Consider the following 72,089-nt stretch of genomic DNA (forward strand, 5'->3'; position numbering starts at 1 on the left):
GACCCAACCCCTCTTGCTCCAGGTACCTGGTGGGGAGCAGAGGCTTTGGGAACAAAGGGAGACAGAGACTGTAAATACATCTTTCTATAGCTGTACTTCTGAGGCACAGGGATTTGCTGGAGCTGGGGCCAGAATGAGTGAGCTTGTGCTCGAGTTTATCAGATTTGTGAAGTACAGGTGTGATAATTCTGCTACAACCACAAAAGAATTTACAACAGGAAGTGTGGCAGCTGTTGCTTATTAGCATTAGTACAAATTACATGAAGCAAATTGTTAGCAGTCATGTTTCCATAATATTTAACTCATGGCAGTGAATTAAAGTGATTCTTTTTCAAGCAAAATTTTAGATTTCCAAGGGAATCAAATTCCAATTGTCCATGAATGAATTGGGGAACAGCATGCAACTACTTCAAGGCATCAGAGTCCGTATGTGCAGCTACATGCTTGCCTTCTCTGGTAAAGGTGTGTGAGTTTAGGTGTGTGAAGGGAAGGAGGATCTTGCCGACCTGCTGTTTCCCTGAATTTTTACCCTCAATGGATTTGTTATGACTTACTTTCCTAGCAACCCCAAGCCTTCTGATGTGGAAGCATAACACAAGCTCAAGAAGGTGGATTTGGAGACAAAATCCACACCATAACAGACTGAACGTGCAAATCACTGAAGGTGCAGACTGAAACATTGGAGTGCAACCTGCATGTGCCTGACAGGAGAATCCCCCAGACCAAATGCCTGGCTATGACACCTCTCTCCAGCCAAACCAGTTTCAAAACAGGGAAGCAGCTGGTTGTGATCCTTCCATACCCGCTGCCTTGCTGATCAGCCAGCAGCAGGCAGTCCTTTTGGGCAGCTCCTCTGCTTCTCTCCTTGTTGCTTTGGAAAGAAGTGAGCAACTGGCCCTGTGGAGGGAAGCTGTAGTTCAGAAAGGGAAAGGGCCTGAAAAGCATTTAATTTTAATTAATGAAAAGGGGGCGTTTAATTCTTGCCTGCCTTTCTGGTCCTGAGGGAGGATCTGTTGTATCCAGGCAGATGTCTGACCCTGGAGATGCTCCTCTGTGGGGTGAGCTGAGGGGTCATTCACAGGCTGTTTGAAGGGCCTGGGGGATCTCCATCATAATGTCTTTCTTTCAAACAGAAACTACTCAAATTAAAAGAGAGTAGGCAGGCAAATAAAGAAGGCACTATCTAATTAACTGAGAGGTTTGGGTATGTTTTGGGGCACTAAGAGCTGACAGATTCCTCCCTGAGATTATGCAGCTCCCAAACAGCGCAGCCAGTGATGGGGCATGCTGCATTCCATGAGCAGGAATGATCCATGGGGTGGCTGCGCCAGGGGGAGGAATGGCCACCCAGAGCTGCTGCAGTCAGGACCAGGCTTTGGAGGATGGTGTGTGCTCCTGCTGCTGATCCAACAGTGGCGTTCTTTCCACACAAAAATTTTATCAGCCATGTTCTTGTTGTTTCACTAATTATTGCTGGTTTTGCTAATAATGTTCCATTTAATCTCTCACAGCCATCCGTTCTTTACAAAGGAAGGAAGTGTAACTCATGAAGACTGCTGACAACCTATAGAAATTCAGCCATCAGTTTAAGGCCAGTAACAGCCCAGAGTGGTGCTTTACATGCCAGTCCCAAGGGTGCCTGCCTGCATTAATCACATTGAGCAAAGCTGCTAACACTGCAAAGATTGCTGCACTCCTCAGCCTGCCAAGCAAGACAGTGGGCTCAGAGAGGTGGAGGCATTCCCAGAGGCATTTCTTGAAACACAATTAGGTCTGGCTGGGGAAGGAGGCATTTGCTGGTGTGAGAGAAGAGGCTGCGATGGCAGGTGGATGGGGAGGCAGCGAGGATGAACTGGTCAGCCACATGAGATCCAAGAAGATGGTCTGCCAGGGAGCACTGGCTCTGTGCTTCCAATACCCCATAACCACCACTCAAGCAAGGGAGGAATGGTCCCCAAGTCCTTGGACTTCGACTGCTTGCTTTATTAAAAAGAAAAAAAAAAAAAAAGTGAAAGCTCACAAAGAATTGAAACTGACTGGGGCAACCAAAGTGCCTTTTGAATCCAACTACGAGTGCTTAGAAGAAGAAAAGAGGCACATGTGTTACTTTTAAAGGTATCACACAACCACCCACCTGTTGGGAACAGTTAAAAAATACAACTGGGTTGGCTACAGTCTGAAGGGAGAGCTGTGAAAGGAATGACAAGTGAAGTAATTTCTACAGGTGACGCTTAAAGCAGCAGCCAATGGAGAAGCAGTCAACATGCATACTCTGGTTCTTTAGTCCCTGTTCTGAGGAAATGGCCTGACACCCTCAGCAGAGCAGAGCTGCCTAACTACCTTCACTGACGAGACTTTAAAGATAAAAATTAGGTACAATTTCTATATTACAGTGATCGCAATAATGCTTGTCTCTTAATTGCCTCTCAAGTGAAATAAAACAGAACAACATCATGCAATGAGGAATTTTTGTCATAAGGATTACTAACATGTCAAATGACTGCACTAACTGCTTCCCCTGTGAAAACAAAAATATTAAATATCATGGCCTGGATGGTCCTGGTGTACCTACAAGTGTGATATCAAATGAGATGGCACCACTGGCTGTGTGCATCAGTTGCATACATGAAAACTATTTCAGGATGTTAAATCATGTGTATGAACATCATTTCCACCATGGAGTCTCTTCACACTGTCTTGCTATGACCAGCCCCCTTGGCTGTAATATTTTGGGTAGGGGCAGGGAGTGGAAGGAAGGGGTGAGACAGAACAGAGGGGAGACACAGAACAGAATCAGAAGGCTTCTAGCTTAGGAAAATCTAGTTCTGGGTTGTGTTTTTTTCCCCCACTCTCAGAACAAAATGTGAAGTTACAGATCCTCCAGGAAAATACAATAAAATGCAAAAATATTCTTGGAACAAAAATGTTCCACTTCCAAAATGTCAAAATGATGTTTTGACACTACTGAAAGCTGTAGTTTCAGTTAAATAGAATTTAATGTTAAAAAGTGACATGCTTTTATGAAGAGTTTTGATTTTGACAAAGTGGGATTTTCCAGCATTGAAGCCATCTGATAAAGTCTAACCAACTCTGATTACTGATATATTACAGCAAGGTGGGGTTTTAAGTGAAGGAATTAAAATCCCATTTTGAAAAAGGAAGAGAGGTTAACTAAGTTTTACTGTAATTATGATGGAAAAAAGATTGTTTGAGGACTCTCTGAAGGAGATATTAGTAATACAGCAAGATTTTTACATGTTTTAGAATGTAAGAGTGAAAAATGAACTGTACAGGTTTGCTGTTGATGGAAAGTCACCTCTGCCTCAACCAGACAGCTGACCAAAGAGATTTCCATTCTTTATACCACAGACACAAAGTGACGTGTACAGGTGTTGTGTTACAAGCATTGGCACATTTAGGATTCCCTATATTACGTCACTCAATGACATATATGACTTTTCATTTAACACAGTTGTTCAGCTATTCCTATTTAGGGTGTTTCAGCATGCAGACAGGATTTGCTGAAAGCTGGCTGATCCTGTAAAGAACCAATTCTGCAAATTTATGACAAGTTTTTTAAATTAGGAGAGTAGTCCCCAGGACTTCAGTGAGTCTTGTAGGATATGGTTTCTTCTATTTTTAAGGATTTCCAGGAGTAGGCCCTTGAATGGGTATCTTTTGTAGGAGTTCTAGTCTAGCAACATGCATCAAGTTGAATTTTATTTCATGAGGTATTTTTGGTAACATTTTTTTTCTACATAAACAGGGTCAAACAATCTTGCATATTATCAGGACTCTGTTTCCCAATTCAGTTGAGCTCAGTTGAGCTAACTAGCTCTAAAATCACCTGCATGACTTACAAACACTTTCTACCTCTCCCTGTCACGCACTAGGGGTTTCAACTGTATGGATGTGTCCCTTCATCTTTTATGGATGAAAACAAGGACATACTCATTCCACAGATTACTTCCTCATCCTGAGACCTGTTTCGTCCCCCTCACTTACATGGAGTGTCAATAAGCACCTTTTTAGATTTGTGTAAGAGGAAGAAGTGAATTTTTAATTCACTTGAGACAGAAAGTCGAACACATCTGTCTGTGTACTGGAAGCCACAGCGCAATCAGGAACCAGCCCTACAGCTTTTGTCCTGGGCCTGTGCAAAGTGCAGAGATGTGCCCAGGTCCTTGTGAGGAACGATCCCACCCGGCTTCCTTGTTTTTTAAAGATGCAAACAAAAACAAACCCAGAAATGCAGATTTTTCTTGGAGTGCCACAAAGTGTTCGCCAGACTGAGGCGGCTCAGGGAATGGAGCTGACAGCTGTGTGCGCCAGACACCGTGGGAGCCATCCACCCCCTCTTTGGTGTGACGGGAAACATCCTGTCAGAAACACTCTCTGCATTTGGGCTTTTCTTGAATTAATTATCTGTAAACGGTGAAGGGCGCATCCTGCTGGGAGCCTGTGATTCCTTGGCGGTATTTAGGGAGGTGTTCGATAGGAGAGTCGTGACGGTCAAAGCTCATCAGACGGAAAGCACCGTAGCATCAGGGCTCCAGCCACAAGTCTGCTAGGGCTGCTCCCTCTAGCGAGAAAAAGTACTTTGGCTGGGGAAAAAGCCTTCCCCTCCCTCTTTTTGATTTTATTTTATTTTTTTTAAATTATTTTTTCTTATTTTTTAAAAAAAATTCTTTTCTTTTCTTTTCTTTTCTTTTCTTTTCTTTTCTTTTCTTTTCTTTTCTTTTCTTTTCTTTTCTTTTCTTTTCTTTTCTTTTCTTTTCTTTTCTTTCCTTTCCTTTCCTTTCCTTTCCTTTCCTTTCCTTTCCTTTCCTTTCCTTTCCTTTCCTTTCCTTTCCTTTCCTTTCCTTTCCTTTCCTTTCCTTTCCTTTCCTTTCCTTTCCTTTCCTTTCCTTTCCTTTCCTTTCCTTTCCTTTCCTTTCCTTTCCTTTCCTTTCCTTTCCTTTCCTTTCCTTTCCTTTCCTTTCCTTTCCTTTCCTTTCCTTTCCTTTCCTTTCCTTTCCTTTCCTTTCCTTTCCTTTCTTCCTTTCTTCTTTTGCCTCTTTTCTCTTTTCTCTTTCTTTAAGTGAATAATTCAAGTTTTCCAGATAGTGCAAGACACGGGGCAGTTTCCATCAGACAAAAGGTGACCAAATGCTGCACTTTTCCAGCCCCTGAGCATGGAGAGTGGAGCTGGTGCCCAGGCAATGCAGGTCAGCGATTTTTCCTCAGAGGCAGACCCGTGGCAAGTGAGGGACTCTACTCTTGGTTTGTCTTCTAGCAGTCCTACACGTATGCTGTAGCTGTGTTTGGTTTTGATTTCCCATTTCTGGTTACAAAAATAGGACTTACTATAATCACAATAATATTAATGATACAAAATAATTACTGTAATTATATACTTTTTGGCAAATTATTAACACAAAGCAGCCCAAAAGATCCCATTGGATTAAAAAAAGGTGACAATACACAAATGTTAAAAAAGACAAAGTCTTTGATAAAAAAGAAGGAAAAGCAATCTGCAAATGAATGCATTTCTGTAAGGCAACATGTTACCTTTAGTCTTCCATCTAGATTTAGCTCAGATTCTGTTGTTCAAGAAATTATTAGAACTTGGCTTGCTTGAGCTTATCAATGTGGTAACACAGTTTCAGTGCTGGTCCCAATTTCAGCCCCAGGTATTTCATGATCATATCGCTTTTCAGCAGTAACAAAGCATTGCCATCAATTTCCTGGTTTCAAAAGAGAGGAAGAGAATCAAAATGTGTTAACCCCCCTTTAAGTGCTGTGTCCTGACACATTAAACAAGGTGAATTAGAAACAGCATGTCATTTAGGGTAGAGCTACCTGAAATGTCATGCATTTTGAAATTTCATTAAAAAAGTTGAAATCTGAGGTGTGATAGAAGAAAGCCATAAAGGAAGGTTTAATTAAATACTACTTTTTATTCTTCAAGGAACTATAAGATTAGTTGAGGTTTTCAATTTATTTTGCAATTAAAAGTAGAATTTTTTAAAAATCAGAGTTGCTCTAAGTGCAATTCTGAGAAAAACCAGTCAGCCTTGAGAGAAAAGTATGAGTGATGGAGACAGCGAAGGATGTAGCCACATTAAACTGCTAATAGAACACCTCCAGATCTCAGTTTCAGCTTTGTCCCCAGCTATCTGTGTCTTTCACATATCTCCAGTACACTTACACCCAGCGATGCGAGCATATGGTATACGTGTGTGTATACATATATATATATATGCACACATATATATGTTTTCTTCTCAAATTGAAGACAGTAGTAACTTGCTTATTTAATTACATTTATTATTAAATTTGCTAAACTTTAATTTAGCCCTCATGCAAGTGGAGGATATTACTACCAAGCTCAGCTGTTTATCCCAGAACTGTTGGCTTGAAAACCTTTTGAAATGATGAAGTACTACTGCGAAAGTAGCCTGAGCCCACAGAGAAACAGACTGTCCTTTACTTTGGGCTGTAGAACACAGAAGCTTTCAGCTGTACTGTCCTTCCTTGGACCCAAAGCTTGTCTGGTTTTTCCTGACTGTATTAGTCAAAAAATACCACCTGTCCCCAGAGCTTCCAGCACATTTACACGCACATCAACACTGTCCACATTTTGTTCTACGGTTTTGATTGTCAGAGCTTTCCACTGTGATCCATTGCCTACTTATTAAGCAACACTATGGATCCTAATTTGCCCTGATCATTATTATTCCATTTACTAGGTGATTTATCTGATGAGCAGTTAAGGTCACTTTCTGATTAACTCAATCAATTAATGCTCCTCATTTTGCAGCCCCCTCTCTATCCATAATAGAAACTGTCTCCACCTCCCCCCTCTCCTTACCATTATTTTAAGGAAGCTAATGTAAAGTAAGAATAAGTGTAACATATAATTACTATTTGCATGAGAAATAAAGTAAGAGCTCCTTTAACTGTGGTGCCATAGGATAAAAACACTCTCAAGGGTCAGGTGTGGAGGAAGCTGTTTCTAAATGTTGAGTTCAGCATTTTATTATTTCCATTATTATTACTGTGTAGGGGTCAAGATTAAACTCCATGACAATAGTATGCCAGAGGGAGCATTCATATCCAATTAAATATCCCGTAGTAGCCATTTCCCTGTGCAGATTCTTGGCTTGACTTCTTTACAGTATTACTGTGTCAGCCTTTTTAAAAATAATCTTTGAAAAAAAGACTTTGATAACGTGCTTCCCACACATACATTAGCCCCAGCAGAAGGTCTTGAAGCAGGTCTGGAACTGGTAACATCCAGTGCCATCAGGGCCACCTTTCCCCTCCTCCGTTTCCCTTCCCACTATCATTCTACCGAGTCTTTCCTGCTGATGGAGTCTCCACAGGATCTCACACAGTGCTGCTACAAGGTCGCTGGCCAGGGCAGTGGCTCCATTCCGTGAGACCAAAAGCTCTGTCAGTGATGAGCTCAGCTGTCCTCGGCACACAGAGGGAGCTGTGGGAGCAGGGAACAGCCCAGAGGAGCTGGGAGGCAGTTTCTCAGTCTTGGGTGGACACTCTCAGGAGCTACCTATGACAGAGCTCCTTGGATATCTTGGCAAGAAGCAAAGCTTCTGCTCCAGGTGGGAAGAGCAGGCAGAGCCAGAGCATCCTGCAGTGCCCTTTGGGGCAGTGAAGGATGTGGGCTGCAGGCTGGAAGAGCTGGCTCTGAGGACTGAGGTCAGCATCCAAATGGCCTAGAGCAGTACAAAACACACTGCCCACGTTCAGGATACATCCTCCAGCTGTTTTCTTCCTGCTGGTCCCAGCAGCCTCTCTCTCCCAGCTCAGATGAGCTGATTGCCAAAGCAACTATTTCAGGCGATAGCTGGGCCTTGTCAATGACAGTAAGTGCTTCTAAGTAAATTATGCACCTGCTTCACAGAAAGATTGAACATACAGGAAGATATGGCTGAGGTTAATGGACTAATCACTTGTCTCTCACCCCTGGGGTCTTTGTGCTAATCCAGATGAGGTTTGAAGGCTGAAAAATTGCAGGGATATATATAACTCAAAGGTGTAATTGAATTGAGTTGTGTGGCAATCATACCCAGGTTCTCACACCTATGGCATATTTTACAAGGAAACCAATGATAAGTAGAGCCCATGGGTGCTGGGTGTGCAACAAAGGATGACAGGGACAGTCTTTAGTGGCAATTTAGCTTGATCTCTTTGGCTGCAGAGCAGCTGCAGTATCATGGCATTCTCCAGCGCAGCTGGCCCATGACTGCCTGGAGTGTTCCCAGGCCCTGCTGCTACATAAAAGCATACTTTGCTACAAATAGAAACTAGACAAAATTAGTGCTTTTGCACTCTCCATATTCACAAGACAAACTTTAGAAGTTGGGTTTTTTCCTTTGGGATATACCTGTATGCCTTAGACCATGTCAATTCTCACTTACTTGCATGAAGATTTTCTCTTGATGCACAGACCCTTCTGCTGTTGTCAGAAACTCATTCTATAGCAAGTCCCTTCGGACCTAAAGGTGGCTTGTTTATCTGCCTGGTTGCCCACATGACCAATATTGGCCCTGCTATCATTATCAGCTTGTAAGGCAGAAGGCAGGAAAAGCAGGCCAGCACCTCACCTGTACTTGCAGATTTGGCCCTACACCACTGTGTCTGCTGCTGTTCTCATCCCACAGAGCTGTCTACAGAATGGCAGATGGCCCCAATACCTTCCTACGATGAGTAGACACCAAGGCCTGTGTTCATTTTCAGCTGCTCCTCAGTCACCTCCTCTCCTGTATTTAGAAACCCTGGAAGCAGTGCGTAGCTAGAAGTCCATCTACCTCCCCCAGCTCTTGTCTGCAGCTCCATAGCCCCTCTTGTCTCTGTTGGCATAGGGGCAAGGAGTGATCAAGCCCTCTTGTTGTCTCTGCAACACTGGGGGTGCTGGTCAGGACTCAGGGCAGGGGAGAAGTTCATTTAGACCTAGGTCCAGGCACTTACATGAAAACTTATGACCTCCAGCTGAGCACAAACAAGTCACTTTTAGGGTAAAATACATTTTTCATAGCCAGACTTAATCGATTAAGGACACATGGAGAAGGCAAAAAATTCTAATAGACACCATATATAGCAACAGAACAAGAAACTCCAGATCAGAAAAGTTTATTCTCTTCCCAATTACTAATTAAAGATAATATAATTTCCATCACTGGAGGTTATCCTCACAAAATCAACAATCATATCCTCTAGAGAGTCAGCAGGTCTGTTAAATTTGGTTATGTAGTTACATAATACTGAGGGGGGAAAAGATTAAAATGTTGGCTGTTTTGGGTTTCTCCTGCTAAATATCTAGAGACAAATAAAAAATGCTCTTCAGAGAAGAATCATATATATCCTGTGAAAGAAGTTGTCATTGAAACGAGGCTTTTTTGTGCCAATCTGACAATGAAAAATGAGCACCAGATCCTCAGTGCTTTCTCTTAGGCTTGGCATAGGAACAATTTATGCTGGAGTAGCTGGGAACAAACAGTGAATATTTTCTAAAGACACTGTTATGGTTTCCCTATTGAAGTATAAATGAATAGAGTAGCATAACATAGCACAAAGTAGAATGGAACAGAATAGAATAGAATAGAATAGAATAGAATAGAATAGAATAGAATAGAATAGAATAGAATAGAATAGAATAGAATAGAATAGAATAGAATAGAATAGAATAGAATAGAATAGAATAGAATAGAATAGAATAGAATAGAATAGAATAGAATAGAATAGAATAGAATAGAATAGAATAGAATAGAATAGAATAGAATAGAATAAACAGAACTGTTTCAGTTGGAAGGGACCTACAATAATCTAGTCCAATTTCCAGAGGAATTCAGGGCTGGCCAAATTACACTGTGTTATTAGGGGCACTTTCCAAAAGCCCCTTTAACACTGACAAGCCTGGGGCATTGTTCACCTTTTCACAAAGCCCATCCTGGTGTTTAATTACCATCTCAAGAGATATGTAAAATTTCTCTAGCCCAAACCCTCCAGAAGTGCTGAATTCCTTGCCAGGTCCTGCATTCAACCTGGTTGAGGAAGCCCAAGGCATCTGAGGGTCTGTGTGTGACATGTGCTGGCTGTCTCTTGTGACTTTAATTACCTAGAGGTGGTAAGGGTAGACTTCTACATACGTGTTTTCTGAAGAGTTCCACGTGAGGGCCTAAAGCCTGAGGGTCTGCATCCTTCACAAACCAAACCACATCATCCACCGTCCAGGTCAAAGGATTCTTGCTTGATGGCCGAGCAGCATCTTGTCGTCGTTCAGGTGAAGGACTTGAGGCTGTCAGTACAAAAAGCCCACAACAGTGCATTACAATGGCATGCAGAGGTTTCCTCAGTTTGTGGTTATGAGTGTGCAGGGCTTTGGCAGCCTCACTGCAGCACTGGACATTGGATCTGTGCATGCAAGTACTGGCCTGAGATGGCAGCATAAGGAAAAAAGGGGGACTTGCAGAAGTTTCCAATCTGACTGCTTATTGGAATACATGATCCCATCTGGTGAATTGTGTTAAAAAACATGAAACCCTTAGGTCCCTGCTGGAGAAGGAAAGATGTGCCAGCTGCCAGGCTCTTAAACCAAGCTGCCCCTGCTGTCTGATCTGCAGCAGCAGGGATCTTGGATCAAGAAGACGCTACCCTCACACCTGGAGAGAAAGTTCTTCGGCGCTAAAAAAAGTGTTTGCCGTTGAATGTGAAGGCTAGAGGATAAAATCAGGATTTAGCAAATAAGGTTTTTAATTTGCATTCAGATATTCATACTTGTTTTAGAGATCAGCAGAAGGCTTTCAGTCTGTATCTTCCTAATCTTAGTCTCTCACAAAGATGATGGTCCCCAATGAATGCCAATTTGGAAAGTTACTAAAACATGGGAAGATGAACATTGCACATGTGACTTTTTAATGGTATAACCCCTCGACGATTTGAGGTGACTTCAGCTTGCTGTAGCTTTAAATCAAGTCAATAACATTGGAACGAAAAGTGCCTTTATGCTTTTTTTCTTAGTCTCTGTAGAATTATAAATCTCAATCTCCACCTGAATATAATTTGTACCTCCACTTATGCTGCTTCTTTATGACAAGATCTATATTATGCTAGGATACAGGAAAGCTGTTTCCATTTGTTTATATCCACACCAAGCAGACTATGTGTTAGCAGGCAGCAGCATACAGATACATTAAATGTGACTTGCTCACATCTGCTCATCTATTTCTGTCAAGGCCCAGTTTTTAATGAGAGAAGTGCTAATGGAAAGCAAGTATACACTACAGAAAACCAGAAATCAAACAGAAGAGTGCGTGTAGAGGGAGATCAAGACACCAAAACTAGAGCCTGGAAATGCCCCAGGTAGCCAAGAAGCAATCAGAACTGCTGAGAAGAGAAGGGATTAGTTCTCCAGAGAAATAGTGAGCTTATAAAGGCAGATGAGATGTGTGAGAATCCTCACACGACTCAAAATACGATCCTAGTGCACATGAGTAAAATGTGCTGGGTGGGTTTGGGGCTTATGTAGGTTGTCATTCCATTGACTTCAATAGAGCTCTGATGATTTATATTAACTGAGACTCTGCCCATAGACACCCAATAATGGGTTTATGTGCATATTTGTCCTTTTTTCCTTGCCACCACGCCCATCTTACAGTCTAATGTAATGAGGTGTGTTTGCAGTTACTCAGAATGGACTCCAGAAAGCAGCAGTGCTATGAATGTGCAAATCTAGTCGATGGTTTTCATAATGAGATGAGATGTAAATATCATGATAATTGCACTCTCATTTGCTAAGTCACTGTTCTGGATACAAAGGACAGGGAAGAGCTGCAGGTCCTTTTAATTAGACAGCGAAGACCGGTGTTTGTATGGACTCAGGTGACCCTGGGCTCCGCTCACAGAATAAATGCAATACACAACAGTACAGACACCATCTGGAGCCTTTGGCATGAAACAACGAAGACAGAGAGTGCAAAACAAACAGGGTAATCTTGGCCAACCCCTGGATCATCAATAACATTGAGGAACTATGTCAGGGACAAGTGGGAGAACTGAGACATGTCTTGGAGACAGAGGGGCATTTCTCCCCTTCATGATCTGTCAGTGGTTTGGATGAGAGCTGGTGTGTGGAGGTATCGGGCACCACACCATCTTAAACCAAAGGTCAGGAAAAAGACCAGGCTTTTGCAAACTAGTCAGAAAATAGAGCAAGGAGAGAAAGGTTTGGCTGTGACTAAAAGACTGCAGAAGTTTCTCTGCTACTGCTGTAACATGGTCAGGGAGATGTGCCACTACTGAGGAGCACATTTTTTTTCCCTTAGATTTGTATCAATGTAAGGAAAGCCCAGAGGATTTAGCCTGGGATTTACACTGGGAACAGAAAGGGCAGCCTGCAGCCCACTGACTTCTGCCTGCAACCTGCCCAGGAAAGGGCAAAGGGGAGAAGAGAGCCCCAAGTGCAGCTGGGAGCCTTCACAGGTATTGGAAGTATCTGTAATAAAAGGAAGGGGGATGAGAAGAAAAGGTTGAAATGACAGGAAGAATCTTTTCACTCCTTTGCTATCTAGCAATCAATAGCATAAATGTGATTTCTGAAAGACAAATATATAAATGACCTTTCTAAAGAGACTGCATGGCTAGAACTCTTACAGACCCTAGCAGGTGAAGATAACCCTTTCAAATCCATGCTTAAGGAATAGTATAATATCATAATATATAAACAAGAATTATATGTCAATACTAATTCTTAAAATAGCTTTTTTTTGTCTTTATTTACCTACCTAGTATCAAGTTTTGGATTCTCTGCTGCTTTTTAATGAATTAAGGTCTGTTAATTTACTTGTGTGAAAGGAGCTATCTTTAAATATTATTAAGAAAACTGAGATACCCCCAGTTTACAGCAAAATATCAGGTTTTAGCTGATGAATCTGGAAACAATCTGGTTTTCTATATATTTTATTTTTAAAAAATTAATTAATATGGCTTTTTTTACATTGTAGTTTACCCATCTGAGTGTAATTTCTCAATTTACAAAAGAAAGTAGATCATTTTATGTCTACACAAAGGCATGGGGTTTCTTTCAATAGCATCACTTTGGTGAAAGATTATATTAAGCACAAAAGTGTTTGATGGCAGCAGGGCAAGTACTATACATTTTTTTCATATCTGAAGGTATTCACACTTAACCTAAGAATTAGATAAATGAGGAAGTCTCATGTCTCCTGGGTATCCTATGCCATCCTGTCATCAGAATTAATCAAGATGATAATGAATACTCAGATTACAAAGAGATGGGAGTGCTTGCGACCAATAATTATTTTTAGAGATCATAATCTAGGTCAAATCCAATTTCCTGTTTTTGACAGGTGGCAAAAATTTGTCAAATTAATGGAATGGGATATGGAAATTTAGGTAATCAGAGGGAAGCACTTTCCCCTCTTGCCTCAAACGATATTGGGGAAGGACAGTAAAGAAGTTCCTCTGCAGGGGAATGTCTCCAGGCAGGCATCCCAGTCAAGACTATTGCCCACACAGAAACAGCTGGAATTACCAGGTCAGTGACAAAAGCTGAGTGCAGCTGAGGGAAAGAGGTGGCCTGGCTCAGTCTGAGTTTTCACTCCCACACTTCTCTCTGTCACTCATCTCTAACCTCTGGACCTTCCTGAGAAGAATAATGGAGACAGAGCCAACAGCCAAATGGCTGCAGAGGCATGACAAGGAAATAAAATGCTAAAATGGAGTTAAACCTGCAAAAGAAGGAAAGACAAATAACAGACTCCCTAAATATGTTCTTGGCAAACAAACAGAGCCCAGAGGGAGTACAGTCATTGATAGATAAGAGTGGAAAGGGAGTGACAGATGAACTTTAATATTGCTGCAGGCCTAAATGATTTCTTTGCCTCAGGGGAAGGGGGTGGGAATGAAATTTTAAAAGGTTCTCTCTGATTGCACTGGAGCAGATAATAAGGAGCAGCAGATCTACTGAAACTAAGCAGAAGTAGCAGACCCTCAAAGGTGCAGAAAAAGGGGAATTATTTTAAAAAACAAACCACCCCCACCATGAACAGGGAAAGGAGGAAGACTTTAAGATACTATTCTAAAAATCTAGGGCACACCAAGCAGAAGAGGAAGAGATACATCAGACAAGCAGGTGTGTGGGAGAACACAATTACAAGATATTTAGGGTGGGGCAGGGTGTTGACAAGCCATGATCAGCAGAGAGCTCTGCAAAGAAGATCAGGCTCAGCACATCTGGCCGGCGCTGGCAGGACAGCTCGGGCAGCACCTGGCTGGTGTTCTCCACCTTGCAAGGTGTCACAGAAGAGTCCTTGTCCCAGCAGTGTGGCAGCTGCTCCCGCTGACAGCATGGAACGCGCTGTGTGGGGATGCAACATTGCAGGTGCTCCTCCGGCCGCTGCAGGAGCAGCCCAGCATCCAGCTGCATGAGACGTGGCCACGGACATTAAATATTTATCTGGGCTTTTCTTGCTTTGCCTCTCCTTTGTAGGAGAAACAAAAAGGCAGCTCGCTGGAAACACTGCAACTTTCAGACTGAATGTCCTCAAAAATTAGCAGGCAGGCTGTGTTTGCTGAATACAGTGCTGAAGCTCACAATGCCATCAGCAGCTCCTTTGCTTTGGGGAGGTGCTGGATCTGCCTCCCATGAGCTGCTTGCAGCATTATTCTAAAAAAGAGAAATTTCAACCCCATGCCCCCAAATGTTTTCAGAAAATATATGTACTAATAAGCAGGACTGCCTCTTTAACAAAGAGCCTCAGGTGATAATAATTAACTGCTAATACTGGATAATAAAATCTCCATAAAAATAACAAGCTACAGGGCAAGGTTAAGGTTATTATTATTGTGGTTGAGCACACAATCCTTCATACTTGGGATAAAGGCTTTGTCTGTTATGTAAGCAGGCTTGGAAAGGTTTATGATGTCCTTGACTATTCCTTCCCTAATTTAAAAGCTTCAGTTTGGCAAATGATGACAGGAAAGTGCATGTTTATCTGTTTGCAGCCCCAACTGGCTTTCTGAAATGAGATTTTTTTTTTACATCTTTTTTTTCAGAATTTTTTAGCATAATCAAGGAGAATTAGGCATCAAGCTTCCGATCGCATTAATGAGAGCTTTGAGGTTTAATCTCATCCATTCCGCTTGAAAGACATGTTCTGCTATGCACTGAGATATGTTTTATGATTATGGCTTTTTCCATGATATTTTCCCACCATGATAAATAAGGCAAGCTATTTTTCAAAACTATCCATAAATAAGCAGGATTGGTTTGAGGTTTCAGAGATAAATTCTTCCTCTTTTTAATGAGCCCATCTCTGCCTCATAAGTATACAAACCGAAGAGGATAAGAACAGAGACTGACATGCACCACTTACTCATCTTTGCTTACTTATGATTCAGCAACATATAAATTATGCCTAGAAAGAAGGAAAACACATGCACAGATTCCAAAGACCCTTCTTCGCTGGAGAGAATTTGTGAAGATGGTATTAAACCTCCAGCGTGGCTGCACTAGGGAAATTGCAGAAATGTGTGTTTTACAAGTCTGGGATTGCCAGTAGAAGTGGAAGCAACATGGTGGGTGAAAATATGATTTCCTTCTGTGAACTAATACAATCTCTAATTTTAAGGAGGATTGGGTAATGCTTTGTAGGACTCTGGTGAGAATTCCAGTGTTACAGAGGTACACTATGGGAAATAGTGAAAGAGACGAAACCAGGCTGTGACTGGAAATATCACAGTGTCTTAATGCTTGAAGTGATATCGTAGTGAATGTGTGGGCACCTTGACTTCATGGATGTCACTGTATTGCCCACCACAGCCACTGAAAACTGCCTGGCCTCAAAGGAGCCAGCTTGTGCTATGGCCTGTGGGAGACTGCTGGAGTCTCCAGAAAGCAGCTGAGAGGATTAAGGGAAGTGTGATGGATGGTGATGGCACAGACATTGGTTCCCGGTGGAGTACAGGTGATTGTTAGGGACCTTGGCAGCAAACCCTCTATAGGATTGTGTGTGCTCTGTGGTAGACCCTAATCTACAATGGGTGATACTAATGGCTAATAAATGCCTGGAAAATTAGGAAAACACCAACAATATCAATGAATCTATAACCATTTTAATGATGGTCACTGCACACATTTCTGTTTTAGGAAGCTTTTACTGTTGAACTGGTCAAATGACCCAGAGACCTCAGAGGAACTAGGCTTTGCAAGTGTAAAAAGATTGTCACATGAAAATTACCAAGCTGTTTTGGGATGAGTTCTGTTAACTCCAGGTATTATATGTAGCAGTTTAAAGTAACTTGTGACTGCTTCAGAGGTACTCATGCCATGGATGCCTGGTTCAAAAACAATATCTCCCTCTTTGCCCCTGAAAGTGCTTTTAAAGGTTTTAAGCCAAAGAAATACAGGAATCTGTAAAGCCTGTTGCATGACCACTCCATGAATTTTTTTGTTGGTTCAGTTCTGGAAAAAAACATGAGCCATATTTCAGCCTTTCATTTTGTAAAGACTGCGGATTTTGTGGGAAGCCATGAAAAGAGAGATGGAGATGTCTCCTGAAGCTTAGCTTCCTACTTGGAGGTTTCACAAAACATTGGCCAAGACTGGGAAACAGTGACATTCAAAGTCAAAAAAAAAAAGGGAAGACAATGCAGCTGAACAATCTTAAGAAGCTCTAATTTTAAGCTTCAGTCCCTTGAACATAATTTCTGTCCCCTGATACCAAGGGTTTTCTCCACACCACACGTTCTTATGTACAGAAGTTTTGTATATTCTGAAAATGCACGAAGTATTCAGTAAGCCAAGTAAGACAATTCAGTAAAACAAGTGATTCAGAGAAGAAAAATCTGTGAAGGGTTACACAGTATGAATCTACAACCTCTGTAGATTCTGGCTTTGAGCCACGAATTTTGGAAGGCAGAGAGGGTAGTGGGAATGCACCACTAAATATTTAAAATGAACAAGTACAGGGATAAATACTTGTAATACATATTTTGGTCTAAAATATTGAACAGTGAAAGTTCAGAAACAAGAAATAATACAAGTGTTGGTGAGGTGAGGAATGTGAAGGAATTAAACAAAGATTAAGCAAAGGATACTGGAAAGAGGCTCTGGAATGGCTTCCAAGCAAGAATATGCAGAAATGCAAGGGCAAAAAGACAGTGTAATGAGCTAATGGTAGACAAAGGGACTAGGGAAACCAGTAATCTTCTGCAAATATATCAAGATTTAAAAAAAATTAGTACTAGAGTGGCAGTAGATTCCATTAATAAATGAGGAAGGGAAAAAAATTAATGGCTTTAAAATGGCTGAGACATTCAACTCCTTTGTTAGATCTATCATCAGAATGAAATATGCAGACATGAAGTTTGAATAATTAGTAAGGGGTGAAGACGCTGTTGGCATCGCTACTGATAAAGACCTGTTGACCAAGAATTTGGAACATACAAACAAAGTTAACTGAAGTTCAGTGAAACAGTTAACTTGTCTGATGAACTTGGGTAATTTCTAGAAGGAAAAAAATCATGGCCAATAGGAACTGTAGTGGAAGAGTAGGGCAACTGCCCCAGCAAGTGGTAACTGAACAAAAATACAAAGAAAGGGAAGAATCATTGAATGCAGTGGTTCCCATGGCATTTCTTGAATTAGCAGATAAACTTCTTGTGACTTTGTTTCCTGAAGAATAAAAGAGCCTTGAGCAGTGAGCTGAATGATTTAAAAAAACTATGTTTTGTTGGGAAGTCTTTTTCAAGCAAAATCTGGCTTGGTATGTAATTAAAGGGGCAGAATGGGCACACAGCTAGGAAGCAAAACCTTCGGCTAAAATGCTTTAAGGTAGGCACTAATATTTGGGTTTCCTCTGCATCACGTTTTGTACACAGCTGGTGTCACACAAATACCAGGTATGTGCCTGTAGGCAGTATAAATCTTTGGGAGGAATGCCTCATATATTAATGTCTACACGTCTGAGCTGATAATAACAAGTGTGATTGCCACACAGTCATACGTAATACATATGTTTACACAACAACAGCATTAGAAAACATTCACCTTTTCACTTAATGGTGAGCAAACTGATTTTTTGTTTACACAGGTTATTATTTCCCCCTCTAAATGGAAGCAGGAGTGGTCTGGATGGATTCCATCACAGAACCACCTTACTAATTTTCTTGGGAATTTGGGAATGAGTTAGGACTCCTGCACAGTGCCAGCATAGCAGCACATATTGCAAAATGGAAGGTGTTACATTACCACTTCTGTTTCCTTCAAGATAGGCCCCATTCCTTGTTGGGCTGGAGGTCTGATGCCGCAGGCCAGTAGATGAGGACCCCCCTGCAGACATCTGGGCAGGACGGTGGCTACAGGAGGAAGAGGAGCCTCCGGCAGGGTGTCCATCTGCAGGACTCTGACGCACGGTGTACATGGAACCCACGGAACCCAAGGCAGCGTCGGCAGGATCCACACTGTACTGCTTCCTGCTCGGAGCATCAGCCAGGTAGTCCTCAGGTACAACTGTCTCTGCTCAGGAAGCCCAAACACAAAATAAACATCAGTAAAACAGAAGCTTTCTTAATCAACCCTTGAAAAAAAATATTTTTTTTTGCCAAAGTTCCCATTTTTTTTTGTCACAAAATATAACTCTGTTTTCAACTTTCTGTACAGACAGCTGGCCCAGGAGAGATCCTTGCTGAGAACTAATAAACGGTGAAGGGAAACACAACCACTCAAAGTCAGTAGAGTCACAAGAGGAAAACTGTCTTGGTATGAGTCATTGGTGTCAGCTTACAAGATAATTCTCTGTAAAGTCCTGGGCCACTGTCTGGCAGGCCCAATTTGCCTCATGGTGCTCCCTCCAATACACTGAGGCTAGAGGATTGAAAGGAAGGAGGCAGAGGATGACAACAGCACAGGCAGTTTGTTAAGTTCAAAATGCCTGGCAGCCAGTAGGAAGGAACGAAGGTAATAAACCAAAGCATTCTGGCTGCAAATACCAAAATTAATCAGAAGCACCCTCAGCTGCAGACATCCATCAGGCCTGGTATCCCACAAGGATACAGGCTTGATGACTGATGAGCACACCCAAGGTTTATCGTGGACAGTTCTGTGTTATGTGTGAGTCACTTGGACCTGACTCAGGTTCAAGCATGCCAACATCACAGACAACTGCAAACCATTGCTACGGTTCCTGTCCTCTCCACTGCAATTTTCATGCTGTGTAGGAGCTAAATACTTTGCTTTTCAGATTCCTGGCAATAAACCAAATTTTTACTTCAAGACCTACTTTGGAGGTCTCTCCATGCTCCCCTATGCTTGAGGGTCTCATGCACAGGCATGAGGGAGGACTAGCTCCAGGTTTGCAGTATGCAGATTTTTTTTTTGCCATTTCCCCTCAGACTTAAGCTCAGGTTTGTCGCTGTCTGAACTAACACTTCCATGCCCGTGTCACTGTCGTCCTCCTCTGGTCTCCTCATATCCAATTCTTTCTTATTTGCCTTTTCTTGTCTTTTTGTCTTTTTTGCCAAAGATGGCCACAGGTCTTCCTTCTCCTTTTTCCCACTGCCATTCTCCCTGCAAAAACAGCCCTCCTGTCACCCAGTCCCAGTATCACTACTGGGATACAAGCAGAGCCCTTGGAAACCTCCATGAGATCCCAACCTTCACAGAACCCTGCTGGCAACTCTGCACTTCAGAGATTCCCACTCCCACTGGATGTTAACACCTGGCAGGCAGGGAGCCCCTAGATTAGGGGAAGTGTCTTCCATTGCCCCATGACATTGTTCTGTGCTGTTGAAAAGGCCACTTTCCTCATCATGTGTACTCTCCCCACCAGAGACATCTGAGCAGGGTGAAATTTCCCCCATGGTGTTGCACATCAACTTCCTGGCCAAAGCAACACTCTCCTCCTGGTGTATTATGCAGCCTTATTGAGTAACAAGAAAAATTTATGTTGTAATTTATGCCATAAGACACAAACTCCATTGCTAGTAGATTTTGAGGCTCTATATAACAGACTATTCCTTTCAATTTACATTTTCACTCCTTTCCTTAAAAAAACACAAACCAGCAACATTACTTTATAGCTGTGTTCAGTAGCTGATGTTAAATGAATATGATTTATTTCGACAACTCAAATACTCAGGAGCTGTGCCATGCCATCATCTTGGCTTGTGTGTCAGGCCACAGCACAGACTTTTGTTACCTTGTTCTATTTTATTGCTTCTGTCTTTTAAAATTTTGTCCCATTCTGGGCCAAGGCTGGACTCACCATAAGGCAAACATCACATTTGAAGGAAAACTGCAAATGTGAAAATTCCTCACTTTTGGGAATTTGCCTTTGCAGCTACAAGTAACTTTTCTTCAGAAAGTTTTTTTTCCCTTAGATGATTTGGATTCTTACAGCATGCATTCAGGTGTCCTGCTGCTTTCTGCCAGGAATTTCTGAGCTTGATTCTCATACAAATACAGATAGGGTGTAATTCAATTGAATTCAAGGGAGTTTAGATAACGTAACACATAAGAGAAATGGGAATCAGACACTGAACCTTTCTCCATAACCTCTAACAGATGCCAAAATTATAAAGCAATTGAGCTAAATACCTTGCTTTTCAAACTCCTCCCAAATAAACCAAAGAAAATCCAATCAAGCCTCCTCATTCAAAGGAATTTAATTACTGTGTAGAACACTTGCAATAAAAGCCTCTTATGCATAAAGAAGATGGCTCTTCCTGCAGCATCCTGCCTGCACTGCATGGAATAATTATGCCTCTTGTGAATCATTACCTCTTTATTCCAGGAAAAGAATGCTCTTTTAATATGATTACAATATGAAGAAGACATAGACTATCAAAACAACAAACAGCACATTAAAAGAGCCCTGCTAAATAAACAGCATACAGCTTTTATTGCCATGGATGTAAATTACTCCAAAATTTTTGAGCAGACACCAGGGATTTTTTGATGGATGTCAGACTGTCTCAACAGTCTGTGTGAAATAAGGCATGTACAGATATAATCTCCCTGTGGAAGGACACCCATGAGCTATGTACAAGACTACAAGAAGGAGCCAATCTTCCTAACTTTGCCTAGGACTCTTTTCTTGATCTGGATCAATTTATTCTACATCTCTGCTTTGGGCTCTAAAGTGAGAGTAATGATGCCTATTGCCATGGAAAAAGCTGGAGCCTCCATTCATTACTGTATGAAACATTCCCCAGTCAAATGTGCTCTGGGAATTTGGAAAGTCATATTAATGTCTTTATTAGACCAGGGGGAGCAGGGATCATCTCAAGTGGCCCACTGTCCAAAAACTAAATAACCCCTTGGAAACTCTTTGTGTTCCTGTTTTTCCAGGGTTTTTTAGTTTGTAGCACAGAGAAGCTGCATGAATTGAGGTTCTAGTGATGATGTGCATGAAAATATCTGCATTTTATAAGCTCCCAGAAGGCGTTGTAAAGTGTTTGGCCATCACAGCTTCTAATCCCACTTTGGCCAATTAAGAAAAAAACCCATATTTTCTAAGACAATAGAAGAAAATGTAAGTCTCTATTGGGGTTGAAAATGCAACACTTCATCAATCTGTAGCTTAGCCCTTCTGTATTCTGACTTGCTTTCATATTTTGTTTTGTCGGGAGTCAGTTCCACATATTAGTGAGAAACTAGTACACACTGCTTTAAAGCAGGATTTATGAGAAAGGATCTTCGACCTTTTGCTCTGAGCACAGTAGTCTCTGTTACAACTGCTCACCACTCTGCTTAAATGCTTAAGCCATTTTGGCATAGTTTTCCTTTACATGAATGGTCCACAGGCAACTGGATTGAAAAGCCCAAGGCTGTTGCATCCAGCACACCTTAAAATGCGACAAAGAAGGAGAGAAAAAAGCCACAATTGCCTTCACAATTTAAAAATACGCATTTCTTTAGCTGAGCTTCTTGAAAGTAAGTCTTTAAGATTCCTAGCCAAATTCTTGAAGATAGGTCAGTTGGGACTTAAAAGAGCCTGAGAATCTGCAGGTGACATCCCAGCTGTGCTGCAAACCTCTGGTGTGACCTTGGTCAGGTTATCTGTCATATCTGGACCTCAGTTCTCCATTAGGATGAAGGAAAACACTTTTTTTTGTCTCTCACTCCTGCAATACATCGAGTTCTTTGCCCCAGCAGTACCCATTTGCCGCTGTGGAGTGCCACACAGATGCATACTGCATGTGTGAATGCAGAACAAAAACACTGGGCTTTTGGTGGCATCTGGGAATAGAGACTCCAGAAAGACAAAAGAATTGGCTCTCATTGTACACTAGGAAAGCAAATGAAAATCAATTTCAAGTCAAGCAGGAAATGAAGAATAGTATATACACAGGGAAGATGATCCCTAGCTGACCTTTTCCTGAGCAGATCTAATCACTTACTTTTTCTTCTACATCTTAAAAAAAAGCCCAAACTTTGTTAGAATCTCTTCTAAAGGCAAAATCTCCTTGTACACTCCAGAGACACTCTATTCTGCCTTCTCTTCTCCCAGGCCAAACAAGTCTTGTGCCACTTTCGTCACCTGCTGCTGCTCCCACATCACTGCTCATGTTACATCTTTCTTTCCCTCTCTCAGGCTCCATTCCCTGATACCCCTCACATGCTTCTCCCTCTGTTCTTCCCTGTCACCTATTCCTACTTCTCTTCTGTCCTATTACTAGTATCTCGACCTTGCTCTAACTCCACTTTCCTGCACCTTTATCACCCTTTTTCCATTTTTCTAGTTATTTCCCTATCTCTTTTTTTTACTATTTTCTCTCCTCCCATCCTATGATTTTCATAACCATTTTCTCCCCAGCCTGCTTCCATTCCACCCATCTCACACTTTCATTGATCCAACCCATGCATTTTTCTGGGTTCATCCCCAGATTGCTGCTTGGAGGTCAGGGCAGTGAAGTGGGACCAGAATCCCTTTTCCCAGTTAACAGGCCATTTCCTGCACAGCCATGAAGTGACTCCATCTGGGTAAAGGCTGCATGGGGCATTGCTGGACACCCTCTGCTCTGAACATACTGGACACTTATCCCCATGCCAAGGAGTTTCTCTTTTACACATCAATAGCTTCCCAGGACAGCTGCCCTCCCTTCTAGGACAATATTTTAATGTCATTTCATAACCTTTTACTTTACCACCTGCAATGCTCAATCATTTGTATTTGCTTTAATTAAATTCCCCATTAACTTCTTTTCCTCACAGTCAATACAGATTTATTTCTGTCTTTCTTTTCTCTGCCCCCACTATTCCTTTTTTTGTGTCATCTCCTATTCCTCATATCATTTAGTGATGGGCTTTGCCCTCTGACCCTTCCCTGTACCTTTTAAAGTGCTACCATATATTGTCTATAATGGGTTGACCAGATGTGAACTCCATATTTTAAGCAGCATGATATCATAGCTTCCTCAGACCTCTCCTTTCTCCCAGCCAGGGACAGCCTTTTTTCATCTCCCAGTCATTTTGAGAGGAGCCAGCCACAGTGTCAAAATCCTATCGAGAGGCTCCTCCTTTGTATAGCTTTATCTTTGCCTGTATTTATAGCTCCTGAGCCTGGCTCCTGCTCCCTGCACAAGGATGGCACTTGCCCTACTGGGGAGGTGGGTGGAGTGGGGGACGGGGGGGAAAGGGAGGGGACAGTTTAAAGCAGCAGCTTAGAAACCCTGCACCTCAGCCTTCGTGAAAGGAAAAATAGAAGTGGGGGGAAAACAGAAAGCAAATGCTGAAATGCAGGACGAAATCCTTCAGATGAGTTTAACCATCAATTCAATCTAGCATAAACCAGAGAGGGAGAGAGAAGAAAGGTATAAACAGTATTTAAGATTGTGAAAGATATGCCTTGGCTCCAAACTGCTATCTTCTGTTTTAAGCATCAACTCTCAAAAGATTTTAAAAGAAATTTTTCCATGCCTTGCAAACAGCCTCACACATTTCTGTCCAGTCAGGAATGTACCACGGCCCTTATCTTCCCTGCAGTTTGAGCCTGCATGCATGTATCTAAAGATAAGAGTCTCCTGTGATAGATTAAGACTTTCCAGCTCTGGCTGCTGTGATTTACTCTGGGATTACAGCACCAGCCCACTCCTTTTAGCTCCACTGCCCGTCCAGACGTGCAGCACAATGAGAATATGATGTCACCCCTTAGCAGATGTTTCTTTACCATGTCAACACCACTCTCTGCTGCGTGCATCTGCCCCCTGTGCAGCTGGGCAAGGACCAGGCCTTTTCCACACTAACCCTTGGCTGCCACGGTTTGGCTGGACAAGGAAAACATTACAGGGAGAGACATCTGGTTTGTGGCAGCGGAGCCGAGCTGCTCACTGCTTGCCAAGGCAGAGTGGCATGGAGACACCTCCCTAAGGAGTCACAGCATCCCTGAGGCTGCTGCAGAGAGGCAGCAAGAGAGCAGGCAGCCCAGGGCATCCGCCAGCAGCAGGCCAGGGCTGTCACGCCTGTGGTTTTTAGTCTATGGGTTGTAGGAACACGCAGTTGCATCCACAGGGGAAAAAAGGGGGGGCTTAGTAGTCAGTCAGAACAGGAAAATGTAAATATGCCTCATTCACTGGTGAATGCAGATATTATGAACACTGAAACTGTGGTCACACTGTTGAGATAAAACCTGCAATGAATTCTCTAGGGTTTAGTCTGAGGCTTTACTGCACCATGTATCATCTAGCTGTGTCCTAGCTGCTAGAAAATACTTTGCAGTAACTGAAATGCTGAGTCCCCCAAGGAGAAGCTGCCAGTCAGTTAACATCAAGAATCTAAATTTTTTAGAAAATTTTCCAAAATCCAATGTTGTCCTGATTAGGTCTTCAACATAAGCAATTTTTTTTTCATTATTTAAACAATTTCCCTTGAGTGTTTACAGCCCAGACAACAGCTACATTGTGTTTAATGCAGTAGAACCAGGGAATGAAACCAGCTGGGAACAGATCAACATGGTTTTATTGTCCAAACCGAATAAAAAGGTAGAGCAAATTCAAAAGCTAGCTGCTGACAAATATATTAGATTTAATAATAAAAGGTGCTCGTGTGAATAAATAACCCATTGAAGAATTTTTCCCACTTTTAAAGTGCTCGTGGAGGATTGAGTAAATGTATTTTGTTACAACAGAGAGGTTTTAGTCCTATGTTACAGCACAGGCAAATTGTTTAGGCACATGCACGAGTGAAGGCAAAGGGATTTCAATGACACAGGGATCTAGGCTGTAGAAAAAGTCTTCCTTTGGTCTCTTCCACCTGATTGCAAACCTGCTCCTCCTTTCTCTTCCCTTCTCACTTGCCTTTATGTTATACCAAAGTGTACATCATGAAAAGAAGATTTATCAGGGCTGTATAGTTTTGTGTCTCAGCACAGCAATGGTTCTGCAATGGCAGAGGGAGATGGGAGAGGCTGCGATTGATCTCAGTTTCCAGCTTCTAGCAGTAGCTAGAGGGGTTTTTCTGTCAAGGAAGTTTATAATACACTCCATATCCCCATAAATCAGCATTGATAGAAGTCACAGAAAGATGTATACAGAACAGATTAGATGAAAATGACGGCGCTATTTGAAAATTTCAAGGTATTATACTGGGACTCTCTGCAGATTAAGTACTTAGTGCATTTCTGTTTTGCTACCACCATGGTGAATGTCCCTTAACCATATCACTTAGTACTGGCTTAAAATATTTAACAGTATTTTTTTTTATTGTTTGAAAAACAAATAATTTGAGGTGCAAGAAGTGAGATGTCTACAGCAAAATGCAGTGACTTCAAAATAAGCTGTGTTTGCTCATTAATAAATATAATAATACCATCCAGAAATCAGGTAGAATAGTACCTATAAAGCATGAGCCCATCCATGTGTTTGTATGCAGGTATAAGATCTTATATAAAAGTCTTTGTTTCATTTCTCCCAGTGCTGCTGCTCTGCTGAACTTTCTGATTTTTCTTCTGCCATATAAGTGCAACATATATGAGCCCTGAAGTCTTATTTCCCCTTCAAAAAACCTTTATTTTTCTGTCTTCTCTGGTTCTGCTTCTGACATCCCTGGCTGACCTCAATCCCAGCAGCTAGGAACTCACCAATTCCCCTTTGCTGAGCCTTTTTATCCCCTCCTCTGTCCATGACTCTACAGATCCCTCCACATCACTGTGCCATGCTGCTGGGGAGCTGGGCTTGCCTGGGACCCCATCCTAGGGCTCATCCCCAGCCTCACTTCTTTTTCCTTCCATCTGGCTTCTCTGATGAGGACCATCAAGCCACTGCCACCTTTTTTGTTTATGTCACTTCTGTAACCTTTTCTCTTCCATGAACAAACCCACCATAAAGTCCCTGATTCCCCAAGCCACCATTTGCAGCTTTTTTTCAGTCAGAGGATGTACTTCTCTTGTCCAGCTGCTGGTGGTGCAACTCCTTGCCTTGCACCCTTACCTTGCTCACTGCCCATGGACAGCAGAAACACCAAGCTGCACATCACCACCAACAATTTGCTTCTGGTACTCTCTTAATTGCTTTAATCCCTTGCTTTGCACTCATTTTGCCAACAGATTAATGTTCTTCAGGCAGATGCTGTGTGTTACTACTTTCCAAAAGGCATTATGCACTCTGTATAATTACTGCAAACAAATAAATCCTAAGGAACTGGGGAGTGCTGTTGATTAAACAGTGTCCGAGACTTTTTAAGTAAAAACAGTGGATGTTTTATTTCCATGGAAATGGAAATGCCACTGTGTGTGAGTTTCCATTTGTTTTGTAGTGAATTGGGGAAGGATAGAAAGAAACAGAAGGTAGATAAAGACAGATGAGGGAGGGATGATGATAAAAGTCTAAAAAAGAGAGCAACACGAGGAGGGTGAAACTGAGCTGAAAAACTGAAGAACATCCAAGAAAATATCAGAAATGTCCTGTTAAAAAAATTCTGAATCTTGTTTGAAACCTGTCATATTGAAACAGCCTAAATGCCATATTCCATTTCCCCACTCTCAGTTGTCTCTGCTTCCTGCCATGGAGGGGCAAGTCCAGGCCTTGCCCCTGGAACCATATACCAGGCAGTCCCAGAAGCAAGTGCCCTCTCATCCAGATTCACATGCAAAAGTTCTCTTTTCTTCCAAAACCTTTCTTGTTTTATCTTTTACTTAATAAGTGCTGGATCTTGTAACTTTGTCCTTTCCCACTTGTAACTTTTAAAAACCAGGTGAGTCATATTGGCTTATGCTTGCAGCGCTTGGATAGGTCTCCCATCATCATTTTTCTGGATTGTGACCTGCTCATCTGACTGCCTGAAATACTGGTATGTTGGATCACAGGTATTTGGATCAATATTTTAAAAGTTTAGGAATGGAAATTCCTGTTTCAGCTTTAGTTTAAGCTATTTTAAAAAAATGCCTGGACTATTCGCTTCAGATGTCTCCTAAAGGAATCATATAGCTCTAGGGAAATGTATTAACCAGCTAAAACAAAGTTAAAGCTAAATCTGGAGCTAAAACAGAGTAACAATCACATGATTTACCTGGCTAGGGCTCTGAAAGTGTCTGTGCTTCCTCCACATGACTCTGCTTGTAAAGCTTGAATTAAATGCATATACTCAGGGGTATGCTTTTCTGTAGTGGATATGACCTCATCCATCATGCTTCATGCATTTATGCCCATCATTTCATCCACTTTCCTTATGCATACCCTTTGATAAGGAGAAATAAAGCAGCCTTAAATTCTATTTCATAGCTTGGCTCTCTTTTCTACCTTCCATAGCTGCAGCCCAGGCAATGCCCAGCGCTGTTGGTGTCTGTGCCATGGCACTGAGCACATCTTGGGCTGAAGGCAAAAAACACCTTTGGTCTGTTCCTTATTCAGTGCTGAGAGCAGAGTGCCTACCCTCCTCCCTAGGGTTAACTTTTCAAAAGGGATGAACTTTCTTGCACCCCCTCAAGTCAGTGAAGGTAAAACAGCCCAGCAGAATGTGGGAAGGAGAATTTCCCTTGGGCTGGCTGCTGAAGGGATGTCTCTGCTTACAGCTCCATTGCTTAGCATCCACAAAGACATACAATTTCATAAACCTAAAGGAAGAGAAGGAGAGTCTTCATTTGTGAGTTAGCAAACAGTAATCTCACAATTTAAAGGTCAGAAAGTTCAATTTATCCAATTCTGCCAATTCTATAGAGTCCAGGCAAAATACATCACAGCTGAATTTTCTCTCTTCCATCCATCTCTTATTTTTCTTCCTGCCAGGATTTGCTTCTTAGTGTACATTTTATTAGTTTCCTCTGATCTAGCCTTAAAGGGTATGAATGCTAAAGCCTCTGCTATCACCCTTATGAAACCACTCCACAGGAGCACTGACTGACTCTTTTCTTTCAACCCTTTACTTATAGCCTTTACTTCCTATTCTCTGGACCATCCTAAATTGTTCCTGTTCCTCCTCTGGGCTCCAACATGCAGCTCTAGCAGAAGTTGCCTCTCCTTCAGCTCTTCCACAGAGCTACCACCTGGAACACCTCGTTTCAGGGAGCCAGGATGGTTGGGAGGCCAGGCATGTCAGGTGAGGGGAGGGAGGAGGGGAGGGAGGAAGGGAGGGAGGGAGGGAGGGAGGGAGGGAGGGAGGGAGGGAGGGAGGGAGGGAGGGAGGGAGGAAGGAAGGAAGGAAGGAAGGAAGGAAGGAAGGAAGGAAGGAAGGAAGGAAGGAAGGAAGGAAGGAAGGAAGGAAGGAAGGAAGGGCCATCCCAGCCCTTCTCAGCTGTACTGCAGGCTCTGCCATCAATCCAAAAGCCCCAAAGACCATATAAACTTTTAATATTATACTTTGTTGTGGCTGGATGGCTCTGCTCCCTCTTTAAGAGTGACCTTAATGTTTTATTTATTGTTTAAAGGATAATGATCATGGTAGAGGAATATATGAGGCAATAAATGGCCTTTGCAGGTAATTAAATGCTGAGGAGCACTGAAGCTATTGATAGCCATAAAAGCCATTTATTCCAAGTGTGCTGAGAAGCCAGGAGCACTGCTCTTCATAGCATGCAACAAGACAAGATTAAACAAGCCAGGGTACTAGAAAGGAAAAAAAAAAACCATTTTTCTTACCCTCTCAGGGCTTGAAACTTCTGTGCTGCTGTTTATTTGGTGCTTGTAACAAAAAATATTGATTGTAATAATATGTGGTTTTCTATCATATTGTTCTTTTTTTCCTAGCAGTTTTAGAAGGGCTTTGCACATGTTGGTAAGAATTATTGCCCTCCTTTGACACATATTCAAATAAAGGCACAGCCCACATAGTCAATGGGAAAGCCTTATAAAAATCCAGTTCCCAGGCCAGTGGCTTGCCTACTTAGTCACACTCCTATTGTGCATTGCTATTGTGCTTGTCATACCAGCTTTTCAAGGGCTTGTGGATAGGAAGAGCCCACCTTCCTACAGATAGAGGCACTAGTGTCCTGCTGTGCTTCTGCTCCATATAGATCCCTACTTCTAGCCAGTGCCACAAAAAGAGAAGCTGTTCTCCCATGGACAGTGGTAGGGAACTCCATATGGTATCTATGTTTCCAAATTTCACTTGGCCATGGGGAGAACTGAAAGGCTGGGGACATTATTCACAGACCTTCCCATCTTCTTCAGTAGTAAGAATAATACAGGGTGGCCACCAAAGCTCTTGCATGAGGTTTTGCTGCAGCCACATGGAGCCATGCTCTATGTGGAGACATCAATTGTCTAACAGCACAAAATAGCCAAAACCCAAGGTTTGGGACAGAAAGTGCAAGGAAAGGATTGACTGAAAGGGAAACTTCATGCTTTCCACATAAGAGAAACTTCTATTTCTGTGCCCACCATCAGGTTAGCCATAAGTTTTTTTAGCAAACATGGTTTCCTCTGAAGAATAATATAATATCTAATAGGTGGATGCCAACAGTATGTAGGTGTTTGAGAAATGTACCTTTCATATGCTCCCATCCAAGCCCCTGTTAGCTGAGCATGTGACAAATTATGAAATCTAAACACAGAGTGGAGGCACTTTACAGCATCTCTGTTGGTTTCCCATCACTCATCCCCTGCCCCACTTCACAGAGTTTTCTGCACAGGTCACCCAGGTCTTGCCATCATTTTACTTCAAACTGCTCTACTGCTCCCCTGGAAAATTTTGGGGCACAGGTCCAGAGGTGCTTTGAACCCAGGTGCTGTGGTGACAGGTAACATCTCAGGATTTGCTGTAATGCAGACCAGAAGCTGGACATTTCCCAGAGGAAGGCCTGAGAGTTATCTCTCAACCAGAGTCAACTGCTGCCCACAAATCACTCTCCTGAGCCATGTGAAAAATGAAGTTCACATATTTTTTATAGCATTTAAAAGTTTAATAGAAATATTAAATAGAATAGTATACAGATACGGCTGTATGTCTCTGCATTCAGCCAAGAGAGCACCCCTTACTAACAAAGGATTGTTCCTTAAAAGCAGAACCCTACTACATATCCATAAATTCTCATACATGATTCAAACATTCTTCTTAAGTTTTGGATGTTTCTTTTTTCAGTTTTTGACTCGCCCCCTTCTCAATAAATCAATCTTCTTGGCTCCACCGAGTTTTACATTCTCTGATAACAGAAATACAATAAATTCTTCCCCAAGAGCTCTGGTCACTGCTGTCCTCATCTGGACAAGATAATCTAAGAATGGAAGGGCATCTCTAACTATCTTTTTCAGTCTTTGGGTTATACAAACAAAAGTAGCTTTTGTTTTAATACTATGCCATAGCTCAACACATATGTATATTATACTACTATTTCTAAGTTTCATCAATAACAGAAATAGAAGGAACTATATTAATATAACAAAGTTTTCTAACCTTATACATATAACATTCATTTTAATATTTGCAAAAAGCCAACAATATAATATGTATCTATAACAGCCAGAAAGTCCCTTCACAGCTGAGAGAGAGCCCTGGGGAATGTCCCATGTGAGACATGAGACAGGTGAGGGGCCTTGGCAAGGCAGGCAGAGCATGGGGCTCAAGTGCAGGGAAGGTAATGCACAGCCAACAAGGCTCATTGCAGAGGCCAGCCCTAGGCACAGCCTGATGAGTGTGCACTTCCTAGGCATGTAAAACACAGTTGTAAGTGATATATGCATATGTCAACAAATCCCACCTGGCCTGTACACAGCCATTAGCATCTGGCAGCTTGCTGTGAGCACAGGTGAATTATGGCTTAGGGGCATGTGCTTTGGGGCAAGGTTAAAAGGTGATTCCTGTATGGGATAAGTGGATTAATATGACTGGACACGATGCTGGCTTCTCCTCTCCCTTCTGACGGTGTAAATCAAGAGTAACTGCACCAAAGTCAATACATGGATTAGATTCATTGGTGCAAAGGGGCTGAAAAGCAAATGATTTTAAAAGAAAAGACACCTCGATTACAAGATGGGGAACAGAAACAGTGAAAAATGTGGTTGCTTTGCATGGCTTCCTGTGGTGCATTTTTATGGCCCTGCTCCTTCCGTGGGAGATTTATCCCAACAGGTGCCCTCACAAACCCACCTGCAGCAGAGCTCCTACAGTCCCACTTGTCACTGCACCGTGGGGAAACCCTGTCTCTGCTCTGCACAGCAGAGGAACCCCCGTGCTGACCTTGCTGCAGAGAAATGCTGGCTCCTGGGGAGATGGAAGGAGATCTAGGCAATGTAGGATTAAGCATCGACTCAGCACCTCAATCCAACCTGACCTTGAACACCTCCAGGGATAGAGCACCCACAGCTTCTCTGGGCAACCTATTTCAGCCCCTCACCACCCTCATAGTAAAGAATTTCTTCCTCATATCTAATCTAAACCTACCTGACTCGCCCAGACTGCCCAGTCCATGCTGCTTCTGGGGGGGATATTGACTGCACACATACACACACACACACACCACCCCACAGTGGGAGACCCAGGAAAGAAGCCTTGCCTACACCCACATCTCTTGTCTAGTCTGAGGGAAGAATAATGTTTTGCCCATCCTCAGTGTCTGGGGAGATCCAGCGAGGATGGTGTCAGGGACATCTGCTCTGGAATTTTGTGGGGAGGGACGCTCAGAGTGTAACAGCAACTATAAAAACTCTGGTTGTGGAATTGCCTGCTCTCACACACAGCCCTGCCGTGAGAAACTAAATGCATATATACATGCAAATTAAAATGCAAATGCAAACACAAATGCCAGGCCTCTTGGGCTGCACTCACTCAGTGCTACAGAAATCCCTTGACCTCTCAGAAGAATTCAGCTTGCTGCAAATGTCCTAGTGGAGAGGAAAGAAAAATACTGCTTTCCAGTCTGGACTCCTGCCTTTCTTCCCCTATGTGTAAGAGCGGCAGCTGGATTTCTTTGTACAAAAAGATGATTTCTGCACCGTGTGCACAGCCCTCTCCCGGCTTTGGTGAGCAATGTACACACTGAGGGTATTCTTGGTGAACAACTGATTCAAAAATCATGATTGTGGACACTAAAACACCTTTCACTCATCTGTCACCATGTATGTGCCATTAAACTGAATGCATGAGAAACAGTGTCCTCCCCAAACACCCACTGTGTTGTTAATAAAAGAAAAGGAAAAATAATTTAAGTCAGGAGGAAGCCTGCAGGTGAAATGAAGGCTCATGTCCATAATTTACATCTTTCTTTTTTTCTAAACCAGTTTTTGCAATGCCATAGTGAGGCCCCAGGGCAGCTTTCCAGCCTCTGGTTGCAGATGGGGCTGCAGGCATGTCCCAGCTCCCTGGAGGCTGTGTGGGGCCAGCACCCAGTCCCAGAACATGAACAGGAAGGAAGCTCAGGAGTGCCCATCCATCTGGGAGCCCAGTGCTGCTCAGGGCCGGCACCCCTCAGGACCATCACCATCCTTGGATGCATCTGCCTCATGCCACAGCTCCTCCAGGCTTTGCCCCACATGGTCAAGCACTAAGACAGGGACCTTGCTGGTCCCAGAGGATTTTAATCAAGGAGAAACATCTCTGCAAGTGGCAAAGCAAATCACTTAGCAGTCACAGCTCATTTAGGTTTATACTCACAGATGGAGGTGGCAGATCGGGATCCAGGCTGCCTATGCCACAGCTAATAATATGTACCAGCATAATAATATGCTGGCCCAAGAATTCTTAGCTGGGGCACCTCAACATGGTGGTTCTAACCCAAACGCCTCCTCTAGAGCCACTGGGAAAATACCTCCAGTAAGCTCACTGCCTCCCTCTGGAAGGGCCCCAGAGAGGAGCCTGTATGGCTCCCTATCACACAGAGCACAGCACCAAGAAAAAGACAGTCATTTCTCCAGCTCTATTAAACCTTGAGCTCAAGGTGATCAAGCAGCCTACCTGCCTCCATCTGTGTGTTCTCATACCCCTCCGGGCTGTCCGTCACGGCGCTGTACTGCTGGAAAGGCTGGTTGCTGAAGAGATTGTCGCACAGGAGGCTGCGACACAGCTTCTTCAGGAAGCGCAGGACATACCCAATGCTGTTCACTACCAGCAGGTTCTGGAGATGCTGCTTGCCCTCAAAAGAAGCTGAAACTGGAAAGCAAAACAGGAGCAATTCAATACCTGTGGATGCATGGCAGAAGAGAGAAGGAGAGCAGGGGAAATAATTTTACTCGGGTATTTGCATGTCTTAAAATATTTTGCAAAATTACACTGCCTGAGGCACACAACTAACTGGAGAAGCTTATGGAGCTGAGTTTATGTGACCCAGATCACCTTCCCCCTGGAGAGCTGAAAGATGCTGACTGGCATGGCCAGCAGTGCAAGGTTTTCTAATATATGCATCCGTCTGAAAATTGTATTGTGTGATTAGAAGGAGGCAATTATAATACCCTGGTCTAAGGAAGGAGAAAGAAAGTGATCTGCAGTGATCACCAATAGTGATGGGCTGTTAGGCTGACTTCAGCAGTACCCAAGGTTTTAAAAGATAATGGAGAGATAAGAATTAAAGGAATGGTTGTGAATGAATGAAAGGTACCAGGACTGTACTGAAGAGAGAGGTAACAGCTTCATCACTGATCTTTATTTACTGAGTTAACTGCATTTATAAGCAAGGGAATGTTGGCAGTTGTGGTCTATCCAGAATTCAGTAAAGTATGATAAATCTTTCATTAAATTGGAAATGATTGCATACAAGAGGCGGGTCAAGAAATGACAACAGGGTCTGCTGGCAGGAGACCCCAAGTCCCAGAGAGAAACCAGCAGCAGTCTGTGCTGGCACAAGAAGATTTTCTTGTGAATGCTGTAGGCTGGCAGACATCATCGATGGAGAAGATGACTGGGAGATTGCACAGAAAGGATCAACTGATTTTGTTTTCTGTAATAGTAAAAATGAGTGGGAAAAAAATCTGGAAAATAAGCACAAATCCATAACTCTTTGAAGAGGCTCAAAATAACCTGCATAAAACAGCAAGGTGACACAGTCATGAAAAGCTCAGATGTATTTCCAGAAAGTGTGGAACAAAATATTTCCAGGAGAGAAAATGAAGTGTTAAAGCCACTATTCAAAGTTCTGGAGAAACCTGAGATGGATTGATGGGCATCATTCTGGTCATACAGGCTGAAGAAGGGTGAATTTACACTTGCAGAAGTGCACAGGCAGACTGAATTGATGTTTGGGGAACAGAAATTTTCCCTGTGGCACTGCAGAAACCACCATCCTGCTGTGTGGGACCGTGGCAAGACACCTGCACTCCTTTCACTGATTCAGTCATTTTCCTCACCTGAAAGGAACTGTGTATTTCAGCCTAGAAGGATGAGGGTGGCTCTCTTAGAAATACATTTAAGGGTAAGAACAGAGCAAATAAAATTCCTGGTAAACTTGTCAGGGGACATATTTAGCCAGGAAACAAAAAGGGCATAAGGTCCCAGCCATGGGAGGGGTAGAGGTGTCAAAACAGACCCACCAGGATCAGTTGTAGCAAGACACATTCAATTTCAACAGGTTTGCAGGGAGGACAATGTGATATGTTCCACCTGGAAGGTTCTTTCCCAATCCTACCGTCTCCCATCACTACTAACAAGAAAAAAATGCAACATTAGACTTATAATTTTGGGGATAACTTCAGAGGTTTCCTGTTGGTGTAAGTTTGCTGTGGGGGATCATGCTCCACAGCTGGTTGAACATCTGTGAGCCAAGCCATGGAAGGATTGAAAAGCCCCTGACAAACCTCTGCACTGCTGAGGGTGAGATGCAATTGCAGAGCCATGCCACGACTAGGAGGCCATTCACCTCTCTTTGATGACTAGAAGAAGCATGAAATTGGGAGAAATGTTGACCAGGTGCTTTTAGTTCAGGTGAAGCTGAAGCTGAGCCAGCTCAGAGGAACTGAGACCAAGGAGTTTGGCAGGCTTGGTGCATAATATGACTCTCCTGATTGTAATGAAAATCATACATGCAGCACAGAACTAGGCAAAAGTGAAGTTTTGCACTGAATTGCTTCAGTCTTGTGTTTCTGTGAACAAATCTGGATCATTCTCAGAGTATTTCTGGTGTCCCTTAGGGAAGGCACACCTGTGATTACAGAGAGCTTGAGGAGAGGGAAGAAGCAGGATTTATATGCTGCACAGAGGGCCAGAGTTTGGGCTCCCACACAAGAAGGTCCCAGTGGCACAGTTGAGCAGCTGCAGTCCCTGCAAAACTGATTGGACTTGAAATCCTCAGCTTTGTATTCATGCCTGACTCATCTACAGCAGCTCATTGGAGAGTGCTGTTCCCATATTCCCACCATTGTTTCATTCCCACTGCATCCCCATATGCCAAAAGAATGTTGTGACACAAAACTCTTGCTGTGATAGAAGAACAGTTCACATTCACGCTGAGAACCAGGCCAGGGCATTCATCGTGGGACATGGGAGGTTCATCAGGACACAGCAAGAAGTGCCACTGTGGGAAGGTGAGGAGCTGCTGGGAAGTTCCCCTTGGTCTTTGATTCTCTCTGATATATTTGTGTAGACTGTGAGCAGTCCTGCTGCATGAGGAATTGCCATGGGACTTGTGCAATTCCTGGGGTGGAGAGCAGGTTTGGTTCATGAGCTGCAGGCAGGGGACACACCAACAGCTAAACTCCATGAAAGTTGTCCTTTTGAGAAACACAGAATCATAGAGTTATAGAGAGATTTTGTCTGAAAGGAACCATTACAGGTTACTTAGTCCAACCCTCCTGCAATGACTAGGGACATCTTCAGCTAGCTCAGATTGCTCCAAGGCCCATCCAACCTGACCTTGGGTATATCTGAGTTTGGGGCATCCACCACCTCTCTGGGCAACCTGTTCCAGAGTTTTGCCACCCTCATCACAAGAGGCATGCATGTGTACTTGTGGTGGCAATGTGTGTCATGAAGTGGGCTGGCACTGCTGCCCATTCTTGAACAGCTGCATGAAAACATCTCTCAGCCCTGGCCTCAGCACTGCTCCAGAGTGGTGAGAGGCAGACTCTGGAGTGCATGTTCCTTGCCTGAATCACCACTGCAATACCCCTTACCAACATTCTTTCATCTGACACCAAGGTGATTTCTGCAGCAGCTCATTTTACAAAAGCATAAGGAATATTCAAAGCTGGTTGCCATCCAACTGATGGGATCATGACATCCAGGGCAGTCAGGATTGGGGGACACTTAACGCTTCAAGCGCTTCCTAATGGCCACAAACCCTTTACAAAGATGCTTTACCTGACACCATCTCGCCTCCATAGCCCTGCCTGATGAGGGAGAAGACCACCTTTTGCTGGAGTGCACAGTCGATGCAGGCTTGCACTGCTTGCTGCAGAGCCGCCGATGGCCGCTCCGGGCCAAAGTGCTCTGGCAGCTGCTGCACCTTCTTTCTGTCAAGGTACGGCCCCAGGTTTGCTTGTTTGTTGACATAAATGCAGACTGCAGACATAAAATCCCAACAAGGTTATTACAAAACAGTCCTGAGAATATCCTAGGAAATGCTGACATTCTACATTTCTATTCATTCCCCAAGTTCTTCCTTCACTGGTGAACTGTTGCCATTTGTGATGGCAGAGCCAGACCTCCTTGTGCTAATGACCCATTGCCAGAGCAAAACAAGCTGAGTTTAGGTCTAGCTCAGTGTCACGGGATAGGATAAGCTACACACATCTGAAAAAGTTCCTCCTTGTGCCTGGGGTCTGCTCTCTTGAGTCTACCTGCTCCATGAAACTTGTGACCAGAAACATGTGCTGGGAGTGCAGAACAGTGACTACCAGCGGTGACCTCAGAGCAAGGAGGGAATGCCAACCTGAGCTGTGTTTTCAGGTTGTTGGCTTTTTTTTTCCTCTGTTTTTAGACTGGTTCATTGAGAGCCACTGTGAGAAGCACTGCTCTGGGGTGACTTTTGGAAAGGCTTTGGATCCTTGCTTCTTCTGATTCTAATGCAGCCGTAATTTCTGGGGGGTTATGCTGCACAGTGCCATGGCAGAGAATCTGGTCTTTGGGAGCTTCCTAACCCTCTGTGTCCAACCTAACACTCTATAAGCTGCATCAAGTTGAGGGAAACTGTACATGGTGTGCAGTGCACATTTTGGGACTGCAACAACATGATTGTGCCACACAGGGGCTGTGAGGGAGTCTGCCCCAGCCTCTCCACAGCCAAGCCTTGCATGCCTCCTCTCATAAGGTGCAAAGTCAGTTTTTCTACATCCCATCAGGCCTGCCAACAATAGCCAAAAAAATGAGTGTTCTCCTCACTACCATGAACTTATTTTAAGCTTGGCTGAGGCTAAGTGCATCTCGGGGGGAGCAGGGATAGCATTGCGGTAACTAAGGGCGACTAAGACACAGCCCAGAGCCAGGCTAAAGTGAGACATATTATAATAGCTGGCTGAGTGTGCTTGAGCTGTCATCTCTCAAACAATATAACATTATCTTCTGACAGAAATCAGATATGTGACAAAAAACCCCCATCAAGCAGAGTGGAGGACACGATGACAGCTGTGTAAAGATGGAAATAATTTACTGTTTGCATCACCATAATGAAAATCTAGCGCAACTGTCAGAGTGCACTCTGCTCCCCCATCTCGCAGGAACCAGCAGAAGGGGCTCAAGCACTACATCCTGGGTAAACAGGAGGGTAATAGAAATCATATTTATCATAATACCACTTCACACCTTCCAAGTGCCAAACAAACAAAGGGACAGTGCACTGAAAATACAGCAGCAGCATACAGGAATTGCAGGGGAATGTCAGAGTTCAGACTTCCCAGAGTGCCATACCTTGACAAATCTTCAGAATGTGGCTTCTGCGTGACAATCCACTGGTTTTGTCGGGACTCAGCTGGGGGAGGCACTCTGCAGCTTGCAGGCAATGTGCTGAGTCCCCCACTGCAGAGCCGGGGTCCCTACAGTCCTTTTGAAGCAGAGAGGGAGGTAAAAGCTGGCTTGAGCTTCCCTTCATCTCCTGCCAGCCCTGCTCTGGTGGGAACCTGCAGGCACTGTTGGGAGGATGCTGGGAGGAAAGGTGCCAGTGGCATGAGGATGGGCAGACAGAGGTGTGGGGCACTGTATCCACTGAGCCTGAAATGACCACGGAGCCCCTGCCTTTGCAGCCACCCTTGTGATCTGGCAGGGCTGGTGGAATGTGCCTCCCTGTCCTGCTCCAAAAGCAGCCCTGGAGATACCCCTCAGGGCACTTCCATCCTCTCACCTGGTGTTTGCCAAGTGCTTTGCAGACTTTGCGTGTGAAGGGATAAACGAGAATAAAATATATTATTGCCATTGTCAGTTTAGTATCATTCTGCCACCAGAGCAGATGGAAAACTTCTCCTCTGTGCATCCCAGCTAAGAAATAATGGGATTTATGTGTTGTGTTTAGATTCTAGTGTTATCTAATCCATTTCTCTGCTGAAATCCCAGGGTAAATCAGCTGTCTTGTTGATTTTCTTCTCATTTACATTAGTTTAAAAGCCTTGACCTATGTTACTTGTGGTAATATAAACAAAAAGAAAGCGTGAGGCTGTGTTTTGTGACTACATTCAGAAATGACCACGCCTGCTGCTGTGATAAGGCGTTGGGGTTTTTGTGCTGGTAGCCCTGCCTATGGTCAGACCATGGCTCCTCTGTTCTCCCCAAACTGTAACAGATGCTTCATGCTCACACAGGGATTTAGGTTGGTCATTGCAACATATTAGATGGAGTGAAAATGTTAGGTATAAAATAGAGCATTCATGGATTTTTGATGTTCACATTTCAAGAGGAATAGAACTGACATCTCCACTAAACTCGACACACAGCAGCAAAAATACAATCTTACAGGATAACTCTGCTCTTTGCCACTGGTAGTTAGACTAATCTGCAAACACCCCATTTTCATGAGCTCCCCCTGTTTTGGAAAGCCCAGCATCTGGCTGTTACATCTGGCTGTCAGCCCGTGGCTCCTGCTCACCCCTTGGTCAAGGAGCACTTGAGGCTGAGTACCTGTGAGAGCCTGTGGGGTGTCCGAGTTGGGTACCGTAGCTGCATCCTGGGGGATTGAGCTAATATCTGGCTCCGGCGTGCTTCTCGGTGGAGAGATTGCTAAAGGAGTCATCAGGACACGAGATTTCAGCTGCAAAAAAAGAATGAAAGTATACACAAGATATTCCAATTTTATTCTATGTTTGTCACGCCCCATGAACTCCCACTCATTAGCAATCTGCTATTGCATCACTTTCTCCAGGCCAGAAGATCCATCCTGCTCCCAGGAGGATACTGGAGCCTGAAGCCTGACTGATTTGCAGCAGACAGCAACGCCTTAAGCTACAGGATGCAAATATTATGCCACCCACTGGGTAGTTATTTACACCTGAGCAAATTGAGCCTAACACTCCAACAAATCAGTGCAATGGCATTTTACGACCTGTTTCATGTGGGTGTAAACAATGCTCCACAACTTAGAAACATGAGGTCTTTAACTGCACCATAATTTAGGGCCAAATTCTGCTCTTGGCTGCAGGGGTGTAAATCTTGTATAAATCCAGTGGCACCAAGAGGCTACTCTGGGCTGACACCCATGTAAATAAGCTCACACTGTGGTCCAGATTGTGTTATTACCAGCTAGTAAATACAAACTGCTGCACTGCTGCACCCAGTGATCTTTGTGACCTGCAGCCCAGCTTGGAGAAGAGAAACATGGTTTGAATTTATGGTGCAATATCATTATGCCTTTATGCTGCCAGTCCCTGACAACATCTCACCAGTCAAACAATGATCAGGTCCTCATATTTAAAAAGGACTGATGTGATGGATGTGACCTGAAGGTACCACTCTTGCCTTTCCTCTTGCTAAGAAGGGAAGTAGGGGGAAAGCAGAGAGCCAAGAACACAGCTTGCTGGTTTATATATTTTCATGTCCTACACCAAAACGTTCTTCTGACAGGTATTTCTTTCCCTTTGTTGTTTTTCAATGGACAATGTACGAAGTCTATTTTAAGTAGAAATTAAGTCAGAGCACTGCTTGCAACCCAAACCTTGAGCAATCCCTGGTGGACAGTAGAAGTTTTGGATAAAGTTTTGGATAAATCTTTCAATTAAAGTTTTGGATGAAGATTTTTGTTGCCTGTGACTATTACAAATGTCTAAAATAATGGTTGCTGTTTCAGTATAATGGTAAAACCAGAAAGCTGGGGAAAGGAGAGTAAAGTGTGTAGGACTTAGGCACATCTGAGTGAGTTTTTACCACAACCTCCCCTGGGACAGGCTAAATCACTGACTATGCTGAGTTGGAAGGGACCCACAAGGATCATCAAGGCCCTGCCCAGGACCATCCACAAAGTCACACCACGTGCCTGAGAGCATTGTCCAAGTCCTTTTGAACTCCGACAGGCTGGTGCTGTGACAACTTCCCTGAGAAACCTGTGCCAGTGCCCAACCACCCTCTGGGGGAAGAAACTTTTTCTAATATCCAATCTAAATCTTCCCTGACACAGCTTCAGGCCATTCCCTCGGGTCCTATTGCTGCTCACCAGAGAGAAGAGATCAGTGTCTGCCCCTCTTCTTCCCCTCACAAGGATGTTGAAGACTGCAGTAAGGTCTCCTCTCTGTCTCCTCCAGGCCGAACAGACCAAGTGACCTCAGCTGCTCCTCACACCGCTTCCCCTCAAGACACTTCACCATCTTTGTTGCCCTCATTTGGACACTCTCTAGTAGTTTAATGCCTTTATTGTATTGTGTCACCCAAAACTGCCCCCAGCACTGGAGGTGAGGCCATCCCAGCTCAGAGTAGAGCGGGACAATCCCCTCCCTTGCCCAGCTGGCCATGCTGTGCCTGATGTCCTCCAGGGCAGGGTTGGCCCTCCTGGCTGCCAGGGCACTGCTGGCTCATGTTCCACTTGCCATCAACCCCCAGCTCTCTTTCCACAGCGCTGCTTTCCAGCCTCTCATTCCTCAGTCTGTCTGTGCATTCAGGGTTGCCCCATCCCAGATGCAGAATCCAGCACTTTCCCTCATTGAACTTCATATGGTTGGTGACTGCTCAGTCCTCTGATTTGTTGAGGTCTCTGCTGGGCCTCCCTGCCCTCGAGGGAGTCAATAGCTCCTCCCAGTTCTGTATTATCTGTGACCTTGCTCAGTATCCCAGTCCTGCATCCAAGTCATTCATGGAGATGTTGAAGAGCACAGGGCTGAAGATGGAGCCCTGTGGAACTCCACTGGTGACAGGTCACCAGTCCGATGTCACCCATTCCCTACAGCCCTTTGTGCCTGAGTGGTGAGCCAGCGGCTCACCCATGACATGATGTGTTTATCCAGCTGTGTGTCTGACCTTTTGTCCAGAAGGATACGGTGAGAGACAGTACTGAAAGCTTTACTGAATGGGAAGAAAAAATTAAGGTCTCCATCCAGTTTGGGATTTATTCCATGCAAGATGAGAAGCAGCATGATTTACTAGATTCTATAGCAATATGTCAATTATTCACTTTTCTATGGCATAGTGGGCTGGCAAAGTGAAACTTTGGGTAGTCCCTATGTTAGGTTTCTGGGCTTGTTTTTGATCACACACATATATATACACATATACAAAGAATACATTGTGTGCATTTGTACACACTCTATATTTATATGAAATATATGTATTTATAAAGAGATGTGCATATATACTTGTATGTATAGAATCACAAAATCATTTAGGTTGGAAAAGACCTCTAAGATCATTGAGTCCAATCATTCCCTAACATTGCCAGGACCACTACTACACCATGTTCCTAAACACCTACACGTCTTTTGAATGCTTCCAGGGACGGGGATTCCACCACTTCCCTTGTTCCAATGCTTGAACGCCCTTCGGCAAAGAAAATTTTCCAAACCTTCTATCTAAACATCCCCTAGCACAACTTGAGGCCATCTCCCTTTTCCCTGGTGCTGGTTGTGTGGCAGAAGAGACTGACCCTGCCAGGCTACACCTTCCTGTCCGGTGTTTGTAGAGAGCAATAAGGTCTTCCCTGAGCCTTCTTTTCTCCAGGCTAAATGCCCCCAGCTGCCTCAGCTGCTCCTCATAAGATTGATGCTCCAGACCCTTCACTGGCTTTGTTGTCCTTCTCTGGACAGGTTCTAGCAACTCATGTACGCTCTCACACTTACATTTCTCTATATAGATACTATTTTTGAGACAGTACACCTAACAAATTCTGCTTCACTTGTGTGTTGGCTCCTTAATATCCTTCCTGGCTCACAGTCCTGTGGGCCCAAACAGAGACACAGAAGTCCTCTCTTCAGCTCCTGAGCCTTCATGAGTGTGTGCTGCCCCACCAACATGGTGCACTGCCTCACAAGCAACATCAGGCCTTTTTCACCTCCTAGATCTTGGAGGCCCAGGCAGGCTCATATTCAAGAGGAAATAAACAGAAGGCAAGGCTTGTGTAAAACGTGTAGTGTGGAAGCCCCTTCTTGGCAGTTTCCTGTTTTAGTGAACAATTTACTGCAAAATTAATTGCAACAAAATGTGCTCTACAGCCTCTAGGTACGGATAAATGTCATTTTATTAGACGTAGTAGAGAACTGGCCTTTTTTAGATTAAGGCAAAGCAATGCCTGATTAGTGCAAGAGACAGTATGCTAAGCAAACAACAGCTTAGCTACTTCCTGGCCACTGAAACCCTGAGTAGTCCCTGAATATAATGAAGCACAAACCTCAAAGTATTCCACTTAAAGATGTCTTTTCTTGGATTGAGTCTTCTCTATCGAAAAGCCAACCAACCAACCAGCTGACTGACTGAGAGCTTGCCAGTAGAAAGCACATATGCATGAGTGTCAAAAAAAGTAGTGGAGAGAAAGAGAAAGGGAGACAGAGGAAATCTGTCAGAGCTCATTGGGAAATCCTTGTGGTAAGGCATTTGAATCAGCTTTTGACTATCAAATGTGGTAAGTTTTAATATGCACAGCATGAGATGTAAGAGTGGTTGTGTTAAAGCAAGATCTACAACCAACCCCGCCAACTCTTATGGACCTTCTACCATGGAAATGAGATCAGAGAAAACTGATCAGGGATTTCGGGTAGGAAACAAATGTGTCTACTTTATCAAAGTCACCATGCATTACATGCAGAGAGAGTGGGCCTTTGTGCCATTGATGCTGGCTACAAGTTTGAGTATGCAGCGCCTGGGGATGGGGAGGATTCTGCTGACTCCTGCGCTCTGCACACCCCTTCAGAGAAGCCAGGATTCATCTGACTGGTATTTATGTCATCACCCACAAAAAAGAAATGAAAGGAGAAGGTGAAAAATATTTTCCAGGTTACTTTTTTTTTTTTTTAATTTTTGAAGAAGATCTCTGCCAGCTTGTATAACAAAACACAAGGGAAAGAAACATGATGAACCACAATACAATCTCTCCCTGCAGTTTTCTTAAGCCACTTAGATGCAGGTTCTCATTTTAATGGCTCCCTGTTCCCCTGTACCAGTTTTCCCTTGTCCTGAAATACAATTCCTAGAAAAGGCTGGGATTCACCCCATCCCCATGGGCCTTTGTCCTCCCAGACAGGAGGGCAGAGGCACCTCCTGGCAATGAGAGCTTTTGCTGTTGGAGATAGAACCATCTCCAGCCCCCTGAAAATGTGCATTAAGATGAGTGTCCAAGCCAGCCTGGTCCTGCCATGTGGATTTCTGATGGCTGGACAGAAGGTTGCCATTAAACCTACACCAGGGAAGCACAGAGCTTCTGAGCACATTTTGGGGTCCGTGGCTCTGCACACTTGGCTGTGGGTGAGGAGACTCAGCATAACACAAGCCCAGTCACTGAGGGTGAGAGGGGAGGTCAGCTGGCAAAGGGAAACACAGTCCAAGGTCTTTCCCACCTTTTCTTCTTGTGTCATGCAATAACTTTCTTCTGCACAGCAAATGATGCAAGCAAGTCTGCACACAGCCTCCTACATCCCATCAGTGTTTCACAGTGAATGAGGCAGGTAACCTTGACAGGAGTGTATACAACCTTGAAATCCAAGCCTGTATCATAGGACAGGTGAATAAACAGGACACTTTTAAGGCTGTCTGTGCAATCTCATTCCCAATGTGTCCAAATCCTGACTGCTTATTTGTCATCATTAGTATTGACTTCTAGGGCAGCAGGGGAACCGATGCCCCGTAATGGAAACTGTCACTCCACACGTGTGACTCTCGCTGCCCACCCCACCTGGCAGGAGCTTGCAAGGTTCTGGCTGATCTGGGCTGGGGCCACTTCCCCAGGTGGGAGTTGTTTTGCTAGCACAGAGGGACAAACTGTCCCTTGAGCTGCTCAAAGGGGACCATGGCCTTGTTGCCCTCTGGGAGGATGGTCTGTGCTGCAGTGCTGCCCCATGCGCTTGTCCCTCCGCTGTCCTCTAACACGGCGAATCCCTGCAGGATGCTAACAAACCTTCCCTTGTACAGGCTTTCTAGGCAGCTCTTCAGGGCTGCTCTCACTCACAGCCAGAGAAATAAAACCCACCCCTCTACTAACCTCCCCCCCAGCTGCCAGAATAGGCTTTTTCTCAGAGATTTAGACAATCAGAAAGAATATTGTATTTTGGGGAAATGTAACATTTTATGGCAAATAGCTCCACATAAGGTAAGAAACAGTTTTTGGAAAAACAGCTGATGAAATTTTATAGCCAAAGCTGTGAAAAAATAAACAGGGTAGCAAGGAAAAGACTTTTCTTGGTGATGAAGTGTGATGAAATGTCATTTCAGGAAGACACAGATATTTGCTTCAATATCAGTGAAAGCAGGCAATGGGTCACCTGTCTATAAAGAGCATGTGATTGAAAATGTCTGTTATTCACATCTCGGTCAAAATAAATTTAAATCTAGGCTGTAAATTCCTAGTTTCTTAAAAATTCAGAAGTATTTTTCCATCTGTTCTGTAATAATTCAGCTCTCTGGTTGCTATAAAGAATTTGGTCGTCTGCCATTCGGGCAGGGAGTAATTTTTTTAAATGCATTTAAAGTCTTGTGGTATCTGAAAGTCATACAATTATTGAGCTAATTAAATCAAGTTCGAGTTCCCCATCAAAAAATGTAATCTTTGACTCACGCTGGGGAATTGCTTTGGATGAATGGAGAGGGGTTCACTTCAGCTGACCACGCAGCGTACAAAGGCGCCTCGCGGAAAACATTGCTTTGGTGTATGAATCCTACAGCACAAACCAGCAGCCCCAGGCCACATGCCACAAGTGCTGCAGCTCACAAGTGTCAGCTCCATCTACCTAAGCCACTGGTTATAAAAGGATGCCTTTCTATGTGCCACACTCGCCAAGAAAGAACCTCATCTCAGATCCATTGCCAAAGGAGGGACGCTGTTGCCTCCTCGATAGGTGCCTGGGGACAAAGAGGAGGAGTTTGTGGTACCCAGACAGGAATAAAGTGTCCCTTTGGAAGAAGAGGGGGACACAGCAATCAAATGCTCGGCCACATAGGTCCAAAGCACAGTGTTACTGCAGCATTTCCAGGAATTTAAGACTACCACTTCTCCCATTTATATATATGTGGTGGTTGGTGAAAGATTTTTTTCCAGGTGGATGGGTGCATTTAGGATAGAACAGAACATATCCCCCAATTTTTTTTTTTTTTCTTGTCAAATTACGAATCAAATGTAAATGCATCAGCAGGAAATGGGCATCACCAAGACAAGCAGGGACAGAAGGGATGGGGGGCTGAAAAACCCTGCAAGGGGTCCCCTACAAGGTCATTGTAGTATTTGGAAAATCACTCAATCTCAAGCCTCAAAGACCCAATTTCAGCACATCTCCAAAGTATTATTGTCCAGACTGGATAGTTTTGATCTGAAGAGTCTACAAGTCACCCAGCTTTACTGATAATAACTAAATTACTTTAAATAAATAAATATAATAAAAAACTTGACATAAACAAAACCTCAAGTAAAGCAACTCAGATGTTTCCATCCTGGAGTTTTATCCTGATATGGAAGTAAAAAAAAAAAAAAAAAAGTATTTTACAAAACACTTGAATATTTGCCCCAGTCTTAGCTTGGAGCTCTGCTTTGGCCTACTGTTATACAGAGGTTAAGGGGATGGGAGGAAGAAGGTCTGGCAGGAGGAGAAAAGGAGGGAAAGGTAAAGATGAGGGGAGCCTGCTGTAGATTAAGCTCAAATCCAAGGATCAAAGAAACAAAACAATTGGTCCCTGTGTCCAGAGCTTGACCAGCAGCACCATGCATGGGATGTTGTTGCCTCCTATGAACCAGGAGAGACACATGGGAGACCCAGGCAACACCCTGGACAAGACCTCCTCCAGGGAAGGTTGTGTCAGCTTCAGTGAATTGTTTTACTCACTTTTCTGTCTTGACACCACAAACTCAAGCAGCTCTGATTTTCGATCAGTCAACAGCTTGCCCTCCTTGTGTAACAGTCTGCATTGTCTGCACCAGAGCTCATCCAAAACAAGGAACAGGCGTGGCAAACACGTACAGTTCCCCAAGCTGGCCAGAGACAGAGACTGGGAGATTAACAGAGAATCCACTGAACACAAGACCCCTTACTGTAGCCCAATTTCACTCCCCAGAACAAATTCTCCTTCCCTCAGCATCACAGTCCCATTTTTGCCTGGTGTGAGGCATCACAGTGGCACTGCTCCCGCTGGTGCTGAGCCCACTGCAAGTGGTGTGGTGGGAGAGACCCAGCCCAGCAGCAGCATCAAAAGGGCTTAAGGCACTAAGGGTTCCTGTCTTTCTTTAGTTCTGCCTTTGCCCCAGGGTTGAACAGAGAGCTGGGCAGTGAGCAGACAAATAAAGTGAAATCCAGTTATTTTTCTCATATGCCGCTTTTTTCTTTATTCCTTTGGACAGTAGCTTTTTTCCCCCCTCTCTTTATTTCCGCTCTCCTGTGTTCCTTTCCTTCTCTGTTCAGTTTGTTCAATTTCTAATCACTGTTTGTGAGAGAGAAAAAAGTGACAAATGAGAAACACTTCCCCAGAGGTGTGCAGCCATCCCACACAACACAGTGGAAAACATCTTCAAACAGACCAAATTTAAATAACTTTAACCTTTGAGAAAATATATATGGTGTAGTTCTTGGGGTGTCCTGCACAGGACTAGGAGATGGACTCAATGATCCTGATGGGTACCCTTCGACTTAGAATACTCTATGATTCTGTGATTTTTTTCACCAGCTCAGGTAGAAGAGAAACCATCTTCTCTCTTTTTTTTTTTTTCTTTGCTTTGCTCTGCCCCAGACCTGCACAACTTTTCCTCTCTTCCTGCATTTTAGCTGAATTTCTAGAAGAAAATGTATGAAGACCAACAGGAGGTGGACAAGGAATGTGAAAGTCATGCATCTACCTTGTGCCCAGGTTTTCTGCCTCTCTTCTTTGGGATCTTCATGGCTGGCAGAGCACTGGCTGGGGCCGAGAAGAGGTTGTGAACAGCCATTTTGATGGGCGCTGGCTGGAGCGGGGGCCGCCCTCGCTTCTTCCCTGCCATCCTGGGGGACTGCATCTCCCCAGCAGCCAGGCTGGGGTCCAGGCACGGTGGGTGGCTCATCTGCCCGAGGGAGAGAAAATAAAATAGCAAACCAACTCTTTATTAAATTTTTATTTTAGCTCTTTTTAATCCAAAGGCAGATTGCTCAGTGCTGTCGTTTTCCCTGTTACCACTGATCACAAAGCCGCAAGAAACACACCTGAGTGGGTGTCTTTCACCCTGGGTGGGATTCACCTGACCACAGCTGGTCTCCAAAGCTGGACATAACCCTTACCTTTCCCATTTCCCTCTCCAGATCATGAGTGCTGGAGAGGGACTTGCTTGGGTGGTGAGGCTTCTATTGCAGATACCCAATAGGTGAATCCCACAACAACTACCTTGACTCTGTGTCCCGCAGGTAAGTGTGATGAAAGCTTGAGCTTACAGCCATCAGTCAGTGCCTGCTTTCAGACGGGCTTTGGAGTAGATCTCCTAAAATCCCTGCCAGCTTGATTTTTTTTCACAAATTCCATGGTTCTGCAAATCCTGCCTCACCTCAGAAGTACTACCGGTACTGAAATGGACTTCCCTCCTCTTCATCTGCAGCACTCCTGAGTGGGGAGGCTGCCAGCACAAGGTAGCCATAGAGTAATTGCCAAACATTTCCTCTCTGCAGTTTTATAACATCTGTTACTAGGCATGTTAGTAGTGGACTTTTGGATGTACTCCATTAATGCAGTTACTTCACCACACTCCATGCAGCTGCTGAAGTTGAGCAGGGGGAATGGAGTGGAATCTGGTCCATTTTCCTCTGCCCAGATTTTAATAAAGAAAACAAATATACAACCATACGCACAATGCCAAGGGAATATACAGCATGCTTCACAGCTTCTAGTAAGGGTCACCTACAAGCAAAGGTTAATTAAAAAAACAAAAAAAAAAACCAGCTGTAGAAATATGTTTTCAAATATTGTTTTGTCCAGGCATTTGATTTCCTGCATATGGACAGAACAGTAGTCCCAGTCCTGCCTGCATATATTGTTAGACACAAAGGTCTAAGCAATTCTCATACTTTTATGATAAGCCTTGTAATGGCTAATGTTGTCAAAATTGTGCTCCCTCAGGCAAGTGATAATGGAAGACTCCCTGTTTTCTGTATTTTTTCACTGAGCAGGCTCATAGCTCTCTCAGCTTCAGAGAAAACCTAAAAATGTGGTTCAAGAGCATCCTCTACATAAAACAAATAAAGGTTCATTTATTACTACAAACAACTACAATTTTTTACAAAATCTGTAAACTATAACACCTACAAATTTCTCAGAGCACTTCAAATTTCACAATTTCAGAACCCAGTGTGACCAGAGCTGATGTTGCTGGGAATGAAATTGGGATTTCTCACTCACATAGTGGGAAGGAGACCACTTGATAGAGGTCTCTGGTGACAAGTATCTGCAGCTGGGGGCTTCTTTGTTTCAAAGGCAAGTATGTTATGCCTGGTTAAAACTCTGTAAGTGTGACTAACCAAAAAGAAACCCACTGGTTTATTATCCAGTCTGTAGTTTACACAGTCGCCTGTATGATAAAAAAAATAGTGCTCCCAGCCCTACCCTCCAGTAAATGCATTTATTTGCAATATGTTAAATCCTGTGTGTTTTCAATAATGCTAGGGGTATCTGCTCTGTTCAGATAGATCCACTATATATGATGGGACTTACAGATTGGTTATAACATTTCCAATCTTCAACCCCACCTACCTAAAACTCTTATGCAAATGCTGAATGTCAAACATCAGAACAGAGCAAACTTTGCAGTGTCTCTGTGTTGTCCAGAGCCACTGGAGTTGCACTCGCTCTCCAGGCATGCTCAGCCAGCTTAGGAACCCCATGAAAGCCTGCCATGGGGCTCTGATTTTTACCAAAGAAAGTCTCATGTGACTGCAGAGAGTGTCCTTTCAGGGTTAAAATCATCAGGCTTGCCACAGCAGGAGTTGAATGGAAAGGTCCAATTTACCCTGAACATCACTGCTTTCCTTCTGTGTTCAGCAGTGTTCATTTTCCTCCCTGCAGTGCTTTCTGACGGACACCCTCCGTGTCTCTTCCACCTCCCAAAACAAAACATTCCCAGGATCTTACATTACAGGCTGTCTGTAGGCAGGAAGTGCAGCAGGGAAAGGAAATGCAACGATTACACTGGATTTGGCACCAAAACATACTGAAAGCCCAGTGCTGCAGGCTCTGCATTTTGGTGTGCTTTAAAGAAAACCTGGCAAGATAAACCTTTGCAGAGGAGCTTGGCGGAGGCTGAGGAAGATAGATCCAGGCCAGGTTTGCTCCCTGCTTGAGGAAGGGAGTGGTTCCTGCAGAAGGGACCACTGGTGGCCATGGGGCTGTGAGAGAGGTTGTGCACCTGCACAGAACACTGCACTGCATTGTCTGCATCATATTCTCCTCTGATGGTAAAAGTAGCTGATGGCACCTCAGAAACTCTGAGTTATCAACCCCCAAAACAAGAGGTACTGACCCAGGGCACTTCTTTGTCTGAAATGTTGCTTTCTTTTACAACTGGTGAAGTATTAAATACCTGGTGGTCAGGAAACACACTAAATGTTAACAATCACAGTTTTTTGTGCTGTTTCTGTGCTCCCAATACTTGTGACACTGTGCTTTGGCAAAACCTCTTAGAGCTCCTCACAACATGTGCTGACACACAAGACCCAAATTAACTGTGCACAAAAGGATCTCAGCGTAACATATTTGATTTGATACAGCAAAGACATTGTCAACTTCAGCATACAAGCTGTTGCAATTACATTTTATTACAACCCCAACCATGACTTGATTCTCCTTTCTTGTGTGCTAAGGGAAACGCGAGTGCTTTTGGTGGCATTCATTGTCACACTGCTGCAGATCCTGCAAGGCAAAGGTGCTCCCCAGCAGCAGGGAAGGGCAGCAGACACACAGAAACTGCTTCTGCCTGACAGTGAGGGGTCACAGCACGACCTTCCCTGACAGCCAGAAGGAAGGTCTTGGGCAGGCTGGAAAAACAGGCAGTCAAATTGCAGGTTGGCCAGAGAGGTCAGAGGGACACAGGGGCTTGTCTGACTGCCCCCCAACAAAGTCAGGGTGTTACCTTGGAATGACTTTCCTAGGGCAGCTCTGACTGCTGCCACCGCCTGGGCTTGACCCACAGCTCACTGCTGGAAAGCTCGGTAGGTTCAAGGCAAGTTATGAGAATTTGATGAAATTTAAGGGCAAATTCAAGGAAGCAAATTACAGGCTTCTAACAAAGCCATTACCTCGGCTCAGGAAGTCACTGTAGTACAAATAGCTTGGGAGAATGCTATAGGAGGAAGATCGGTATATGTTTGCCCTGTCCTTGCACTTTTCCAAAGGCACTAGCTTTGGATAGCCAAGGATGGTGCAGCTTCACTCTGACCTGGGTCTCTCACTGTTGTATTCTTAGTTTAAAAATAACAGCAGGAAACTACATTTATGGCTTCTCATCCCTTAATGCAGGGCTAGGCACAGGGTAACCTCTTCTGACTTGTCTCTCCAACACAGCCATTTGGAAATGCAATTTCTTACCCTGCCTTCCACATTGCCCCATCAGATCCCAGAGAGGAGGCAGCAGGGGAACACCTCTCCCCACCTCGACACCTGGGCAAGCACTGCAGGGAGGGTGAAGTCTCATCCCCTCTGGCAGCAGAGATTCAGCTGTGACTTCAGAGGATCCTGAGGAACACACTATGCACAGCAGCCCACCCTGTGGGGTGCCAGGGGTGGGGAGAAAATGTTCCCTAGGCCAACACTGGTGAGCTGTAGGATGTTTCTAGCAGCCCAGCAGGCTTTGCACCATGCACACCTTGCACCATGTGTTGGTGTGTATGCTGTATAATTAGCGACACAGATTGCCATGCTGGAGGCTACAGCTGAGAGCAGAGGGAGCTACGGTGCATTTCCTCCCAAGCTGAGTGTTTTTGATGGACTGCAAAGATCCATTCTTAATAAAAGTAAATGTCTGCAATAAATGCAGCTTTTAACCTACACTCCAGTAACTGCAAGGACTGAAGGTAAAAATACCACATTAAATTTTATATCTGTAATTCCACGGGATGATCATTTAAACCTGGTTTATACCAGGTCTCATGCAAACCTGTGCCTGGACAAGCATAGGGATGGCACACAGGAAAGGAACAAAGCAATTCCTGCTTTAAGCCAAAGGAACATGCAGGGCTGCAAACAAGTAGAAAATGTGCCTGTTCCTCAGCAGCTGGAGGAGATTCCCTCCCCTACACCCACTGCTCCCAGCTGCAGAAAGACTCTGACCTGTTAGCATTTGCAGCCCTGCCTGCAACTCTTGACTCCTGCAGAGCTTTGTGTCTCACTGATCTACATACCCTACAGCTGAATGTGGAAAAGATACAAACTTCTTGTGATCTTGTCTGTCTTTTCTTCTGATGTTGTTCAGGAAAGCAGGTTTGTTTGGGAATATCACATTGTTAAACAAGAGGGAGGAGATACCCTTCAGTCAGTAACATGACTATTTTCCCCTCTTTCTCTGTGCACAGCAGGACAGCCCTTTGACTGTGACCACTCTGAGATGATGGTCTGAGAAGTAGGTGAGCAAAAAGAAAAGCATTGTCAGATCTGGAAGCCAAGCTTTAAACCTGCCTGCTCCTCCTGGGGAGTATTCAGGGACCTGAGACATTACACATCTCTTCATCGTGAATACCAAAGCAGCACCGCGGAGTACATGAAAGGTAAAAGTTTAGTGAAGCAGACAGTAGGAATTTCTTGCTATTAAAAGCATTGAGCCAATATTCTCTTCATGTCTGTATGTGATTGCCTAATGACCTCTCATGGTGAACACCCACTTCACCATTGCTCAAAGAAAGGTCAGGATAATTTTTATCTGTGGCACAAAGTTCTTTTACAGTGATTTGCAAACCTCTTCTCTTTTCTTGCCTATTGCTTTGGGGATTAAAAGGAGAAGCTGCTTCTCTGAGGGACTCTTGCCCATTTTGACCCCAGGAAGAGTACTTCTATATAAAACTCTTGAGACTGTCTAGCTGACAGGATATAGGTAGACAGGCTTATTTTCCCAAACCAATCATTCAAGAAAAAAACCCCAACACAAATGTCTGTGCTAGGTGGTGGGGGAACAAAAAATGGAATTCACCCCACCTAATTTCAAACCCCAGTTTATCTTCACCTCATTATAGGTATCTCTGGTTGTTTCAATGTGATACCGTGTCACATTTGCCAAAATATCTCACACACTTCAGGTCATCTAAGGTGGAACTAGATGACTGTTTTAGAGAATCAGACTTAGGTGTAGGGAGTAATTAGTAACAGATTGAGACACCTAAATGCCTACATTCAAACACTTGGACACTCTGTGGATGCTGCATATCTGACATCCCATGGTGTCAGGAGAGATGTGTCCAGTATGGTTGAAGGTATGGAGATGTGTCCAGATATAAATGGATGAAGGTGCCCAGGTATAAATGTAGTTTGTGGTGGTTTCAGTGGCTCTAGGGTCCACTGATCAGGTCCAGTTTGTCCCTTCCTTGTAGACATCTTCATTTAGGTGAATTAAACCAAAATTTATCTGATTTCTGAAAGTTAGGTTTGACTTGTCTATTTTATACCCAACACTGGGTGAAGTTTATCATGTCCTACGTGTAGTTGCTTCCTCTGATTATAAAATGAGTCTGGAAAAACAAACTGATGTCTAGATGTCTACAATGCCCTTGTGAATCCCATACTTGGTTGCTCATGCCTATGTGCAGTGGCCAGTTCTGTGTTGTCCTGTGCTCCTGGTTAGTAGTACATTACACTGCAGAGGAGAGAATTGCCTTTTTGAAAGTGAAAACTCAAGCTTCCTGCGTAAGAAAGATGAGATTCCTGGGGTTGTTTCAGCCTCATTGTCAGATTCCAAGTTAGGAACTTACTATCCTTTTGGTGTCTCACTTTTCCCACATGTCCTACAGCATCTCCTCCAGGGGCCAGAGGAAAACCAGACATGCAAAGCAGCCTCTCTGGGGCAAGACCAGCTGAGGGCAAGATCCAGGCTCCTCATACTCCCATCACCCATGCCAAATCACTGCCATACATTGTTTCTCAAGGAAAAGTGAGCAAAATATTTCAGTACCTCTCATTTAAATAAATTAATGTTTCCTCCCATAGTTCCTTGAGTGGTTCATTTTTTCCAGCTATTTTATGTTTTAGACATTTTCAGAAGCAGTTTATAAAAGCTGAAGAAAATGCAAACACATTTTCTGCTTGAAGGCACTCCCAAGAAGATTGATCCTGAGGTATTCAAATAGATATTTGTGAGTTTTCCCTACACAGAGCAGTGCTAGAGTGAAGAGTGTACACAGATTCAAGAGGGGTGAATGTGTTTATGTTCCGGACTGTGAAAACATGGATTTCTAATGAGCTGCAGCCACTTGTTAGAGGTGGTAGCCCCATATCATCTCCTTGCAACACAGAAGAATTTTAACCCTCCTTGATAGAACTGAAAGTAGTTGCAGCATCCAAAACAACATTTAGCAGCATCCATCACTGCAAAGACTTTGTGCACCTTGCCCTGGAGCCACTGTGTTAGCCAGGGACACTGTGGGAGATGACAGTCTTCCTTCAGTGACATCACTTTGTACCTGAGACTTTTGCCATGGCAAAAAGTTGGTTCATTTATTTAGTCTACTTTCTTGCAGAGTAAGAGTTCATGTATTCACAGGCTCATTCTCTCTGGGCTCAGGAGTGGCAGAAGGGGTCCTGCAGCAGGCTTGCTCTTTGGGTACTGAGAGCAGGTCCTGGTCTTTTCAGTTGCTGCACTGGGGTGCAAAAGGACTGGGCATCATGAAAGCAGTGTCTGTGCTGTATCCTGCCCTCTTCTCCTTCCCACCATCCAGATGCCTTAATGAAGAGAAAGGGAGCTGGTAGAAAAAAACACAGGATTCTTCAAAATCCAGACAAAAAATTGTTGATGGTGTCTGCACGTTTAGTTGTTACTAAGAGCAAAAGAAAGGGAAAATGGTTCCCAGTGTCTTCTTAGAGCCTGATTTATTTTTTTTTTTAAAGTTAAATTCATCAGCAGTGACAGTGCTGTCCTTGAGGAGGTGTTCTTTTGAAGGATAGCACCCTGGTGACAGCAGGTAGAGCAGTAGCTGCATGCCCCTTCTCACTCAGGTTTGCTTAATGAGCCAGAAGAACTTGAAAACCCTGGCGAGAATGGGACCCCCAGGAGCAGCCGAGGCCAGCCTCGCCTCCTGATCTTACCTTTCTTCATTTGGCCTGACGTTTTTGTTGCAGATGTGTAGCCTGTAGCAGGGAGGTGGGGGAATGAAACTTTATGGAGAGTGAGTGAGCACAGGCAGAGCACCAAAGGAAAGATGTGGAAAATGGATGAGCGAGGCCAAGTGAGTGACCAGGGTCATTCTGCAAAGGTGGTCAAGGCAAATGCGCACAAAGAAAGGACAAAGCAAAGGCAATTCCTTCCTTCCCTCTCTATCTCGTGTGGAGCTAGGCCCCACTTCTGATATTGCAGAGAAACAAGAAGGAATACAGTGGACTCAGTGCCCAACCATGGCTAGATGCAGGCATGGATGGGGTTCCACTTGCAGATCTTTGCTTCAGACTGTGGTTTACCATCTGCAAGACAAGATTGCAGAAAAACAACCTGAAACCTCCCACCACTGTCCTGAGACCTCCTGCCTCAGCTTCTGTGTAATGCCCAGGTGCCGTTTTGTTTTGCTAAAAAGACCCTCTTAAAATCCCCTGTCCTGAAACCCTGAGGGTGGTAAAAAGGATTGCTGGGGGACCTGTCCAGGAGCCATGCAAAACTCCCTCTGGGATCTTGGAGAGGCAGGATGGAGAGCTAAGGCTGAGGGGTGATTGTTATAAGTTTGGTATTTATTAAACAAGTAGATGCTCCTGCAGGCTTCCAAGCTCTGCTTGCCAGGCCTTCTTATCAGCCTACCTCCATTTCCTCACCTCCCCTGCCTCATCTGAGCATCCTCCCCTTGGTGCTGACAGGCTGCAAAGTCTCCAAAGGAGATAGGTCCTCTCCCCCACTGCCTCCACAGCCATTATACTCCTGCTTAGGTGGCTCATGACACCCTGTATCCATCCCCAGCATCTCTCTGGATGTAGGGATGTGTCATGGAGGGCTGCTCCCCTTCCAGGCTGCAATCAGCCTCCACCTGCTTCTCTGCCACCCTGTCTTTAACCATCTGCAGTTTGGGACCAAGTGAATTTTCCAGTGACTGGGAGGACTGTAACACAGAGCACATCATTCTTCTCTCCCTGACCTACCAGGTGTGATTTCCAACACCAAGATCCTCAAGTTTAGGTTTCCCCGATTCAAAGCCCGAGTGCTGGAGATGCAAAGATGCCCAGTATGTCTGACAATCTGACATGAATTAATTAATTAATTATATGGCACTGAGGCTGTGATTCTGCACCAGCAATTTAATTTAAATTGGTCTGATCCCTGAAATCATCTGTAATTAACAGAAAGAATCCCTAGAACAGAAACTGGAGTCAAATTGAAGAACTCCTTGCCTTCCCCAGATTCAGTTTAATAAGAAATATAAGCAAACTTTATACGGTAAAAGAGAAAATTGTCATGACGAACAGCTTGAGGTGGTCTGGATATTTTGTGTTGGTATTTATTGCCTCCTGTGCTACTCTCAGTGTTTCATTATGGCTTACACACTGCCATCCTGAGTTACCTTGCCAAGTAAGTATGTTTCTAATACAGAGACAGCCCCTGTCCTGAGTACAGCTGCCATCATTCCCCACCTTTCTTGAGCCCACAATATGGGGTAACATTTCCATTTTTCCTTCTTTTCCAGATTAAATCTACTATGTGAAATCAGCAGGGCTAATGTGCCTATATGGGGAAAAAGATGTGGAACTCTCCCCTTTCCCACTGAAATATGCTTTGCAGGCAGTCTGAGCGCTGAAGAAGCAGTCCACTGCTTCTCCAGTTGCACACAAATGATGTACCCCAAGAACCCTGGGGTTCTTGGCAGCCATATCCAGCCCCCCTGCTCCTGCACCAGCCCCTGTGCTGCCCCCCATTCCCCCACCAGTAAGAGCCAGCCAGTGACTCCAGGAGGGATTCTCACCTACGCACCCGACTGGATCACCAGAGCTGATGTGCCTTCCACACATATCTGTCCCAAGAAATAAATTAGCCCCCTACATCTGAAGAACTGATATTACAGAAGTCAATAGGGAAATATCTTTTTTTGGACAGAGGGCAGAAATTTCACACATTTCTCACATAAAGTTAACTTTATTCCTTAGGGGTCTGATGCACTTTTATATTACATTTTGAGAAATAAGACTTATAAAAGATTCATCCCTTTCTGGCATAAACTGGAGTAGCTCTTATGTTTCTGTCTTTAGAGATTTCAGGGACCATGGGTTCTGAAGATGCTGAAAGCTTCCACTTCCACGCATGAGAGATACATTTATATTCAAATCACATTTTAACATTTTAATTGGACAGCATGAATAAAATTATATCAATTTAATAACTAAGTTCAGGAATAAGAAAAGCATGTGCATTACTCACTAGAGCCTGCTGAGTTAGCCTGGACTATTTGGGAGCCGGATGGTCACCTCAGTGCTACTGCTTCCCACTCCAGCAGAAAATCTCTGGTGCCTCAGCAATCACTAGGCAGGCTGGCAGAGGGTCATGGGGAGGTTTCAGACCATCAGCTGTGATTTTTTTGCTGGCACACCTTCTTGGGAAGGTGAATTCTGGCCACTCACATGCTTGCTGTCTGCCTGGACACTGGATGTGTCTTTGGGGAAGGCTGCAGGTGGCTCTCAAAATGCAGATTAGATACATCTGGAATAAAAGCGTGCTGGGAAACTGCAAAATATTCTGGACCTAAGACTGAACCATGGGAATGTCATGCAGCAAGTTAGCAAGGAGCAGCTCAGTCTGACTGGGGAGCAAAGCTTTGAGGCTGATTATTAAAGGGCACAGCACTCCAGAGTAAAGTTCACCCCTGTTTGACTATATCAGTAATTCATTTTCTAAATAAATATGTAACCTTCCCTTTTCAGAGCTGTTTTGATCCATTTCCTCCTCCAACTAACCACCATTTTCTGTTTTCTCAATGGTTTTTACATTGTGTTTGGCAACAACCCTGTTTTCATCACCTAGAAACTCAATATTCAGAGCAAAACCTCTCCAGCTGGCTTGTGTGTCAGAGTCTGCATACCTTCAGCAATAGAATCTGCAAATTTGCACTGATTAAATGTCTGCTTTTGCTGCTAGTTAAAAAAACATACCCCAGATGAAAGGTCCCTATGAATGAATTTTCAGTTGGTTTGTGCTTGCAAGGGCCTGTCAGTAGAAGGCACACTTCCAAAGCTGATCCCAGGACATCTACCAGAGAGCTTTCAGACATTTTATGGAACCAGAGTTTGGCTCCTGTGTAATTCTGACAGTGGCTGGTGAGAGCAAACACAGAGCATCAGCAGAAGGCATATGTGCTCTTGCAGTACAGCTTAAACCTCTGCAAACCACAGCAACAGGGTTCTATGGGACCAGAGAAGAACTTGCATTGCATACTCGGTCCCTGCACACAGGGATTTTTTTCCCCACCGTGCACTGAATTGTTTACTGGCTTCCAAGGTGTCACTGTTTTCATATTTTCTATGTCTGTATCGCAGAATTGGCAAGAGCTTTCTAGAATGGCAATGTCTTCCATTCCTGGCTACGTTTCTTCTAACTAACTGGGGCAACAACTCGGGTAGCAAAGACAACTCCTCACAGTTCTGTGGAGATACCAGGGGCTGCCAAGGAAGAAATGCCTTCATGCACAGGCTGAGGCACACAGCCGCCTGAGACCGACAGCAGCCACCCAGGACAGCATATTCTGATGTACCACAAAGATTCCTGCACCCAGGGGCAGCAGGGGACCTGGGAGCTGCTCAGTGTCTGAGGGCTGTCCCGCTGTATGAACCATCAGATGAGCAATACGCGGAATGATCGGTGGCACCTGCCTTCCCTCAGGGACATCTCCCTCCAACACCTGCCAAGCACAGCGGGTGTTTGGTGAGAAAGCCTCATGGTGTCTGCACGAGCCCTGGCCAGAAGGATGGACTGTTCTGCTCCCCCATCACCTGAATCCCCTTAATCCAAAGCCTTCATAAAGCCCCTCCATGCCCCAGGCACACAGCTTCCCTGAAAAGGCATTTCAAAATTGTTCGATAAAACATTTCAGCTTTCAACCTCTTTCTTCTGCCAGTGAGAAAGCACAAATGATTATGAGACAAATAAAATATCTGCAGGTCACAGTTCATTCTGCCTGCCCCTCTGTAGGGGATGGTCACATGGGATGGAGGCAAGTCATCCTTTTTTATTGTGTGTGTGTGTGACCACATCACTTATGGACAGATTATGAACTCTAAGTGTTTGAGACAACAAGCTTGTATCTCTTCATGAAATCTCTGTTATATTGCAAAGAAAATGAAAAGGCAGATTAAAAACCTGCTTGTATCTCTCTTGAAAATCCAAACCAGTCTCTAAATGTGGATCATGTCTGTTTCAGATGCCCACAGCAGAACAGGCAAAGTGGCCCACTGCAAACTCCTCCCTCTGCACCTTAAAGTCCAAAATCAGACTTAGTGTCTTGTGATGTAATTCACACAGGATCCAATAGAATCAATGTCATCATCCCCCAAATTCCTTGTTGGAAGCCATTTCCTCTACTCAGAGTTTAACCTATTTTCCCTGTACGTTTCTCTTCTCCCTTATCAGGGGGCTGTGGCATGGTGCCATCCATAGCACATGATGACTGAAGCCTCCTGAATACCTGGAAGAATTTCAGACTTTATTTGTTTAATTTTCCTCCCACTTTCTTCTAATTTTACGTTCCTTTATGGAGCACAGTCTCCCGACCCTCCCAGCTCATCTTTTCTTTTCTGATTCTTAAAGGCACCTGTGTTAGACCAACCTAAGCTGCCCCTTCTAGCAATCACAGGCAGCATGACCAGAGTGTCAGGCTTTTCACTGTCCCAAAATTAGCATAAGAAAATGGCATATGGACTGTGACTGTAGGCAAATGTGACATTTTCAGAGACTGACTATATTTATTAATTCTGCTGCCATTTATTTCTGTGTTAAAAAACAAACAAACAAAAAAGTCAGGGATGGTAGTGCACTGTCTCCTGGACCTACTAACAATAAATAATTACAATACCTCTGACTAGCAACACTTCTTCATCGAACAGTAATTAAGATTGCAGTCACAGCCTGGGACACAGGCTGAGTACACAGCAAGACCATCATTAGCATTTCCAGTCCCTCTGCACTTTCATTTGGCTGTTAAAGTGCCAGACACGAGTGCCCCCGTGGTTGTACATGTTTCTGCATGCTGGCACTGATGGGAGAAATAACTGAGTGGCACACACGGCCCTGTTTGCCATTGGACCTGCTCATCACACATTCCTATAACCTCACATTATTTTGGAGAAAACCAGCTTGTGTGAGGTCTTAAAGCAGACAGATGGGCATGCATGGCAATTTTTGCCTGCTCTGGAAAGCTCTCTCCCTCATTGGCCTCAGGGACCATTTCCCTTGGCACAGCTTCCCACAGGGCTAGCTGTCAGCTGTGCTCTCTGACTCGTGCTCTAAGTCCCCCCTGAGCGTGCTTCAGAGGGGCTGGAGCCTGACTTCTTTCTTCTCCCAGCTCCCTCCCTGCTCTGAAGCTTTCACCCAGGCAGGAGGATGGGCTTCTGTGTGCTCATCATCCCCTCCCGTATGTCCCTCTGCATGAGACCTCTGTATCTGCAGAGCTAGATATTAATGAATTTGAGAGAACACACCAGCTTCAAATTAATTAGAATAAATCACCCACCAGAAGCCTCAATCAGTCCTGCTCTCCCCACTTCACAGAGGAGGATGTTCCTACCTCCACATCACATACCCCAACCTCCCTTCATTTTCTCCTCACTGTATGGCAGCCTACTGCCTACCCAGGTAAATATAAATACAGCATATAATCATAGAAACATTTAGGTTGGAAAAGACCTCAGAGGTCCTCTAGTCCAAGTGCTAACCCAGCACTGCCAAGCCTACCACTAAACATCAGCCCTTCCCTGGAAAAACCCTCTTGCTCCACATGTTCTAAGTTCACAGAGAGACAAAAGCCCTGGCATGAGGTTAATGGTAGCTGGCCTGAGCAGATCTTTCTTTTTGACAGCGACAGATCCTTGAGTTTCTTTGCCATGTCAACGTCAGTCCCTGCTGTTGGCGGAGGCTGCCACTACTAAGCATGCAAAAATAATGTGAAAGAAAAAAAAAATCAATCATGATTTTTGCAGTATTGTCTCCCACTTTAATAACCTCATTTAATTAGAGATCAGAGGTAACAACCATGGCAGGTAAATTTAATATAAATTCCAAAACATCTGAGCATGAAGGAATTTTACCATCTCTAATAATCTTGTTGAGAAAAATGTCTCTTAAGTCGCAGGTTTCTCTCCCCACACCACACAGCTCCATCCCCAGATAACCATCCCAGAAAACTGGCACAGGCCACCAGCACACTTTTGTGTCTGCTGCAGGGTGCCCTGACGTACCCAAGCTCACAAGTGCCGGTGTAGAAAGCACACAAACCTGTGGTCATGCAGGGTCAGGAGCAGGCTGAAAGAGCAACACTGTAGTCAGTCCCATCAGCCTAATCACCTGATTCTTTTTCATTCCAGAGCAGATTTACCTTCATGTAGTCAGCTGTGAATAAGAGAAGAGCTATGCTTTCTGCTTTTTTAGCATCACCCAAGAAACCCATGTTCTGAGAGGCAAGGATATTCCCACAGGCTTAACTTCAGTGACCTGATACCACTACAGCAATCCCAAGAGGAACACAACATGTTAATGCGTGTCTGAAGGTTTTTGAGCCAGCAAAGCTCCCAGTGTGCAGGGGAACATCCATTTCCCTGGGAAGGGATTCACACCACACCATGCATATGGGTAGAGCCCAGCCATCCTGCTCATTGACCTATACCAGTGGGAATTCCCAGGTGAGTGAGTGAAGGCAGGAGGGCCAAGCCTGACAAAACCATAAAGGTCACTGCAGCCCCTCCTCAATGGTAGCAGCACTGGAGCACACAGAAGAGCCTTTGACTGAGAAATGGGGAGCACTCCCAGACACAGAGGGAGCTTAACAGGGACAGAGGAACCCATCTTCTCCTAGATCTTGCATCCCACCAAGCAGAACTGTCCTCACCCCCATATGAAATACCAATTCAGCCAGGACTTAATCCTGAAAACTTTCCTCCTCTGTGTCCCACTGAAGCCTGAGGGACTGCAACTACCTCCAAGTGTGTGCCAGCCCAGAGGTGACACAACAACCTACACAACAAGCAGCACCCTCTCTTCCCACATTTTAAGGAAAACTGCTCATATATTAGCACCAGGGCAGTGTTTTAGGTTGCTAAGCATCCTCTTGAATAACTAAACAGCAGTGAGTAATATGTATTTACATACATTATGGTCTATTCCCCCAGTGGAAGGCAATTTGTGCAGATACCTTCCATTAATGTGGAAGGGAGTCATTCACATAAATCCTCAGCACATTAATGGCCCATGAGCCTCCTCTGTGTAGTAGTTCGTGTCGCTGCATTTAGCGAGCGCGATAGAAACGTGGCCAACTTAATATGCAAATAAATTCAAGTATTTACTGAGCCATAAGAGATAGTTACTAGGCACATCTCATTCATCGTTTACAGGGAAATAGATGGAGGCTGCCAGATTAAATTGGGAGATAAATGCTACAAACAATTTTTTAAGGCAACAGGGTACTGAGTCTCCACATATACATAAATAATGATCATAAACAGTTTCTTGAAGACATCCCCTCTTTTATTTGTTTTTTCTCTGTGAGTATCTTTACTACACATCTGCACTGAAGCCCTATTTGTTGCTGTTGCCTGACAGTGGCATTGAAGTCCCTCAGGGACAGAGGAGCATCCCAGCTCACTCACTCACCACCTCCTTGGCAGCTGCACAAGCAGCAGGAAGGGAACATTCTCACTTGGAAAAGCTGGGCCACCCACTACAACTTGCTTTTTCCCAGCACCAAAATGTGAGCCCTTCCTTTACTGGCACCTGGTGCAGGAAAGAGAGGTGACACTTTTTGTGCTGTTTCTTCTCATAGATGTTCTCTTGAGAATCTGCACTGGGCATTTGTAAAACAAGAGCCCTCACCAGGTCTGTGCTGTTCTGAAACAGAAAACAGACATTTTCTGTGGCAAACAGATCTTAAAAATGCATCAGATACACTATTACTGAAGTCCTCCTTCAGTTCCCTCTGTGCAGTTTTTAAGATGCCATGCCAAATGGATGCGTACTCCACAAGGTATTTCTTCCTAGGGGCAATGAATGAAGTAACACTGATTCACTTTATTCTTTCTGATGGAGAACAAGGAAAATTTCTCTATCTCTGTTGCACAGTTCAGTAGGATATTTCCCATGCACATACAAGCTCATGGAAATATGCAGATACATACATTAAAAGGCCTTATCTACCACTAGACTCCACAGCATCTGCCGAGCTGCAATCCTATTGATGCAGTGGGGTATTTCACAGGAGTCACCAACAAACCCCTCAAGTGATCCTGGAATCCCTGCATTGGCTCTGGGCTGGTGCATCCATCCAAGATTTAGAGCACAGCACTGAGTGTGTGAAGGCATTTCCCTGCAGAACCAGAGCCAGGCATAGTGACAGCTCAGCCCAAAACAAAAATGATAGCAGACACAAAAGAAAACCTCACAATCTCTCAGATTCTTTAATATGGAACCACTACTTGTAATGTTGCCCTTTGGATTTGCCCTTAGCTAAAACCTCAGACCTCTCTTTTGCCCTGTTCAGAGCCTATCTCTCCTTTCAAAATCTCTCCTGAGTACCATCTCTGGCCAGGTTTGAAGACTTCTCCCAAACATTTCCTCCTGCTTCCAGTCATACTTCTCTCCCAAGAGTGTCCACAGGTCTCAATGGCTGCAAACCACTGACATGTACTTTGGAAATGAGATAATTTTGCACACTGATCTTGTAAAACAGAGGTTCCATCAGAAAGCAGCTTGTGCCCCCTTGCTGCGTCCCCAGGAGAGCCTCCACAGCTGCTTGCAAGGTGCAGTGCCGATCCCAGGGCTCAGGTCTGCCCATTCTGCACCAAATTCAGGCTGCTCTGTGGGGCTGGGGAGCAGCAGGTACCCAAGAGATGACTTCAGCAAGTGGACAGGAGGTGGCAATAAGACACCCAGCAAATGAGAACAGTGGTGATCCCTCATTCCCACCTTTCCTTTCTCTTGCCTTGATAGATTGTTTGAGTGACACATTCCCTCCGACTGTGAGTTTATAGAGTGCCTAAACACTCACCAAAGCCTCTCAGGATGACAACTACCATAATTCTCAATAAATCTGCCTGTGCTGCAGGCAGACAAGACAAGATCTTGGGTTAAAAACCTACCTGTCTGTGGTGTCTTTCCTGGCAGGCATGCAGGAAGAAATCACTGGGGGCCAGTGCTGCTTACAGGCTTTCAGGTCAAGAAGGACTTATCCTGCATTTTGGGGACATGGTGGTTTACATGGTACCCACAGTCAGCTTTTTCACTGAAACCTCAGGTGTGTGACACCTGCAGGAAGATGGGCTGAAACAAGAAAGTGTCTCATACCTTCCCCTGTACCTCCCACCAAGTAAAACACACCTTGTGCTATCTCCCTCACACCATTGACACACAAGTGGAAGCATGGAGAGACGGAGGCAAGCATCATGGAGGCAAGTCTGTGGGAATATCCTTGCCTCTCAGAACATAGGTTTCTTGGGTGATGCTAAAAAAGCAGAAAGCATAGCTCTTCTCTTATTCACAGCTGACTACATGAAGGTAAGCCAGCTCTGGAATGAAAAAGAATCAGATGATTAGGCTGATGGGACTGACTACGGTGTTGCTCTTTCAGCCTGCTCCTGACCCTGCATGACCACAGGTTTGTGTGCTTTCTACACCAGCACTTGTGAGCTTGGGTACGTCAGGGCACCCTGCAGCAGACACAAAAATGTGCTGGTGGCCTGTGCCAGTCTTCTGGGCTGGTTATCTGGGGATGGAGCTGTGTGGTATGGGGAGAGAAACCTGTGACTTAAGAGACATTTTTCTCAACAAGATTATTAGAGATGGTAAAATTCCTTCATGCTCAGATGTTTTGGAATTTATATTAAATTTGCACAATTTACACAAGAGAGGGCAGCTCTCTGAGTCTCATCCCTCCGCAAAAGGCATCGTGTGCACAAGTGCTGCTCGTGTCCGAGGAGTGTCACAGAGAAATACAGCTGATTTCTTCAAACTACTTGAGATCACAGGGGACGTCACTAGGAATCATCTATCACTGCACATGCTGTGGGATGAATTTTCTGTAGTTCTCCCTGAGAAAGCAAGGTTTGCACAGGTGCCAGCAGAATTCCAGGAATTGAGCAGCTGCTCCTCCCTGGCACTCTGTGCTGAGGCAGGAGCAGTGTACAGAGCCAGACACTGCTTCAGGTGCAGCACCAGTTCCAGCTAGCAAGGAAAGGATATCTCTACCAGCATAGATCTGGGGTAGAACTGCAGATGGCCTTAGCCAGCTGCCCATTTCCTGAGCCAGGAGCTCGGAGCTGCAGAGTGGTGGCAGGAAGGCTAGCAGTGCCTGTGTGCCAGGGCAGGGTCAACAGAGGAGCGAGACCTTGAGGCCCCCCCTCCCTGTGCCATGTGCAGCCCCTTCCCTGCTGCTCCAGTCACAGCAGAGCTGTGAGGACACCCAGAACCTGTGTGTGGAGCAGGAGGGGACCCTCTGGGAGGAGCAGGGGAACCAAAGCACTCCAAGCAACTTAGGGCACAGCTCTGAATGCTCCAGTTCAGTCACACCTGCTGTAAATAAAGAAAATGCCAGTGAATACTCCTGGGACCCCCAGGTATAAAAATACTTGAAGCAACGAGAGCAACAGCTGGCCCCTGCAAAAGCTTTTGTCAGTCTGACATTTCGAATGCCGAGCACACCGGCATCAGCCAGACGTGTATTCCTGGCTGCACTGCCAACTGATGTTGGAAAGGAAACCCCATCCTTTGCATCTCCCACCCAAAGTGAACAGAGCAGCAAACTCTTGCAGGGGAAAGGGAAAGGCTAGCATTTACAGCACCGTTTCTTCGAATCACCCTTAAAGATGAGGTCAGTATAAACTGCAGGGCTACAGCAAACTGCTCAGTTCAAGAGAAATTATTCATCCTTCAGTGGAATAGAATTACACATCCAGACTCTCTCTGGACAATCCTTTATTCAAGCCAAATTTACACTATTTCCTAAAGGGAACAGTCAATCTTGATGAATGGCTTACAGGTTCATCATCTTTAATAAGGCTTTATTTTAAAAAGAACATCAGAAATTTAGAAGTTTAATAAATTTTAACTCCACCTTCACTACACATCACCTTTTCTTTCATTAATTTCTTCATTCTCATCAATAAAAGAACTTGGTGCAAAGATGCCAACTTAGATTATAAATTCTTTCCAATTTTATTAGTCAATAGCAAATTAGCCAGTACCTTTAGTGCATCAGTATATCATGATTTTGTTCAGCAGAGCAATGTGTAATCTCCTGACACACAATTTTGAATCAAGTTTCTTTTCTAATATACAGCAAAATAAAGAGAAAATTTTGCTTCCTTTGTACAGGAAACCAATTCCTCATGAGGCAACTTGTTATGACAGAATTAATACATGTAATTAATTCTTCCCTCCAAGGTGAGCCTGGAATATTTTTCTTTGCATAAGTAAAGCAATTATTGTTCATTCTCACTGTAGAGGGCCATCACCTGTTAAACACCGTAGCTGCTCTTAATGGCCAGCTGGAGAACTCAGCTGGGAGTGTTTTATATAAATAAAGCTGACTCCTCCTTTGCACCATTTTAAAGCTGTAGAGAAAGCAGTAGGGTAAGATTTTAGGGTATTGGGGTATATTTTCTCATTGTTACTTTTTTTTTTAGAGACACCATGTGGCCATCAAGTATAGTTTATGAAAGTGAACTCAAACCCCCTGAAGAAACCAGGGTTTTGCTGACTTCAGTGTTACCAATTATAAACATTTTGTTTATTTCAATTTTCAACAGAAATCATTGCTGTTTTGCGCTCATCAACTATTTCCTGAAGGTCTTCCTTACCCCAAAATGTGCTTTTATCCTTTTTTTTTCATTCTTGCCAGGTGCATGTGGCTTCCCTGCTATTTGAAGGAGGAGAGCATGCCTCCACCTCCAGCTGGAAGTACCCTGGTTCTTTCCAAAACAATGCTAGGAATATGGGCTAGCCTGAGTGATGTGAGTTCAATTCACTGCAGGGAAGGAGCCCACCAAAAAGTGGTGATGCTGGGGAACTTGAATCGTAGAATCATGGAATATCCTGAGCTGGAAGGGACCCACAGGATCACTGAAGTTCAGCTTCTATGATTCAACTTAAATGACCTAAATTATCCCTAAATTATTTTACTATTGGGTTTGAGCTGGTTCCCACCAGAGCTGGGTGCTGGGGGAGTCCAAGGATGCTGCCAGATGCCAGAATAGCCAGGGATGAGGAGGATGGATGCATCCCCACTGAGGCCAGCCCATGTCCCAGCAGAGAGGCCTTTGCCCAGGTGCCTCCCCACAGCAGGGCTGGCTGAAGGAGCGGGCAGGAGCCCAGCTGGCAGGGCTCACCTGTCTCCTGTTAATGGGATGTGAGTGGACCCACACCCCACAACCTGACCTCTCTTGCATTTTTCCTTTTCTTTAATATTACCTAAATTTGAGGGAGGAAAAGATGCTGGGGAGATATCTGTGTAAGGTCACATCTAGGGCTACTGAACCTCAGGTACCACGATCAGGTGTTATATCGTGTTTCTCTTTAAAAAAAAAGAAGTTATGTTTAACAAAACCCCAAATCTTTGTGTCATGCATGGAGCTAAGGGAATGGCTGAGGGAAAAGCATCCCATTGGAATTTCTTCTTTCCAGGTCCCATAGTCACTGTCAAGCACCTGTGCAGTCATGTCTCAACCCTGCAGGTGAGAAACCTCATAGCAAGTCACTGAATGCCCAAGACAGAAAATTGCCACTTTCTAACTACTCTTTTCACAAAACATAAGGAAATACTTGACTTAAACGTTCCCAATAGACAGAATAACAGAAACATCAGAGTTACTGTGCTCACCAACAAAGCATTTCTCAAGGTATACATTCTGCAGTGTTCTGATTTAATTTGGCACATGTACTTTTCCTGTTGGTAGATTTATTTTTTTTTTCCCAATGCCTCTTTCACACTCAATCACTGAAAAGCTCGTGCCCCTGGCAGTCTTTCTAATCTAAAGAACAGGTGCATCAGCTAACTAACTTTTATGATGGGGCAGAGGAGCTCTGCCTGACCGGGAAAATCAGTGTGACGTCTGAATTAAAATACAAAGTCACCTGCAGCCAAAGAGAACTGGGAGGCACCTCATCTAAATAAAATTACAAAACCTGAACTTGCAAGTCTCCAAGCCATGTCCTCGGCTGGTGTCAGATGAGAGTGGAGCCAGGGAACTTATGCTGATTTACACCAGTGCCTGATTGAACCTGGTGTGCTGAGCTGCACCGGGGACCGGCAGCAGCTGGGGTGGAGGATGCTGCGAGTACTCCTGTAGCACAAAGACACCCTTCAGATTCAAACCCTGCTCCCGCAAAAAACAACGTCCCTTTCCTTGCTTTACTTCTCCCATTGTGCCTTTATTCAATTTGAAAAGCCCTTGGTCTGTCCTTGAGAAAAACGTCTTCAGAAGCTCCTTTGAAATAAACCCAGGATTAAACAGCAATCCCCCTCCAAGCAGAGCATTCGAGCAACTTTCCTTCCGCAGCTCACCGGGTTAACTTTATTCCTGCCACAAGCCCCGCATGCACCAAACCCAAAAGCAACTTCTTTCTGCCAGACGAGCCCCGGGCAAAGCAACCAACCCCCACAGGCATTCACCAGCGCTGGAAAGGCGGAATTTACTCACTGAACCTCGCCGGGCTTCCCCCTGTGTCAGCGAACGGTGCCTGCGGGCGGGAGGGAGGGCTAGGGAGGGACCAGCGGGGCTAGCCAGCTGCCCGCGGGCATCGCAGCCCCCTGCTCCGTCCTCCCTCAAAGTTAGCTTTACAACACCTGGGAAGACAAACACGAACAACTCTGCTCACGTGAGCTCCTCGGTGTCTCTCAAGCTAGAAGCCTGTTGGTCTCGAAGGAAAAGCCCAGCCTGCACACAGTACTGCTCCCTCCAGTTTTCAGCTAGGCATAAAAATTCAACTTAACATCTGGTTTGAAGATATGAGAAGATTATAATTAAACTCGTTGCTCTATGAACTATATTAAAACCCCAGAACATGTGACATACATACTGTCTGCTACAAATATTGCAATATAAGTTGCTTTTAAAATGGAAGAGACATTTACCTTGGCAGAAAAAAAAAAAAATAATAAAAAAAGATTACTTAGATTCAGGTTTGGAAAAGCCCAAAGTCACACTGAATGCAGAGTGCTCTGTAGTCACAGAAGTCTTCACTAACTCACACAGCCCCACGCAGACACAGAGATGCTCCCGCTGCCGCGCAGCACCGGCAGCACCGGCTGATCTCTGCCTCTCTCCCCACGAGATCTGCTCCCAGGGCTCTGGAAGGATCTGCTTTGCCAAAGAGAGTCTGCAACTGAGGAGCTGCAAAGTTCCCACATACAGACAAGCAGAACGAGAGCTGCAACAAGGCTCAGCGACAAACACCAGGTGAAGAAGGAGAAGAAGAAGAAGAAGAAGAATAATGTTTTCCCCTTACCTATTGCTTAGGCTAAGACACGGAGCAGAGTCTTTAGAGAGCCTGGGCATTGGAACCCAAGGGACAGAGGACTTTCAGCACAGTCACAAGGACCCAGCAAAAGCCATCTTCTCCCTGTCTTTTAGCACAGTGTAAGTCTCCAGCAGCTCAGCTCTCCAGCTGCAAACATCTCATTAGACTAATGCATTCAGCACAGGCAGAAAACTCAATTTACCATAGCTACAGCAATGAATTTCCATTACGATGACAGCTTCAACCACATCATGTCCGGATAAGCAGCCAACCACTGCCTTTTAAAGAACACACGCATTTTACACGCAGAAAACGAGGCCTGCGTGGCGGGTTTCCTCTCCCTTTGCAACTAACACCGGGAAAAAAAATTGCCTTTGCTTTTTATTTTGGAAACTCTGCAATCTGAAAAGGTAAAGACATTTGGACTCTTCCTGCCCCCTCTCCCCCCACCTCAATACAGCACTGGCTTTTGCAGTACAGTGGGCTGCAGTGAGAAGAAGGGGTGTTTGCAACATTTCTGGTCTCACTACCCCTCCTCTGTTGCCATGGAAACCGGACTGTAGCATCAGCCCTTTGTCCCACTCCTGCAGCAGCCTGGCCCGATGCTGAGCTTATGTGATGTGCCACGGATGGGAAGGACCAGTCACTTTGGTTTTGACAATTTACATGGAAATTGGGGGAATAGTTCCTGGCATCCTTCTGCCAGCGACACTGAGGGTGTGTGTACAGTGCTGCTCGTGCACACACACGTCCACCTATACACAAACTCACAAAGTCGGCTCTCTGGATGATCTTACAGGTATGGCCAGGCAAAGATATCCATAATATATAGAAATTATACAGCCAGTTATGGTTGCCACGCCATGCCACTTGGGCAGAACGCAGGAGGGGCTTTTCAATGAATTTCCAGTCACTCACCACAGAAAGTACCAGTTCATACCACTAGCATTAGCAGCTCTTGCCACCAAAATAAAAGGGGAAAAGAAAAAGAAAAACAACCAACCCACAAAACCACAAAAAAAAAAAAAAAAACAACAAACCAACCAAAAAAAAAAACCCACCAAAAACCCCACAAAAAACCAAAAACCAAAAAAACACAGGGGAAAAAAAACCAAAACCAAATCCCAAAACCACAACACAACAACAAAATTCTGTAGTACATATGATAAATAACAGTCATAATAATCCTGCCATACTTCATTGACTGCACCAGATCAAATTATCCCAGCAAAGGGGTTTGTCACAGTTGTTTGTGAGTGTTGCACAGCTCCCCACTGCCCACTTCACACGCTTCCATACATTGTAACTCAGTATTCATGGCAAGCCAAACGTGCTCCTCACCTCTTTCTTTCCAGTCCCATGAATGCCTCACCAGACAGGCTTGCAGTTTTGGCCATTGTTTCTGCTGGTTTTGTGGTCCCTGCACACTGATTTTGTGATAGCTGTGTTCTCTGGGGTTTCAGGGAGTTCCTTCTGACTCGCCACCACAAAAGGTAAGATAAACATGAAGCCTGTTTTATTTACCAAGGAAGAAGAGGAAAAGCAGAAAAGCAGAGGTCCTGGGCTGTTTGTACCAACAAGAGCCAGGGCTTTGTTGGTCCCCTTCCCTGTCAGTGGGGAGGACAAGGACCTGCCTGCTAGTGACTGTGAGCAAGGTGAGATGCTCAAGCTCATTCCAACGGTTCCATGCAAGCACAAGGTCAGGAGGATGGCAATGGTATTATTTGTTTCTTAGAGTCATGGTTAGAGAAAAACTCTCTGCATTTAAAGGAAAAAAAAAAATGAGGTTTGGTAGAGCTGGGAAAAACAAGGTGGCATTAAGTGTCTTTTTTGGGTTTTTTTTTTTGCTTGCATTGCTACAAGCTTGACAGATATTGTGGGTGTGAAAAATATTTTATCAGCACAGAATTGGAACAACTGTTTTCTGTCTTCTGTAACCGATGTATGGAACCCAGTGCTCACAAACACGCTACTAACAAAGCACACAAATTCTCTGCATCCCAGCCTTCAGCCTGGCAAAAACCTGTAATCCCTCATTTTCCCTCTTCTCTTTTCTTTTATTTATTTATTTTTTATAAAATCAGGGCCAGTGGGCCAGCACTCACAGATTCCCTTACCAGAGAAAAATGAAGGGAACTGGACCACCGTGCAAATTGCTGTTTTAAGTTCCCTAAGGGGATAAATGGGGAAAAGTACTAGTAATTACAAAAATTGTGTCAAAATCCTTTAAAAAGCCTCTCTTTTCTTGTAAGCCATTTAAAATTTTGAGCATGAGTCTTGGCCATCCCTGTCATTTCACATTGCCTCTGCAGATCCATTGCTGCTGTGGTTTGTCATACCCGGTGCTGT

The 72,089-nt window shown here is 44.3% G+C and overlaps 1 protein-coding gene across 1 annotated transcript; it reads right to left on the minus strand.

The window, feature by feature from the left end:
* Window positions 1-5,600: 5,600 nt before the first annotated feature.
* SCML4 (Scm polycomb group protein like 4) lies at window positions 5,601-47,915 on the minus strand. The gene is made up of 7 exons (XM_058836471.1): window positions 47,745-47,915; window positions 39,422-39,551; window positions 36,677-36,877; window positions 33,344-33,538; window positions 18,275-18,541; window positions 10,152-10,300; window positions 5,601-5,726 (listed from the first exon to the last, which is right to left on the minus strand). The coding sequence occupies exons 1-7, from the start codon at window positions 47,898-47,900 to the stop codon at window positions 5,601-5,603; spliced, it is 1,224 nt and encodes a 407-aa protein (XP_058692454.1). The 5' UTR covers window positions 47,901-47,915.
* Between the last annotated feature and the right edge of the window lie 24,174 nt (window positions 47,916-72,089).

Source organism: Poecile atricapillus, chromosome 3 (assembly GCF_030490865.1).
Source record: "Poecile atricapillus isolate bPoeAtr1 chromosome 3, bPoeAtr1.hap1, whole genome shotgun sequence".
Lineage (NCBI taxonomy): Eukaryota > Metazoa > Chordata > Aves > Passeriformes > Paridae > Poecile > Poecile atricapillus.

Bases quoted from the DNA above. Each gene is read 5' to 3' on its own strand.
- SCML4 (XM_058836471.1), bottom strand. From the start codon at position 47,900: ATGCAGTCCCCCAGGATGGCAGGGAAGAAGCGAGGGCGGCCCCCGCTC. The intron at 33,539-36,676 runs GTAAAGCATCTT...TTTGCTTTCCAG, and splicing joins TGGAGGCGAGATGGTGTCAG to TTTCAGCTTCTTTTGAGGGC. The intron at 5,727-10,151 runs GTATGTAGAAGT...TTTTGAAACCAG, and splicing joins TGGAACTCTTCAGAAAACAC to GAAATTGATGGCAATGCTTT.